General features: G+C 31.9%; 2 protein-coding genes across 2 annotated transcripts; both read right to left on the minus strand.

The window, feature by feature from the left end:
* Positions 1-7400: 7400 nt before the first annotated feature.
* LOC139518366 (QRFP-like peptide receptor) lies at positions 7401-46222 on the minus strand. Its single transcript, XM_071309919.1, has 2 exons — positions 45751-46222; positions 7401-8338 (listed from the first exon to the last, which is right to left on the minus strand). The coding sequence occupies exons 1-2, from the start codon at positions 46055-46057 to the stop codon at positions 7521-7523; spliced, it is 1125 nt and encodes a 374-aa protein (XP_071166020.1). The 5' UTR covers positions 46058-46222; the 3' UTR covers positions 7401-7520.
* A 24660-nt stretch (positions 46223-70882) lies between these two features.
* Positions 70883-72016, minus strand: LOC139518657 (uncharacterized). Its single transcript, XM_071310131.1, has one exon. The coding sequence runs from the start codon at positions 72014-72016 to the stop codon at positions 70883-70885; it is 1134 nt and encodes a 377-aa protein (XP_071166232.1).
* Positions 72017-72089: the final 73 nt, after the last annotated feature.

A 72089-nucleotide genomic window follows, 5' to 3' on the forward strand; every position in this document is an offset into this window, starting at 1 on the left:
ACGTCTGGCTAAATTGACGAGATGGTGCAAATGTATATATACGTTGCACAACACTTTTTTCATTAATATCCCATAATTCATCCACTGTACAATTTTCGTTTGAACATTTGTCAAAATAGAATCTTAAATGAATGTAAATCCAAGGCAAACAAGATAAACACGATTAAAATTCCATGTATTAAATGCAGAGTTTTATTTAGGAAGAGACTGTTAAAAACGGGGAACGAAGAAACGTAAACAATGATGTTTCCGTATGCAATCTTATAAACATATTTCTCCAATGAGTTGGGTAACCTTCTATTCACTTCGATATTTGTACATGTAACGTTATAAAAGTCGTTTGATCAGTAAAAAATATAGAAAATCTGTTATTTAATAAATAGCAAAGTAATTGGAAATGATTTATTTCTTCTAAATTCTAAAGTGCCCTTACTGCAGTGACGTCATTTAGAACTGTTCTACTGATTTAGTCAGTTCTGCTGACAGTTCTACGGTTAGAAGTGATTTGGACAGTTCTACCTAGAACTGATTTAGACAGTTCTACCCTAGAACTGATCCTGACAGTTCTACCTAGAACTGATTTAGTCAGTTCTACCTAGAAGTGATTCTGACAGTTCTACTTAGAACAGTTCTAGGGTAGAACTGTTCTAGGGTAGAACTGTTCTAGGGTAGAACTGTTCTAGGTAGAACTGTTCTAGGACAGGTTAGAACAGTTCTATGACAGAATATTCTGACAGTTCTAATGAGAGGTTAGAAGTGATCTCCACTGTACATATTGCATAAGAATTAATGTTGGATTATTAATGTTGGATTATAGAACGTAATATTAAATATTTGAAAGGCAAAATTCAACAAAAACAAATTCCGGACATTTGTTCTATGCCTAGGGTAGTAAACACATAATTATATCTAATATCAAATAAGACAATATTTAATGAGCAATTTACAGCAAATAAACATATCTATGATATTTCATTTCAAAAGTGCTTCTTTTTTATATTTACTACTAGCCTTGTGATACCACTGGGGACAACAATTTCTCCTGTAATGACATCGACGTAGTTGTGGTAAAAACTTATCAATATTCTTTCCTTGGTACGCAAGACTCGCATTTCGTCTGCATAAGACTAACAAACCGAAAGGAATGAAAATCTTGGCATGTGAAAGAAAGATACTAATTATGGATTTTTCAAAGGCGTTTGATAAAGTAGGTCACATTTTACTAATACACAAACTGGATGACTATGGCATCAGAGGTAAAACCAACAACTGTATACATATTTTCCTTTCTGACAGGAAACAAGTGGTAGTTGTAGAAGGGAAAATTTTGACACAATCAATGTAGGCGTCTCCAGAGGCTCTGTACTTGGACCCCGTTTGTTCCTCTTCTACATAAATGACATGCCAGAAGGTATTCGCTCAAGGGTTAGACTCTTTGCAGCTGACACCATAGTTTACCTAACCATTGCATCAGACGCTGACAGTGTGAACCTACAAGAGGACATCAACAAGCTTGCAATCTGGGAAACAAAATGGAAAATGGCCTTTCATCCTGATAAATGCAATGTACTAACAATCACAAGAAAACGCAATCTATAGTTAGAGAATACAAATTGCATGGACACACACTGGAGCCTGTTAAATCTGCCAAATATCTTTGTTGTACTATTAGCTCATACTTGGAATGGAACGAACACATCAGTAACATCTGTAACAAAGCAAACAAGACAATTGGATTTTTGAAACGAAACCTTAATATCAGTGACACCACTATTAAGGAAACTGCATAAAAATCCCTAGTCAGACCAACCTTGGCGTATGCATGTACAGTATGGGACCCTTTCCAGCAGAACAACAAACACCGGCTGGAAACGGTACAAAGAAGAGCAGCAAGATCTGTCACTTACAGATATCACAACACCTCATATGTTAGTGACATGATTACCTTACTAGAATGGAAATCCCTTGAAGATTGGAGAAATCAGCAAGACTCACAGTGATGTACAAACTTTCGAACGGGATGGTTAATGTAAATACAGAAGACACGCTCATTCCACCAAACAGAATATCCCGGAACTTAAACATCAACGGTTTCCAATTACCAACTTGAAGAACAGAAGTGAGGAAAGAATCGTTCTATTCAAGAACAATAAGGGACTAGAACGCACTACCACTTACCACCATTAAAATCAGGTAGTCTTTAAAGAATGTTTTTAACCTAACTGTATATAGAATGTATAGCACAAAAATTTTCACATATTTTGATCTAAAATATGTACCTGCGCATCCAAAAAGTGGCAAGCTAATCAGTTTGTTGATGGTGGCCGCCAAATGTTAGAAGTAGAAGTACTCTGTAATTTCAAATGCAATATTTTTTACGTAATCACCTCAATAATGTGAAACAATTGAGCCTAAATTTTTTTTATACTCACATCAGACATTAGCGGACAAATACGCACCAATAAATGAATGAATGATTAGTACAATTTGTTCATTTATTTTATTTCATTTTCATGGCTGAAAAAAAAGGTTATTCACGGAAGCATTACCTACCCTAGGCCTGATGCAGACGCCACGCTGTTCATGGTAGACATTCGCCTAACCAATATGTCACAATAAGGGAAAGAATTATAGGCAATGATATACGCTTTGAAATGGGAAAGATGTCATTACATTTGTTGCACGCAAACAATATTCCTTCACAGATGTAACTTCTATTAACGTTTCGTCATGTTTTAAACGGAAGGAAATAGGCTTAGCATACAGTTAACCGATTGAAACCATTAGCTATCCCCGAGAAACAGTTATATTCCTTCGGACCTGTCTTATAGTATGCTTCTGAAATACATGTAGATTATGTTTTTTTTTTACTATCATAGAGTTACTACATACACGTATGTCTATTTCAAGAAACATTTAATCGTCCAATTATTGGCCTTTTGTGTGTGATTAGTAGAACTTACAATGCTGGATGCCAAATTTACAGTACAGGCTATCGACGAACCTTCACCTTTAATGAATTGGCCAATTAACGGGACAAGTATTATTCAGAACACATACTGCATTCACACTCAAAATTTAATATCGAACGAAGACAAAATATGTCATGTTAAGTGCAGATTTCTTTGGCATCACCAATATATATTGATGAGTAATATAGGATAAGAAATACCTTTCTCGAATGAACTGGTTTTGCTAGGCGTCAAAATTACCCAAACAGACACCCAGTATTGACTATTTATACAAGACAAACCCCATAATATACAGGATCAGTGTAGAAACTTAGACAAATATATTGCTTATATAGAGTAGAAGCAGACTACAATGTACGCAATCGGAAAATTGAAGAAAAAAAGTCAATGAACTTTAAATCGATTAAAATTTGTTTTGATCATAGACAGAGTATTTGTGTGTCTTCGAAAATACTTATTTACATGGGAAAAAAACTTTTAACTAACTATGTTTTACAATAGTTCATTATTTGTTTTGTATCTTAAAATGACTCATGGTTTTTGATTCAACTGTAAACGTTATTCTTATTGTAATCCTAGGTTTATACCTTGTTTTCCCAAATGTCTCTAATGCCTTTGTTGGGGGTTACTTAAGTCCACTCTGCACTCTACTTTTTCTTAAAAACTTGGAAATATTATTTTTTGTTTTTAATAACTACATTCATTTTCTGAATAAAATTCTAAAGGTTACACGAAAGCAAATTGTAACACTACTGTTAGGCATGAGTCGGTAACATTATACACAAGATAGATGAATAATTTATTACACAAACTTTACTTTTATCTTAAGATTCCCTTTTCTTGTAATATAATAATTTGTATAACACCATTTGTACATTTCAACTATGTATGTGATCAGAAAAATATATTTGAAAATCAAAAACATAATTTCAATGGTTAAAAGTTGATGAAATAAAAAAAAAGACCAATAGATAAATTCAAATGATTGAAAAGCCTAAAGTCATCAAATCGATATAAAGCAGATATAAAAAAAAACATAACAAACACAAAAGACACAAAGTGAAATTCGCAGTTATCGAAACACAGAGTTTAATTTACGTAAACGTAACGAGGACACAAAACAAAGCATACTTAGTTTGGCTCAATAAGAACATTGTCAGATTATAATGAAAATAAACTTGATTCATTCTAGCACCTTCTCAAACGTCCGTTTCAACACAATTGAGCTATTTCTGGCAGTCTGTCCGGAATGTCAAGGGAGAACAACCGAGCTTCTGTAGGAAAACCGTCAATTAAGTGCGGTATTTAAACAAACAACCTGAATGTTGACTGGTAAATGATATAATAGTTGACTACTTTTTTCTATTAGACCCCTCTGCCATTTAGGCTCCGATTTCTAAATGATATATAACTTTAACAAAAAATAGTTTATCCTGGTTTTGTAACCAACACTGATCGCAAATAAAAACTTTGCTTTAACAATGTCGAGAGAGGCTAAGAAGAAGTTACAAATGTACTCGAGAAAATGATAGAAAAACATGTTGCATAATTTGCTCTTGTACATAAAAGGCATTCAGTATGCTTATCGTTACAATGTTTGGTCATAATTTGAATAACTAAAATATAAGTAATCATTTATATAAGATTTGGGTACTTGGAACGAATAATCATGAATGTACATGTGAACAAAGAAAAGTTTTTTATCTTGAATTTTATAAATGTTTGCAACTATGAATAACAAAGTTAACACATAAGTGTATAAATATAAGTGATATTTTATGAAATTGGTCGCTAACAACCATGAATATTGGGTTTTCATGAGAATATCCAGAGGGTCGTGATTAAATTAAATATTGAAGTGATGAAAGAGGGACAAAAGATACCAGAGGGACATTCAAACTCATAAATCGAAAATAAACTGACAACGCCATGGCTAAAAATGAAAAAGACAAACAGACAAACAATAGTGCACATGACACAACATAAAAAACAAAAGAATGAGCAACACGAACCCCACCAAAAACTAGGGGTGAAATTAGGTGCTCCGGACGGGTAAGCAGAGCCAGCTCCACATGTGGCACCCGTCGTGTTGCTTATGAGATAAAAAAAAAACCGGTAAATAGTCTAATTCGGTAGGTCACAATCATGAAAGGGAAGGGGATTGTAGTTACGACGTAAGGAACATATCCGATATCATTTGTGAAACGGTTATTCAATAACGGTCAACCAACTCGTGATGGCGTCCGTAAAATTTACGAAGAGATAATTTCAACTTCACTATTTGGAACTCTTGATTTAATAGCTTCCTTGTGAGCAACAACCCACTATCAAGAAAATTATGATAGGAAATGCAAGCACGTCGGAAACAAGCAATAAACCAATTCAATAGTATAAGACATTAAAAATCTATATAAAGAATGAGTTGAATGCGGTATTTATAGATTATCGTTGATCATCTCAAAAGGCAATCGAGTTGAGATGACCAATGACAATCTGTTTATCGCTATTTTACCTATGACGACGTTGTCAATTTCATGTCAATTTCGTTAGCAATGCCACGTGCCTGCTTAGTTTCTAGCGATAAATTTCCATCTCAAGCGAGTAGCATGATATGAAAAATTATCACTAAAAAAGATCAAAGGAAAACTGCACAAAATAGCGATAAATTGAAATACTGACATAGTTAAGACTTGAAACCTACTTTTTTTAAGAAGTGCACAACTGCGTATTACAGTCTATCGAGAAACAGATAGACGTAATTGAACTCTAAACTTTTACAGGACGTGTAATACCCCTGCTGAGGTGTAAGCAAACAGAGCCACTAACACTCTTTTGTCTCATTTGTCGATAAAAATCAATGACAAAATAAAATCCACGAAATGTTTTATCAGTACACAAGACTCTACTCTTACAACACCAATCCATTTAAAATCAAAGCAAGATTCAGGTGCATTCAAAGGGTAAGACATTCGTAAAATGACAACTGTCATTTCAATTAAAAAGCCTGTAATTTTGTGATTTTGTAAGGTAATGAATAATTTATACAGGACCTAATTGTGGTTACGACATGTGAAACATATTCATATTTTTTCCCATACAAAGGCATTGCATAACTAGACGTACCAATCATTTGACACGTCAGCGAAACTTCAAAACAAAGATCTCATTATAACAATAACTTATCTTTGTTTCATATAGTTCTGAAAGGAGAAAAAGCATTATGACTATAAACGCAACACCTAGGAACAATGTATCAATTGTCAGATAAATTCTGGGTAGGTGCTCTAATAATGAGATTATGACATAAGAAAACTTTTCAATCCTCTCGTCTTCAGTTACATTTTAGTATGTAACCCTGGTTGTCAGTTCCTATATGATATTAAATGTAACGTAATATACATGTAAGCATGTTCGTCATTTATGTTATACTGTAGTAGTACTCGTTTGCGAACATATGTGTTTGTGATATTTCCGTATATTTTTCCGATGTTGTTAGGTATTTGTCTGCTATTACGTTTGTTACCCTTTGTATTTATTGTTCATGTCCCAAAGTAAAATTAATTCTATCGTATAAGAGAATTCAAAAATGACAATATTGAATTGACATAAAGCAAATACAATGTATATTTCAACTATTCTTATATACATCGCTACCGACCAACAAACAACTGAAACTGATGGCTTCTTTTTAAGATTAAAGGCATAGTATATTGACTGAATCATTGGATAAACTTCAACAACACCATTTTAGAGTAGTTTTGAGTATGAAACTCAATTATGTTTATTCTCGACTGAAAGAATTAGAACGTTGAGGCACAGGGTATATATGTTTTTGCTTCGAAACGAGAATTAAAAATATTAAAATGAAATCAACTAACTTAAGAGAGTTCATCAATTCTGACCAATTGACGACACTTATTAGCGTACTCTACTATATCAGTCAAAGAAAGTTAACTTGACTAAGTACTATACTTTTATTGCTTTGTTAGATAAATATACCACTCCCAACGTTGACTGTACCTATACAATGACTCTTTGATAATAATAAACTAACACCAGTGACGCCACAACCTCTTCCCTACTGTTTTGAGTTCTACTCTTACAGAAATAAGCAATTAAATAAAACCGAATGGCATGTTGTATGTTTCACATGTAGGGGTTTGACTAAAACCGATGAAAGTATATGACGTCAACGTTATCGATGGTCATAGATAACGACATCAATAACGTGTTTTTCTGTACAAGAATTTTGTATGCAGATAAAATTAAACACCATAATACTTTAAATAAACTCATCATAGATGCCAGGACTAAATTTAGTATATACGCCAGACCCGCGTTTCGTCTACAAAAGGCCCATCAGTGACGCCCGAATCCAAAAAAGTTTAAAAGGCCAAATAAAGTACGAAGTTGAAGAGCGTTGAGGACCAAAATTCCTAAAATTTGAGAAATTTCAAAAATTACATTAGTCAATTAGTTAATTGATTTATTAGTGAAAATGAATATCCCATAACAAATGTGTCCACAAATCGTAGGAAACACGTTTATTTAATTATTAACTTCCTGTAAATCCGTATCTTCTGCGCCATAATTATGGCAGCAGTATCCGGCATGCATAAATGGACAAACTTGTAAGTTTTCGTTGTAATCGGAATAACGTCTTGTGTTACCAATATCTGGTGATGATTTTTCAGCCATACAAAAACATTTTCGTAACGTTCTCTTGAATGCTTTTCTAAATTTGCTAGATATCAATCCATATATAACTGGATTTCCTGCACTATTCAGATTCATTAAAATTCTTGCAATGGAAATGATATTTGTATAATTAACTAAGCCTAGACTTTCCTTTGATTCGGTTGATCCAAACACTGACCAAAGTGCAATTATTCTAATTGGAAATAAAGATATGTAAAACAGTGCTATGATAGCTATTATCATTGCAACTATCTGTTTTCTGTGTCGACTTGGACGATTTTCATCCAATTTCTGACTTAAATATATTGTTCTTAGAATGAAACAATAAATTACAGTAAGAACTATTAACGGCAAAACAAAACACGTAAAAAAAAGTAATACAATATAAAACTGGTGTAAAGATGTCTCTATTTTTGTTCGACAAACCATTACGTCACTTCCATCATAAAACTTCGCCGGTTCTTGGTGGGTGAGGAATACAAATGGCAGAGAAATGGCACTAGCGGCAATCCATATACACAATATAGACTTCCCTGCTGTCACTGTGCCGACACAAGAACTGTTTTGCATTGCTCTACAAATTGCTTGAAATCTTTCACAGCTAATTACCCACATGGTAATAACTGACGAATTTAAAGATGCATTTTCTAAGAATGGTATTAGTTTACCTGGAAAAAAAATGTAAAGTACATAAGTAAAGGCAACAGTAGTATACCGCTGTGCGAAAGTCATAAACGATTGAGACAAAATCAAATACGGATTACAAACCGAGGGAAACACATCAACTATAAGAGGAAACCAACGAAACAACAGAGACATCAACATAATTCATTTAGTTCGGAAGAAAAAGTTAAATAATTTTTGAATATAACAAGTGTTTCTACAGGTTTTGTGTTATGTAATTAGGACAATATCGAATATATAAATCTTGCCAATTGATTCATTGAAAATAAATCTTGCCAATTGATTCATTGAAACAAATTATATATAACAAAAACAGAATAACTGCAAAATATGTGTCTTTCACACTCTTGACCAATATTAATGGTGTTGTAGGTTATCAATCAAAAACCTCCTGGCACCAACACCGTGCTTAGAAATCTTTGAATCAACACGGTTTTTTTTTGTTTTAATGAGTCGTTTTTTATTCTTCTTGACTTACCATTAAGTTGAGGTACAATCATACACATGCCGAAGTTCAAACAAAGTGTTTCGAAAACAACCCATTATGAGATCGGTTACAACGATTGAGTCAGCATCCTCATGACTTTATACAGAAAAATGATATTAATATTTTTTGGCTTTTTTCGTTTTAAAACATGTAAATGATAATTGGACTTTTCAGAAAGATTTCTTTCATTATGACTCATGTAGCCGTATGAAATCATTATAAGTTGTTTTGAAAATATCAAGCTCATTGCAAATCGACTGAATGACATCTATTTGTTTTATTGAGGGACTAAACTATATGTAATTGCATTGTAAATTGTTTTTTTTAAATGAAATATTCTGACGTTTTCCAGAAAAAACACCAACCAATAAATGTTTTGCTCTTATAGACAATTGATGGCTCAACAAATATCATACCACATTCTTAATTAGAAAACAAATGCGCCAAATGTTACATTTTGAAGACATTTACAAACAAAAGTTCAACGCTAAACGGACGATTTGTTATTTGTAAAAATAACGGATATATGTTATTATTAGTAGATTTTACATAATACATGAAACGGGTTTAACACCACTGATAGTGTTGTGGCATGTTAGAGAATCATGAATGCATCTGCTGTAAAAATGTAACTTAAAATAGATTATTCAACAATTCCCATTTTCAGTTACGTTTAAATTAACTAGCTTATTGTGTTCATGTCTTTGTTACAAAAATTAATCTATACTAGAACACCCCCGCGAAATCGCGGGAAAATAGAGCGTATGTTTACTGTAAAAAAATATAACTGGAGAATTCTAAGAGAGGTGTCAAAAGTCAATGGTACTGTGGGACTGGGCACATTGTGTTTTGCCCTCCCCCTTTTTTCCAAATACCGATTTTTATTCTTTCTGTTTTTCTGTATACTATGAACATACATATATTATTTATACATATAATTACTATATAAAACTGTCACTGATATATTAAAAGTCACCCCAGTAAACTATTGGAATTTATAGTAAATTATAGCAAATTTATAGCTAGTACATGTATATATATGTATGTAGTATACAGAATATTTCAGTGACCGCCGTGGAAAGAAAACTATTGGAATTGATAATATATATATAAATAGCAAATACACTTTATCTATAGTATATGTATGATCATAGTATACAGAAAAACGCAAAAAATAATTGTTCTGTCCAAAGTACTTAATATGCAAATTATATTTAATTTCAAAACAGGCCAAAAGGGCAGCGGAAGTCTTTTATTTTTGCTCAAAAAGTAATTCCGATGACGGAAAAAATATATAGACGCCTTTATTTTCGTTTTCGTCTCCCAAAATAACCCAAACTGAAATACTTTAAGCAAGGATGATAAATGCTAGAACACACCCGCTAAGTCGCGGGCATCCAGAACGTACGTGGTTGAAAGTATGTAAAGTGTTGTGGGATGAATTTTTGTAAAAAAGATAATGACTCAGTGGAAAATTTCATGAAATGTAATAAAAGTTATAGGTACTTGGGTATAGGACAATTATTTTTCAACTCCTTCTCCTTTTTTCCCAAAATTTCCAATGAACATACGTTTAGTATGTTATGAACATACATAACTATATATAAAGTGTGTTTGCTTTTTACTATCAATTCTCAGTTAACTAATCAATCCACGGCGGTCATTGATATTTTATATAGACCCTCTCTATTTAATAAATTCAGTGACCGCCGTGGATAGTAAACTTGAAAATGATAGCAGATAGCTAATACACGTTATTCATAGTCTTTGGTATGTACAAAGTACAGAAAAAACGCAAACCGGATGTCTAGTCTGACTTAAAATTTTGTCCAATGACCGTAAAATATTCGGACGCAGTTTTTTTCGTTTTTCTCCCAAAAAAACACAAACTGAATAATCATAAGAACGGATGACAAATGCGACAATACATGGTACATATAGGATGCAAAATCGTGATGATTAATTTATTGTGGAAGGAAGAGAAGCGACACACAAAATGAGGTCTTCTCGTTTAATAGTATAGATATAAATATTAATTTGGTGCTGCACCTCCAATGAAATCTGACAACGTTCGCCCAAAAGACTTTACGACGTCACGTTTCAATTAACAGAGTGTTAGTCTATAGTATTTATGTCTATAAATGAAAGCAGTACCAAACAACAATAGGTTTATTAAGGTTTCGCACGTTTCGAACAGTATCGTAAATAAAATATCATTTAACTATTTATATAATGAAAAAATATTTATGGATGCTTGTTCATTACAGTTTTTATCATTGAATTATTTGCAAACTATGTGTAATTGTGTAACCTTTTAGGAGTTATTGACATTCAATCAATTGTGGACAAATTTAGAAGAAAACTTACATTTAATTTCAAAGCTTCCGGTAATAATGTATACAATTTCTTCATGTTTAACACTGTACTCAACAATAAGATCATGAAGACAATAAAGTTTTTTTCTGACAAAAACATTAGAACTCGGGATCCTATGCAGCATCAGACGATGAGGTCGAGAAGTAAGTTATGTCCGATAATGTATGTACTGGATATCATCTTTTGATCAATTGTGTAGTAGTTGAAGAACTGATCTAGTACTAGAATATGTTATATAAGAAGCAGAAGGTATTTACATAGTGATTGGGTAGTTGAGTTCAATGTTAAAATGAGTTTGACTTCTTGTTTCGTGTGTATTATAAGAGTAAGACGTCATATTTCTCCTATTCTTTAGTATATGAACTGAATGTATGTCTTTTTATGTTGGCATAACATGTGTGTAATATCTTATATAAAAAAAACGTTGTATAATAGAAAGTGTCCGAAGTATGGATTAACCTACGTAGGCTCACAGTTGAAAATTTGAAAGCACATTATAAATAAGTATAGAAACACGTTGAGAACGACTATCTTTGTATGACTAATAAAGATATAATAATCATAAACAAACACATCTAAGGTCATCTTTGCCAACGGGAATTGAAAACTTAATGATGTTTGATAGATTGGTGATAGCAGGTGCTTTCAATCATATTAACCAAGCGTTCCCCATTGTTAATCAAAATTGCCATAACAGTTTTTAAATGAAATGATGACTTGTATTGAATTAGACTTGTTTTTAGAATCGGTAAATTCAATCATTCTTTACAACTATTTTTGCTTTGTCTTCCATCATGCCTCTTCCCTTTGAAATGCACTGTGTGATTGCCACTTGTGAAAAACGATTTTTATCTAAAGTCACTGCATACGGAAAGATGAGGTCAATTTAGAGTAATGAGAAGAAAAACAAAAATGTAGTATAAATCTGAAGAGTTTGATAAAACAATTGATTTTGTTCAATGGATGGTATATGTACATCTGATTTATGATAAAGCCATTGAAGTGTACTAGTTACTTAAATCTAAAGGTTTATATGACATAAACTATGTGCTGTTTGTCATTAATCGGCTCATAACTGTCGCACTTTTGTACATATTTTTCCTTTTGATGTATGCATTTGTTTGCAAAAGTTTAATGAAATTGAGAATGAAAATGGGGAATGTGTCAAAGAGACAACAACCCGACCAAATAAAAAACAACAGCAGAGGGTCACCAACAGGTCTTCAATGTAGCGAGAAATTCCCGCACACGGAGGCGTCCTTCAGCTGGCTCCTAAACAAATATATACTAGTCCAGTGATAATGAACGCCATACTTATTATGTCGTTCAATAACGTTCTTTATACTTAGCCTTTGAATAATTAAAAACAAGTAATTGTTACACACCCCATGGTGAAATCGGTTACAATGATACAGTCCATGACGTCATACAGAAATACCAAATTGAAGAAAATTGCTTCTCTTGGCTTTCAACATCTAAATAACAATCGAACTTTGCAGCGAGATGTCTTAGTTATATGTAGGAATGACATATTTAATTGTTATAGAGCTGCTTTGGATAAACCAAGCTGAATCCAAAAACGTAACATTGTTTTCCAATCGATTAACTGACATAATATCTGTTTGATTAGGGACTAAACTGTATCAAATTGCATTGTAAATGTTTTTATACGAAATATTCTCAAATTTACAGAACACTGAATGCAAACCAATATATGTGTTCTCCTCATTGACATTTGGTGTCTCTATAAATATGATATTCGAATTCTAGATGACAATAATTGAGCCAACAAATGACATTTTTATAGACATATTAACAAACACTAAACGAACGAATTCAAAATAGATTTTAAAATTGATGGACAAAAATATAACCTTTTACAGAACATGAATGGTTATTAAACCATCGGTAGTGATGTTGATAGTTATCAAAGGTACCAGGATTATAATTTTGTACGCCAGACGCGCGTTTCGTCTACATAAGACTCATCAGTGACGCTCATATCAAAATATTTAGAAAGCCAAACAAGTACAGAGTTGAAGAGCATTGAGAATCCAAAATTCCCAAAAGTTGTGCCAGATACGGCTAAGGTAATCTATGCCTGGGATAAGAAAATCCTTAGTTTTTTTCAAAAATTCAAAGTTTGGGAAACAGGAAATTTATAAAAATGACCACATTATTGATATTCATGTCAACACCGAAGTGTTGACTACTTGGCTGGTGATACCCTCGGGGACGAAACGTCCACCAGCAGTGGCATCGACTCAGTGGTGTAAATAGTTATCAAAGGTACCAGGATTATAATTTTGTACGCCAGAAAAATTGAAATTGTAAATAGTTGTAATGCAATGGCACTTATAAATGTACCAGCAGAAAGATGTGTAAATACCTTATAACACGATCCTATTTTCAGTTACTTTTAGATGTACAAGATACTTGTGTTCATTCCACTGTTAAATTTATTTATATATCAATATCAATTTGATAATACATATTCGTCTGAACATAATGACCTCCGCCAATATGAACTCTCAACGTTACGTATCTATCAGCAGAGTCATAGCCTTTCAAAATAATATCAATAATGTGGAATTTTTTTTAATTTCCTGTTTACAAAACTTTGAATTTTGTCGAAAAACTAAGGATTTTCTTATCCCAGGCATATATTACCTTAGCCGCATTTGGCACAACTTTTTGTAATTTTGAATCCTCAATGCTCTTCAACTTTTTACTTGTTTGGCTTTCTAAATATTTTGATATGAGCGTCACTGATGAGTCTTATGTAGACGAAACGCGCGTCTGGCGTACTAAATTATCATCTGGTACCTTTGATAACCATTAATATAGATAGTGCAAAACAAATTACTGGTATATTTGGGCTTCGCACGTTCCTTTCAGTGAAAAAGTATCGCAAATGAAATAATGTTCAACTATTCATATGATGTCAAAGTATATTTGGATGGTTTTTTTTTTCAATTCCAGTGATGATTATTGAAAACCTTTTAAAAAAAATTGTAATAGTGTAGCCTTTTAAGAGCTATTGGCATTCAATCGGTTGTGAACATATTTAGAAGAGAACTGGAATATAAGGTCACATGCATCCGGTAATAATACGAAAAGTTTCTTCAAATTTAGCACTGTAACTCAATAAGTTTTGAGGAAAGAAGTATTTTTTAACGCTCCTGCTGCATCATACGATGTGAGAGAATAATAAATTATGTCACATAACGAATGTGATGGGATGATTATTTTTGATGAATTTTGTAAGAGTTTCCGATAAGAAATATGATGGAATGTATATCATTTAAGAAACAGGAATCATACGTATTGTAAGGAAATAGTTAAATATAGTTAGGGAATTTGCAGGACTTCTTCTTTATCTTGTATTATAAAAGAAAGTTATTTTACTTCTTCATTTCTTGAGGAGATGAGGTGAATAAGTGTTTGTATTGTATGCTTCCGAGGCATAGATAAGCCTTCAGTAGGAACTCTCAAAACTCAAAGCCCCTGATATAGATAAGTATGCAAACCCTTTATGAATGTCTAACTTTATATGACCAGAGGAGATCTGAAAATGACAACCAAATCTGTTGAAGGCCTTCTTTGCCTAAGGGTTTTGTAGTTAAATAATGTATGGGTTTGTAAATTAAGAATTGAGAAAAAGTATGTTTTTATCATGTTATTAACGAAACAGTGATTATTAAGCGGATAATTCAAATGTTTCCTCAGGGACGTATGGTAAAAATGTATGTATTCAGTAACTAGAAAAAAATGAATGTCAACAATAAAAGTGAAACAAAGATAGATCATGTAATCGTGTTAATTGACTATTTTAGTCTACCAAAAACTCATTCTTATACAGGTACAGCAATAATTCACTTATACCATGATATCAATCAGACATATAAAATTCCAATTACACGAGGTCCCTTTCTATTGATATTTATGTATATGTTTATATTATGATATGTGAACTACGTCAGTTAAGGAAGCTCGTCTAGATGTCGTCTAGACTATTATACACGAAATATTGATATATTTCATCTAGTATATGTATTTCTAACTGTGCATTGCCGACTTATTGCAATTTGGATATGTAATTAATTATGGTAGAAATCAAATATTAGAATTTGAGCCAAATTAGTAAACATCAAATTGACAGCTTGCTGTATATAGTGCCCCTTTGATAAATGTAATATCAAAATGTTTTAGACTGTGTATCGCGTTTTCCACCCAATATGATCTGTACAAAAGATTATATCATTATTGCAAACCGGATTACCAGAGGTGATGCTGACATCTAAACACTATTCCAAAGCCTCTCGACATAAACTTTATTTTAATAAAGGATATATAACATGCATTTCCCATGTGTTCCTGTTTAGATATAACTTAAATTTAATTATTAGATTTTTGAAAACAAGTGCTATTTACTTCAGTCTGTGAAATCATCGAGTATAGGCTTTTTTCAAAAGTCAATCATTTTATTATATAAACAACTCTAAAAGACTGTGATTTTATTGTATTATCATGAACAATGATAAACGTTTAATGAGTGTTTGAAACAAATTGCGTACCTTTAATCATACACTGATTTTGTTGTCATTATATTTTATATTTTATACAATTGAAAATGGAAATGGGGAATGTGTCAAAGAGACAACAACCCGACCACAGAGAAGACAACAGCAGAAGGTCACCAACAGGCCTTCAATGCAGCGAGAAATTTCCGCACCCGGAGGCGTCCTTCAGCTGGCCCCTAAACAAATATATATATATTAGTTCAATGATAATGAACGCCATACTAAACTCCAAATTGTACACAAGAAACTAAAATTAAAAATAATACAAGACTAACAAAGGCCAGAGGCTCCTGAATTGGGACAGGCGCAAAAATGCAGCGGGGTTAAACATGTTTATTAGATCTCAACCCTCCTACTATACCTCTAGCCAATGCAGAAAAGTAAACACACAACAATAAGAACATTAAAATTCAGTTCAAGAGAATATAGTTATAGTTGTAGTTCATTTGCATCCAATGGGCCGATGCCACTGCTGGTGGAGATTTATTTCCACGAGAGTATCATCAGCCCAGTAGCCAACACTTCTGTGTTGACATGAGTTATCATTGATATGTACATAACTTTAAATTAACTGTTAACTACACTTTGAATGTTTGAAAAAACTAAGGCTTTCCTACCTCAGAAATAGATTACCTTAGCTGTATTTGGCAAAACTTTTAGGAATTTTTGGTCCTCAATGCTCCTCAACTTCGTACTTTATTTTGGCTTTTTAAACATTTTTTTATTCGAGCGACACTGATAAGTCTTTTGTAGAAGAAACTCGCGTCTGGCGTTAATATGAAATTTTAATCCTGAGGCCTGTTTATCGAAGCTCTCTTAGGATTAGGACCTGTTCTTAGACCAACTTAGGACACATCTTAGTCCTAAGTGGGTTTATCAAACATGTTGAAACTTAAGAAAATCCAAGGAATAGTCCTAACTTTAGGATACCAATTTAGGTGTCTTAAGATGGTCTTATGACGATCCTAATTTTAGGATACATTTAGGATGACTTTTTTATAAACAAATATGGCCTGTATTGGTTACATTTACTTTAAGGCGCTCCTATTTGATTTATTTGGCGGTTGTTTTTAGGGATGTATGTACTAGAATGAAAATTATTGCCCTGCCTTTTTTGTTGTTGTAAGCCTTCCTTTTTGTTTTTCACACAATTCAGTCCTACATTTTTATTAGTTCATTCTGACTTTTCAATCATTAATTGTATTTCTGTCTTTTTTTTCAAAGACGCTCATCCTGCCCATTCTTTTTATCCAAACCACAGTCCCCTCTTTTTTTATTATTATTTAATTTCATCCTAGCTAGACCCCCTCCTAAAAAATTAATTGTCGTCTTGAACTTTTAAGTATGAAACCGTGACATCGAATTCAGCTCACTCAAATCATAAAATTATAACGATTTAAAGCTCCAGTCCCACTAGACCACGATCGCACCACGCTCAACGCGATCTAAAATAAATTTGGATCGTGGTGAGGTCGCGGTATGAGCGGCATGAAAATGTAAATAGTCGTTGCTTTCACGATGCTACTACGTCCTCGCTACGCTTCTACATAGATCCCGCTACGATTATACCACGTTTCATCGCGCTTATTCTGCGACCTCACTACGCTTATAAAGATCTTTCTACGCTCTTAACGTTCTCACTACGACCATACCACGAGTTTTCCGATTGCAACACGATCTTACTGCGATTATAACACGTTCTTACCACGATTATACTACGTTCATAGCGCGATCTTACTACGTTTTCAGCAATAACGTCAACATCGTGTTCCATATCAATACAGTTCAATTCCTTCTATTTCTGATTAAATCGTAGATTTCTCGGAAACAATAAGTCATGCCACCAAAATCTACCAGAACACGTGGCCATGGTTATAAGAGTTGATGTAGAGGTAGAGGGATCAAAGTAACGAATCCTGATCAAGCAGAGATGTCGGACCGACCAATCAAACCTGAATTACAACCTATTGCTGGCCCATAAAGCTCAATGACAATATTTTAGTGAACGATAGCAGAGATGACATAGATGTATTAATATATATATTAAGATGTGGTATGAGTTCAAATGAGACAACTCTCAATCAAAGTAACAATTTATAAAAGTAAACCATTATAGGCCAAGGTACGGCCTTCAACACGGAGCCTTGGCTCACACCAATCAGCACGGTATAAAGGACCCAAAATATTACTAGTGTTAAACCATTTAAACGGGAAAACCAACGGTCATTTATGTAAAAACGAGAAGCATGGTCGAGCCGTTAGAGCAAATGGATAATTACATTCAAACAAACAAAATCTAGGGAGCTTTTTTATATATTTTATGTGAAAATGACAATGAGAATGATGGTCGTAGTGTGAACGTAGTCAGGTCGTAAGAAGAGCGTGATGAGGACGGTAAGGGCGTGCTAGAATCGCACTATAATCGTGAACAGCGTGGTATAGTCGTAGTGAAAGCGTAGTTGGGTCGCAGTGAGAACGTGATGGTCGTAGTGAGGTCGTGATAACGTCGCTGTGTGATCGTAGCGCAGTCTCTCCGAATAGAATCACGCTTTCTCTACGCTCTCGCTACGATTGTATAGCGACCTTTGCGATTTTACTACGAATTAAGTGCGCTCTCACTACGCTTCTACTACGACCTGATTTCGACACGATCGCTCCACGATTGTTTTGAACATGTTCAAAGTTGGTCACGCTCTTCACGATCTTGAAGACCTCACCACGACCGTAATACGACCTTACTGCGATCTACACGATCGCACTACGATCATCACAATTTGCATTTTTTTCACAGATCGTAGTGAGATCGTGGCCTAGTGGGACTGGGATATTACCGATTATATATTTAGTTAAAACAATTTACAATTAGTTTGTTTAATTCGTATAGAAAACATAGTTATATTTCTTGTTTTAAGTTTTTTTCCAATACAATACCAATACTGAAATATAAATCAATATTGAAGGGTCATCTACCCTTTATATGGCGTGCCAAAGCATTGAATTGCATGCCATCATTGTAAACACCTTTTAACGGTATGTATCATCTTTTCATGCATATTATTTTCCAAGGTCAAATCCTATCAAATACGAATTATTTTTGTATTATTGTCATTGTAGTTGAGATTGGGCTTACTTAAGCAATTATAGCCTCGATCTAATCATTAAACCTTAAGCACACATGCAGTCAATCAGGCTTAGAAAAAGACATTAGTTTCAGTCCAATATAATGAGACATCCATGAAATCAATCACTAAAATTAAATGAAACTAAATTATTTCGATCACAGTGACCCTAAAATTTACTTCAGACTTAACGAAGCTTAGAATAAATAATTAAGTGTGCTAGAGATATATTTTCTTAAATGTCATAGGCATTGATAACAAAAAGCGTTAAAAGCATGAAAAATAGTACTTTATGTAATGACATATGCTATGATAAAAAATAATAGCCAAAATTGCATATCACAATGTTTTCATCAAACAAACATACTATTCAAATACCGATTTTTTTTTTTAACATATGTACTTATTTTAAATATCACACTGACAATAAATAACAGTTCGGATAAATAGTATTTGTTTGGTGAATTTGGTTCACACTCGTCGTGAAGGACGCAAAAAATTAAACCTACACAGTATGTAAAGGTTCTGACATGTCAATAAATTAGGTATATGTGTATCTAGATCTTCAGCATTGGATACTCTCAAACATGTTTGGCTTGGGAAAAAAATGATATATCTTTCTTTGTTTTAACTTGTTGCCCAAAACACAAAGAAAAGGATAAAAATTGTCGTTTAATGGTAATCGCTCCTCTAAAGAATCGTTAAAGAATTTTCGAAAAATTGGCCTCGTTTGTAGATCATGTTTTATTTTAAGCTATTTCAATTTTCAATCTATTCCTTATGGTTTTCGAGACAGTAGTCAAACACATAAAATATTTGAAAAAATCGTCATTAAAGAGTAAAAACTTATATAAGGATTCGACAGACGATTTCGGTTATGCTGACATATTTGTCTTCGAGGTGTCCGCTCAAGATGTCCTTACACAACTAGTTTTTGTCGAGTCTGCAACTTTTGTTGCAGGAAGCTCGACAAAGGGATAGTGATCCGGCGGCGGATACGGCGGCGGCGGTGTAAGATGGCTTCTTAAAAGCTTTATATTTTAGAAGGCGAACACCTGGATGCTTCATACTTTGTATATACATGTAGATGCCTCATGTTACGAACTTTCCATCAGTCACATGTTCAATGTCCTTGACCTCATGTTCATGGTTCAGTGACTACTTGGAAAAAAAGGTCAGATTTTTGGTAATGTTAAATTCTCTCTTATTATAAGTAATAGGATAACTATATTTGGTATGTGCGTACCTTGCAAGGTCCTCGTGTCCGTCAGACAGTTTTTACTAGACCTCGACCTTATTTCAGGGATCAGTAAACAAGGTTAAGGATTGGTGGTCAAGTCCATATCTCAGATACTATAAGCAATATGTCTAGTATAAACGATGTATGGAAAGACTGTAAAGTGTACATGTCCAACTGGCAGGTGTCATCTGAACTTGACCTTATTTTCATGGTTCAGTGGTTGTAGTTACGTTTTTGTGTTTTGGGCTATTGTTCTTATACTATATGCAATAGGTCTAATATATTTGGTGTTAGGAATGATTGTAAGGTGTACAAATCCTGCTTACAGGTATTATCTGACCTTGACCACATTTTCATGGTTCAGTGGTCAAAGTTAAGTTTTTGAGTTTTGGTCTATGTTTCTAATACTATATACAATATAGGTCAACTATATTTAGTGTATGGAAATAGTTAATGAACTATATGTCAGTCGCACAGGTTTTATTTGACCTTGACCTTATTTTCACGGTTCATTGTTAAGTGTTAAGTATTTGTATTTTGGTCTGTCTTAAAACTATAAGCAATAGGCCAACTAAATTTGTTATATGGAAGAATTGTTAGCTGTACATGTCTGCCTGGCATGGTTCATCTGACCTTGACATTATTTGCATGGTTCATTGAGCAATGTTTTATTTTCTTGGTTAATGTTGAGTTTATGTGACAGTTGTAATAAAGCTTTATATTTAGTACTATCAAAATAATATCAATGATTAGTACAGAAGGCGAGACAATTCAGCGTGTGCACTTTTGTTGTTTTATGGCTTTCCCATCTGTCAACCTTAATTATCATTCATTGTTACTTAATGGTTATTTTGGTAGTTTTTCTAGTTCTTAATCTCTTTTCAAATACGCACAGGTGGTCACATGACAAAAGCACAAATGCAAGTATGGATAATAACAAAACAAATTTAGATGACCTACAAGATTATATATAAAAAAAAATACAATAAATGAGGCGAATATATTTAAGTCCTCGACACAATTTCAACAACCAAAACAAATAAAAGTTCTGTCATCATAATGCTTTGTGTCTATCACATTTCATGTAAAAGTCATTTCAAAATAATAATCAAAATATCATCAATTCTCAAAAACCTGTTACGCTGATTGTTATTTTTAACAAACTCTATGAAAAACAATTCATTTTTCAATAACAATTAATAATTGTCATCGAAATGGTGTTTGTTTTCATTTTTGATTTATCAGATATATGTTCTGTTTCAACAAAACTTAACTTGACTGCAAACTATTTTAACTATAAAAATGATATGAAAGAAAGATCACTTTCCAATGACAACTATCTTCCAAACCGGAAAATCCGAAAAACTTGTCTCAAACACAGCTCAGGCAATGTAAGCCTTTGGGAGTGAAAACCTTAGTGTTTCGAATAATTAAAAATTTGATCAATAGTTAATTTACAGAAAATAACACATTCTTGATATTTTTAGTCAACGCAAAAGTGCTGGCTACAAAACACATTACCGTTAAAGTTACATTACAAAATAGCAAACAAAATATAACTCTCAGTATAGAAAACAAAAACTATGTGTTAATTGAGTAGATTGAGCAGGTTTAAGGATGTTCGTCTTTTTTTCTCTTTCCTATTCAAGGATCATCTGTTGGTTTCTACTATAACCTGTTGTACCGTTCAGATATTTTTTTTTTATTCTTGTCATCTCATTTTCTGATCATGAGTGTCAACTAACTTCGATGATATTTCGAAAGTAGATTAATAAAAGGTTGTGTCTTAAGGGGAATTCATTACCAACAAAATGCTAAAAGACATATTCCGATTACTTAGGATAAGTAGTTCAGTTATTCCATAGAACGTGCCAACATACAACGGTGTATACGGAGATGTTGAAAGAAGTGACACTGACAGGTTTGGGGGAGAGAGGTACAGCTAGCTTTAAAACCATGTGTAATCCACCACTTTTTACATATGATATGTCTGTACTGAGTCAAAAGTATGACAGTTGTAATACATTCTTTTGATGTGTTTTAGCTTTTGAATTTGCCATTAGTCTGTTAGAAATTTTCTCAATCTTCGGTATTTTTTGTTATTTTACTGTTAAGGAGATGATAGCACTAATCCTATAAAGGTTCACTGCTAACCCTAATTACATTATGCGGTTTTTTTTCTTTTTAAAACACGTTTATGTTATGTTCTTTGTAAAGTTTTCTATTATCGTTTATTTTTTATAACAATTGCAAATACCAAGTGATGTGTAGAAGTTTTTTTGCATGGCGCTTAAATTCGTCGTAATTTTTGTTGACGATAGCACACACCATTCTAACTTTTTATATTCCTTACAAATATAAAAAAAAATACATAATCATATCATTTACTTTTGTTAATTTCTATTTTGTATACGATGTTTAAGAGGTCATTAATTCTTTAACATTATTACTTCATTTTTAATAGCAAATCCATATCTAACGGTTCATAACAATTTCTTATTATAGCATTTTTAAAATTGCTATGAAACCACATTTACCAATCTTCATTACTCAAAATTACTTAGATATTTTTTCTCTGATACATCTGCTGTCTCGCATAAGTGTGATCATATCGAATGCAGGAGGTAGTGGTCCCGATCCCTAACTGAATCAATCAAATTATCTCAAAATTGGTAAATGCTGCTTTTCATTAAGTCTAGTCGATTTATGAGAAAAATTAAAAACAAACTCGTCAGCTCGGAGTGAGACGTAAGTTTTCGAATATGCTTACATGTGTTATCTTGTAAACTAGCATTTGTAAATCACTGCTTACTGCATCGTTTTCATCAAACGCATAGGTCATATTCATACCATACCAACATGTTATCGGACGGCAATCAGAACTGCAAGTCATTAATGTATTTATGATTTCAATCATGCTATGGTTGGAAAATGCTTTACAAAAATGATGATTTACAGAGGTTAATCTCTTTTTTCGGCCTTGAAGTATTTCTAATGTTTGTATTTTCTTTTGGTAATTGATATGACCCTTGGTATTCTTGTTTTGGTGTAGACTTATTTCTTATTGTTTTCATAGGCCCTTGCTAGTTTTTTTTATTTTCATGCATTGCAGCACAATTGAAAGCATTATTATTCGGGTGACAGTTTATGTGTATTTAATAAGATTCAGTGTTCTAAGACAAATATTTGTTTGGTCACGATGATCATTCATTTTTAATTCCAATTACCATTTAAGAATTTGTTTACGATTAATATGTTAAGAATAACAGTGTAACAATGCAAAATGTAACTATGTTTTTATAGTCAATGAGAAAAAATAGAACATATTTAAAAGTAAATGGATGATCAGGTGTTTCAAAAAGTATAATAAAAATACAGAACTTCTAGACGAATGCACAAAAGACTAGAGCGCTATTAATTAAAGAAACAAGTGATAATCAACTGCCATATCAACCTAACTAGGTGGATGCATTGTTCGATTAAAAAAGGAAGCAAAACCTTCCGCTTGTCTGGCCGTCGTTTTTTATTCCGTAATCTTGACAAAAGTGGGTGAGAAATCGAAATAGATATACAGATTAATGTGACTCGAAAATAGCTGGGTTTCAGCAGCCACAACAGTGCAAACATATATCACAAATTATTTAAACATTCATACAAGTATACGTATGAATCTAAGAAACACGCTAACCAAACGTTCGTAGTAGAAGATAATTAATTTGAAAAGGACGTCATCAAATAACGCTCTTATCTTGAACTTACATTCAATTTATAATATACACTTTCTTGATTAAGTGAAAATTAATTGAAATATAAATGCAAAAGTAAACAAAATAGAAGCAACATTGTAAAACACCTCTGGTGTCCTAAGTTCACGTCAGGACCACACCAGTAGGTGAAAACCCGATAAAGGGGTACATAAATAATAAGATACATCAAAAGTCGAACTACCAACAGAAATATAATATCACGCAGACAAATAACGGTTAAAATATAAGATATATAACGTTATCATCTCAGGAACAACTTGTATTATTGGTGAAATTGACATTGAATATTTATCCATTTTGTTGGGTACTCTTCGAAAAACTTTTGCAAGCATTTCAGCATAGTATGGGTTGAGAAATGTAAACTTCATACGCGAGTGAAATTTGTATGGAAACATGTACTGCTATGTATGATAGGCAATTTTATGGTTTCATCATTGAAATTGTCTCATTGGTCATTGATAATAGTTCGGAGATGACTGTTGTTGTCAATTACAATGTAAATGTTCAAAATTGTGGCAGATTAAGTTGTATCTGTGATTTCTGAATTCTCTAGCTAATAAGAATATATGAAAGGTGAAATTTCATGAAACTAAAAAGCAATGTTGATTTTTGTTACATCTGACATGATAAAGACAAAAGGAGAAGTTAAAATTTCGTTAACATGTCTTAAAATGGAAAGGAAACAACACATCCTTGGAATATGTAAAATATCTGCTTAATTGTAATCCCCTTTAATTGATTGTAATTAGCGATTGAAATTCCAGGATGATTGATCAATTTGCAAAACTGTACGATATGTTAAGAATTGAAATGAATGTGAAAGTGAATTTAACAATACATATGAGGGATGGAATTGTTTGGAACTAACTGGACAAGTTTTGAAAATATTAATTGTTTATAAACAAAAATGATGTATCAGTACTTGAAATATTAACAATTAGCACGCAGAAATGAAAACTGTCTGTGTGCATCATTGAGCATAATGATGCAATTTCAGCATTCAAAAGAGCAAAAATATCAATTGTGATTCTGTTTACTGTCACATTCAGTAGAAAATCAATTTAAAAATCATTATTTCTAGAAAAATTATATACTGATTGTTATATTTATCATATTCTGACCTATTTATTTTACACATACAATTTATTTCTGTTGTCAATATCGTGCTTATTTTAACGTTCTATAAGTATTATGATTTTGTTTCAACTAATCGTAACTTGAATGCCAACTATTTAAACGATATATTTGATAGTGATCTTCTCCTATATATTAAAGATGACGAGCCAATTCTTTAATTTTTTTCTAATGAAATTCATACTTAAGTACAGTATGTTCAGCTTACGTCTTTTTCGTTGGAGATAATTTGATCGCGATTAGGTAGAACTCATACTAAATTAAAACAATAATACCTGAACCAAGTCAGGAATTTGACAGTTTTTATCGATTCGTTTTAAACCCTCAGACGTTTGGTGCATATATATGTTGAAATATGCCGCATAGACTTTTGAATATAGTAGTACTGCGTATCAAATGTCCATTCTTGTATATATATTTTTTACGAAACTTAAAAGTAAACGTTGCACAGTTTTAGCCGCAAAGGAATGTCTATGGGAAATTGTCTATATTTACAGAAATGGAACCGCTAGGTGCTGGTACATGGATGTGTTCAGAGGTCTAGTACAAATACACACATCTACAAAATTATTCAATAAACTAATTTGCTTTCGAAAAATAGTGTTTGCATCTCCTCTGAATAGGATGTAAGATTGTAAACTTTGAAATAGAAACAAACATTCTTTATATAACCAATTATTGGACCCTTGAAGGTTTGAATACTCATACCATGATTATTATCTTTAATAAGACAATGACTGTTAGCAATATGTTTCTCTTGACGAATCATAGATACCAGGTTTGAAATTTTATATTTACGCCAGACGCGCATTTTGTCTGCAAAAGACTCACCAGTGACGCCCGTATCAAAAAAATGTTTAAAAGGCCAAATAAAGAACGAATTTGAAGAGCATTGAGGGACATCAATTCCTGTTTTGCCAAGTACAGCTAAGGCAATCTATTCTTGAGGTAGAAAAGCATTAGTATTTCAAAAACTCAAAGTTTTGTTAATAGTTAATTTATAATTATGAACATATCAAAGATAACTCAAGTCAAATCAGAAGTGCTAACTACTGGTCTGCTGAAAACCTCGGGGAATTAGAAAATCTCGATAAATACACTTTACACATGTTTTGTCAAAGTAAGATGCATCAAGTACACTAGAATCAAACCAGTTGAAAGGCCAAATTAAGCAAGAAGATGAATATAATTAGAAAGCGGAGATTTTGAAACAGCTGTGTCAAATACATCTTATATACATCAGATTGTGTGTAATCATTCAAAATTTCATTAATAGTAAATTTGTATCAAAATATTTCTTTGCATTTCAGTTAGCGCAAAAGTGCTGACTCTAAAACATATATCAATCGAAAAAGTTGCACTGAAAATATTTAGCTTAATGTAAACAAAATCAGGGCTGTATATGTATTAAAACTTGTGCATTTTTTAATGTGTGCATTTTTTTTACGCTATACAGTTTAAATAAACATACAGGCGGGGTCCACCAGTCTACAAAGTGAGACAATCCATGCTATGTGTTTTTATTAAATGGGTTTCTTTCTTTCAGTGTCTTTTTATGAATTATCTGTTGATTGTTCGTATAATCTGTTGTACTAACCTTTTGTTTGGTCTGATTTAAGCATTCAGGGCTGTTAGCCAATCGGCTTTTATTCTATTAACTTTGTAAATTAAGGCAACATCCAGGTAATCATTGGGGTATCAATGACAACTGCGTCTGGTATAAGGAAAATGTCAGGTAATTAAAACGCTGGCTTAAACCCCTGATGTATATTATAGTTGCAAGTATACGTTAGCCTAATCCGTACACCGGTCAGTCATTACCATACAAATTTATAGTTTTGGAAGTCAAAATTGCATATCACAATGTATTCCTCAAACCAACATACTATTCAAGTAACGACTTCTAATTTGTTTACTTTTTATTAACTGCACTTTATTTTAAATGCCACACTGACAATGAATACCAGTCGGATAATCATTATTTGTGTGGTGAATTAGTTTCACACTCGTGCAAGACGCGATATAAACTACTCAAACATTTTTGGCTTTTAAAAAAGTTGACATGTCTTTTTTCTCTTAACTTGTTGCCAAAAACACACAAAAATGAAAAAATGTCGTTTACGGGTAATCGCTAAATCGTTTAAGGATTTTCGAAAAATTGGCCTCGTTTGTAAATCATGTTTTATTTTTAGCTATTTAAATTTTCAGGCTGTCCCTTATGGTTTTCGAGACAATAGTCAAACGCATAAAATATTTGTAAAACTCGTCATTAAAGAGAAAAAAAATCAATTAAGGATTCGAAAGATGATTTCGGATATGCTGACTCAAGATGTCCTTACAAAACTAGTTTTTTGTTATACGGCTTTCTTATCTGTCTACCTTAATTACCATTCATTGTTACTTAATGGTTATGCTGGTCGCTTATCTTTTAATAAAAGCATTTGCGTGTTTTGACGAAAATAAACGACATTCAAATTAATGTATTGTAAATAAATTAAAACGAGGTCGCCGTATTTTAAACAAATAGTAGATTACATGTTTAATTTGAAATAGTCAATTAAAATTTATTCATAATAATGACAAAATATGTGTTAAAAGTCCTTGACACAATTTCAACAACCAAAACACTGTTCTGTCATCATAATGTTTTGTGTCTGTCACATTTCATATAAAAGTCATTTCAAAATAATAATAAAAAAATGATCAATTCTAAAAAACCTGTTTCACGGGTCGTTATCTTTAACAACCTCTATGAAAAAAACAATTTATTTTTCAACAATAATTAATCATTGTCATCGAAATGGTGTTTGTTTTCATTTTTGACATATCAGATATATGTTCTGTTTCAACGAAACATAATTTGTCTGAAAACTTTTTTAAAAATATAAATGATATGAAAGAAAGGTATTCCTTTGATATTTGTTTTTATAAAATTTGTTTCTGTATAAAAACAAGGAGATGTGATATGATTGTCAATGAGACAACTATCTACCAAAGTACAAATGAAGTGGATGTAAGCAAGTATATCCAACCATGAAGTATTCAACAATGTAAAAACCTAAACAGTACATGTATGGTCGGCTTTTAACATGAACATATAAAATAATTAAAGTGAATAAAACAACGGCCTAATTAAAAATAAAACTGCTTACGAAAAAGAAATTTGACAAACAAGAACCAACGACTATATATGGTCAATCCATACAATGTCTTTGAATATCAGCTCATCAAATTGCATTGCGGTTAACCTCAAAAAATAAAAGTTGTCATACTCTAAATAACAATTCGAATGTCCATGTTTTTATAGGCATGACGGCTGCAAGGCGACATGTATAAGTAAACCTGAGTGGTTTATTAAAAATAAACAGTTTGACTGCCAATAAAACAACTCTCCACCAACTGACAAAGAAGTTATAAACCATAAGTCAACGTACGACTTTCAACAATAAGCAAAAGCCTTATTTTTCTTTAATAACTGGTTATCTAATGTTGAAGGTATAGAGAACATGCTATAGGCAATATAACCTTCCTGATATTTCAGTTTTTGATAATTTACAAAAACACCAACTACTGTACACTTAAACAAAGACAATTGACTCACGTTGTATTTATCCACTTATAACTCAACATGAACATCATACACACGCTTTGTCTACATAAGATACCATTTGGAAGTTCATCTCAATTACAATGTTAAAAACAATTACAAACCAGGAAAACACACCTCATGCAATTCAAGCCTTTAGCATGTTTAGGGTGAAAAGCTTAGGGTTTCGAATAATTAAAAATAAATCATCAGCAGTTAATTTACAAAAAATAACACATCCTTGATATTTTTACTCAACACAAAAGTGCTGACTACCAAACACATTATATCGTTAAAATTACCTTACAATATAACAAACAAAATATAACTGTCAGTATAAAACTCAAAAAATGTGTGAATTGAGTAAATTGAGCTGGTTTGTTGATGTGCGTATTATATATCTATCCTGAATCAAGAATCATTTGTTGGTTGGTCTTATAACCTGTTGTACTGTTAATTTTTTTATTATTATTCTTGTCATCACATTTGCTGATCATGAGTGTCAATTCTCTTCGATGATTTACAACATATTCATGAATATCTTTTGTAATGACATTTCGCATAATGAAAGAGGAAATCTCAATATGAAAATCGAATATTACTTTAGACGGTACATATTGGTATTTATTAAGTAGATTGATAAAAGGTTGCGTCTAAAGGGGATTACATTATCAACAAAATGCTAAAAGACATATTCCGATTACCATTTTCACTTAGAAAATGCATGTACTGAGCCGGGAGTATGACAGTTGTTATACATTCGTTTGATGTGTTTTGGATTTGCCATTTGCTTAGGTTTTTCTGTTTAGAACTTTTCTTTATTGTCGGTATTTTTGTTATTTTACGTTTTAGGAGATAATAGCAATAATCCTATAAATATTCATGGCTTAACCAAATCTTCATTATGCGGTGTTTCTTTCTAAAACACATTTATTACATTAAACATGTTTATGTTCTTTATGACGTTTTCTATTATCATTTATTTGTGATAAGAATTGCAAATACCATGTTATGTACAATGGTTGTCTTGTGTGACGCTGAAATTCATCACAATGTTAACGATAACACATATCATTCTAACTGTTTATATTCCTAACAGATAATAAAAACAGATACTTAATCATATCATGTACTTTTGTTAATTTCGATTGTGTATACGGGGTTAAATTTCTACTTGTCATTAACTCTTGAACATCATTACTTCATTTTTATTGCAAATCTATATTTAAAGATTCATCTTGTAATCACATTTACCAACCTTGTTTACTTAAATCACTAAGATTTGTCACTCTGATACCTCCGCTGTTTCACGTAAGTGTTGATCATATCGAATGTGAGAGGTTTTGGTTCTGATTCCCGGCTGAATCAATCTAATTACATTAAAATATGTATATACTGCTTTCAGAACTGCAAGTCATTTATGTATTTATGAGTTCAATCATGCTACAGTTGGGTAATGCTTTATAAATCTGTATGATTTACTGTAGTTGTTCTCTTTTCTTGCCCTTGACTTATTTATTATATTGGTATTTTCTTTTGGAATTTGATATGACCCTTGGTATTCTTGTTCTTGGCGTAGACTTATGTCTTATTGATTTTGATAGGCCTTTTAATAGTTTCCTTTATTCTCATGCATTGCAACACAATTGACAGCATCATTTTGCAGTTGACAGTTCTTGTGTATTAAATAAGATTGAGTGTTCTAAGATAAAGATTTGTTTGGCGATGAAGTTTAACAGTGTAACTATGCAAAATGTAACTATGTTTTTATGTTTTATGTTTTGAATGAGAAACAAACAGAACAGATTCAAAGTAAATGAATGATCAAATGTATCAAAAAGTATAATTAAAATACAGAACTTCTACACGAATGCACAATTTAGAGCGCTTTTAATCAACGGAACAATTGATAATCATCTGCCATCAACCTGACTGGGTAGATACATTTTCCGATTAAAAAGGAAGCAAAACCTCCCACTTGTCTGGTCGTCGTCGTTTATAGTTCCGTAATCTTGACAAAACTGGGTGAAAAATCGAAATAGATATAAAGATTAATGTGACTCGATAATAACTGGGATTCAGCAGCCACACCAGAGCAAACATACATCACAACTTACTTTAACATTCATACAAGTATACGCATGAATCTAAGAAACACGCAAACCAAACGTTCGTAGAAGAATATAGTTAATTTGAAAAGAACGTAATCAAAAATCGCAATAATCTTCAATTGACATTCCATTTATGGTATATAATTTCTTGTTTAAGTGAAAAATAATTGAAATATAAATGCAAAGATAAACCAAAATAGAAACAACATTGCAAAAAACCACTGGTGTCCGAATCGCACGTCATGACCACACGAGGATGTTTTTAGGTGAAAACCCGATATAGGGATAGATAAATTACAAGTAACGTCAAAAGTCTTACTACCAACAGAAACATAATATCAAGAACACACATTACGGTTAAATGAAAAGTAATATAAAAAGATAGCCTACGTGAGAATCTCAGGAACAACCTGTATTGAAAAGTAAAATCACAAAAATAATGAACTTAGAGGAAAATCAATTCGGAAAGTCCATAATCACATGGCAAAATCAAATAACAAAACGCATCAAAAACGAATGGACAAAAACTGCCATATTCCTGACTTGGTACAGGCATTTTCAAATGTAGAAATTGAAATTTTATTTATTAGGTTTGGTACTCTCCGAACAACTTTTGCGAGCACTTGAACATAGTATATGATGTGAAATGTAATCATACGCGAGTAAAGTTTTTATGCAAAAATGTACTGCTATTTAGGATAGGCAATTTTATGGTTTCATCATTGAAATTGTCTCGTTTGTCATTGATAATGGTTCGAAGATGACTATTGTTGTCAATTAAAATGTTAATGTCCAAAATTGAGGCAGGGGAAGCTGTGATTTCTGAAATCTCTTTTCTAATGAGAATATATGAAAGGTGATATTTCATTAAACTAAAAAACAACGTAGATTTTTGTTACATCTGAAATGCAGATTTTAAAATTTCGTTAACCATGTCTTAAAATGTAAATGAAAGCAACACATCCTTGGAATATGTAAAATATTTGCTTCATTGTAATCCCCTTTAATTGATTGTAATTAGCGTTTGAAATTCCAGGACGATCAATTTGCAAAAATGAATGAATTTTACTAGGAATATAAGTCCTAGGACAAACGTTCCTAGGAAAATAAGTCCATAGCTAGTAAAATATGTCTGGCACTTATTTTCCTAGGAAAAATTGTCCCAAGACTTGTTTTTCTAATAGTTATATAACATCATAAAAAACAGTCAAAATAGAAAAAAAAACTATTAAAACAAAGGATATTTCCTTTATAACTTATTAAAACATGAATATTGAGTTTCCATTGCTTATAACATTTTCCTTTTATAATAAAACACATGGACATTTTTACCTAGGAATACTCATGACATGGACATGATTTCCTAGGAAAATAAGTCTGGGAACATAAATAATATTTAAAAAATTGATACACAACTCTTTAACAATATTAAAATATAACATTTATATTCACCTTTTAAAATTAAGGGCATGCACATTTTAACCAAGAACTATTATTAATGACATGGACATGATTTCCTAGGAAAATTGATCTGGAGACAAATTTTATTAAAAATATTGATACACAACTCTTTCATTTTGTCTTTAACAATTTTAAAACATACATTTATCAGCTGGGGACATAAATTTTATTATTAAATATAACTATGGAACTTTTAAAACATTACTAAAACATAACATGAAACATAAAATTTCCATGGTTTAAATTATTTGAATTTATTTTGGATTATAGGACATGATTATCTAGGAAAATTAGTCTGGGGACATATATTACTAACATCGGACTAAATTTACTAGTAAATTCTGTAACCTTGGACTTTTTATACTAGTAATATTTGTCCGCCCAGACATATTTTACCAGGACAAATTTATCACTTACACATATACATGTTGAAATATGCCGCATAGCCTTTGAATGAAGTAGCACTGCGTATCAAATTTCCATTCTTGTATATATATTTTTTACGAAACTTAAAAGTAAACGTTGCACAGTTTTAGGGGCAAAGGAATGTCTATGAGAAATCGGCTATATTAACAGAAATGGAACCGCTAGGTGCCGGTACAGGGATGTGTACAGCGGTCTAGAACAAATACAAAAATCTACCATATTCTTCAATAAACTAATTTGCTTTTGAAAAATAGTGTTTGCATATCTCCTGAATATGATATAAGATTGTAAACTTTGAAATAGAAACAAACATTCATTATATAACTAATTATTGATCCTTGAAGGTTTTAATGCTCATACAATTATTATTTTTCATAAGACAATGACTATAAGCAATATGTTTCTCTTGACGAATCATAGATACCGGGATAGAAATTTTATATTTAAGAAGTTGAAGAGCATTGAGCATCTTGAGGAACATCAATTCCTGAAAACTTTGCAAATTACAGCTAAGGCCATCTATTCTTGAGGTAGAAAAGCGTTAGTATTTCAAAGTTTTGTTAATAGTCAATTTACAATTATGAACATATCAAAGATAACTCAAGTCAAATCAGAAGTGCTGACTACTGGTCTGGTGATAACCTCTGGGAATTAGCAATTGTTCTTCGATTTCTGTCTCCTAGAAATCTAGTCCAAACATCCTTTATGATAATCAAAATTAATGTGCCCATTATCTTGTTATCTAATGTATAAGGCACCAGGATAACATTTTATTGAAAAAATGACTTGCCTGTTAAAGACAAAGTAATTTATCGCAATAGATAAATTAACATTTACAACAACACATATACATTAAAAACAATACAATTGATTTGAGTAACAGAAAATGCATCAACGATAGAATGCTTATATAACTCGATAAAGACACTTTACACGTGTTTTGTCAAATTAGGATGTATCAAGTACACTAGAATCAAACCAGTTGAAAGGCCAAATTAAGCAAGAAGATGAATATAATTCGAAACCGGAGATTTTGAAACAGCTGTGTCAAATACATCTTATATACATCTGATTGTGTGTAATAATTAAAAAATTCATAAATAGTAAATTTATTTCAAAATATTTCTTTGACATTTTCAGTTAGCACAAAAGTGCGGACTCTAAAACATATATCAAAAGAAAAAGTTACACTCAAACAAAATAGCTTAAATTAAACAAACTAAGGGCTGTATATGTATCAAAAATAGTGCATATTTTTTTGTGTGCATTTTTTTTACGCTATACGGTTTAAATAAACATACCGGCGGGTCACACCAGTCTACAAAGTGAGGCAATCCACGCGATGTGTTTTTATTAAATGGGTTTCTTTCTTTCAGTGTCTTTGAATGAATTATCTTATGATTGTTCGTATAATCTGGTTTACTATCTTTTGTTTCATCTTATTTAAGCATTCAAGGCTGTTAGCCAATCGGCTTTTTTTCTATTAACTTTGTTAATTAAGGCAACATCCATGTAATCATTGGGGAATCAATGACACCTGCGTCTGGGATAAGAAAAATGTCAGGTATTTAAAACGCTGGCTTAAACCCCTGATGTATATTATGGTTGCAAGTATACGTTAGCCTAATCCGTACACCGGTCAGTCATCACCATACAAATTTACAGTTTTGGAAGCCATGCTGTATTAATTCGTTTAGATAAATGTATTCACTAAGACCTTCCATTGTTAAATAGCGCTTATAAATAGCACTTTATAGAAGCGGACCACTCAATTCATATATCGAATATTTAGGAAGGAAGTGCGCTACTCAGTTTCAAAATAACAAGCTTTTCATAACACTAGTATACATTAATAGAGGGTTATTAAGGGAACAAAAAAAGCACTAAAAAAAATATAGGTCAATGTGCTTGTTGTCGAGATAGTAGCCATTGCAATTTGGTGGGAAAATATTCTCTCCTGATTTTCAAAGCTTCATCATTGATACGTTTAACTTCCCAAAACTATTAAAAAATAACAAGAACTTTATAAGATTTTTACAGGAGGCTTATAATTATACATGTAAAAGATTTATGAAAACAAAGTGTGTTGGAGGAGGGGGGGGGGGGTCAATGGGAAAAAGTTGTTAAGGTATTCAAATTGATTCAACTAGAGGATTCCGAAAATGTGACAAAAATCCCAAAACAGGAACAGCCTCAAGAAGTTACATATGATATTTCTTAGCGCATCAATAATAGGTTGCCCCTAATGGAGAATAAGTAATCAACAAAACGTTAAGATAAAAACACAGTTAAATTATGATACCGTATACGTATTTCAAAGACTCGATACAGTTAAGTTAAAACAGTGTATACGGTGATGTTGTATATAGTGACATTAACAGGTTTGAGCAATCATAAAGCTTAGACAAAAACAGTAAGGAGTTCAGAACATACACTTTTACACAACATTTAATTATATATTGTCCATGGCCACTGCTGGTCAACGTTTCATCCTCAAGGGTATCATCAGCCTAACAAGCGGCTTTTTTGTGTTGACATGAAATATAATTAAAATGTATTTTTTGACAAAGTACTGGTTACAAAATTTGAAACATTTCCCATTTCCATTCTCAATTTTCCTTTTAAAAAATTGTTCAACAAATTTATATTATGATAAAGGAATGAAAATATCCAAAAGCTTTTTACAAAAATATGTTTATGATACTCCTTTGAAGAAACGAGTTTGAGTGGGTCTTTCCAAAGTGCAGAAATGAGCAAGAAAACGTGAAACAAAAAAATACTGAATTCCAAGAAAAGTTTTAAACGAAAAATACCTTATCAAGTACATGTAGCAAAATCTAAAGCTTATTCTCATGGAGAACAACAGGAATGTTCCATACTTGGTGCTGTTAATTCCAGGATTTGAAAATATTTGGTTAAACCTCGTAGTTTTGCTACTTACTTGTTGGACAGTCGGATAACATTTTTACAATAATGTCAAATTTTGAATAAATTTGACAACATTTATTTCTAAAAGTAGCACCTGAAGTGTAAATAAACTCATCATAGATACCAGGACTAAAATCTTACACTTACGTCAGACGCGCCTTTTTTTTCACAAAAGACTCATCAGGGACGCTCGAATAAAACAAATTTTTAAAAGGGCAAATAAAGTAACATATTATTAAATAGGTGAAAAAAGCTGGTATGCAACTTCTCGTAAAAAACACACACAGTCTGATCAAAACTGTAGCAAATATGCCGTTTAGTTATGAGCACATTTCAGACAGTTTTTGATTTAATAAATAGAAATAGAACTAGTGGTAGAAATTTAGTCCAGCATAGTGCATAGGAAAATAGAATTTTAACTGTGCTTTTAAAATCAAAAGCAGGCGTAATACATTGATTGTTAAATTGTTTTTGATGAATTTCATCTCACTGTATTTTATACAATGGAATTATGGTTGGCAAAACAACTGACTCGTTCAAATGAGACACTTCGTGTTCATTACAATGTAGGTTGACGTTTTCCCCCGTAAATGACTTAGTAGTTTACTCAGAATGATCAAACCTTCATAGACATTAGTTGTCGTGATAGCAAGTTTTCGTTCGTTATCAATTTACGTAGTAAGAATAAATTCCATCACATAGAGAATGGAAATGAGGATTGTGTCAAAGAGACAGCTACCCGACCAAAGATCAGATAACAGCCGAAGGCCACTAATGGGTTTTCAATACAGCGAGAAAATCCCGCATTTGGAGGGAAAGAATGCTGTAGCTTGCCCCTAAACAAAATTGTGTACTAGTTCAGTGATAATGGACATCATACTAAACCCCGATATATATAAAAGAAACTAAAATAAAAAAAAAAATAAGTTTAATCCTGTTTATAAAAAAAGAATATTTAGACACTTTCGATCATCTTATAATGCTTTGTTTGCTGAACCAGCGCTATTCTCAGTTTCTTTCAATGGAACACGGATCATATGATCCAATCGATAACGGAAAGGATTCCGGAAAAGTTATGTATAAAAAAAAGGAAAGAAAAACAAAGATCTGTATGTGTATTCACAATATCTATTATATATCGCTGTGAAATTAATTATTTTATAGATACCAATATTATGAATAAGTAAAGACAACTCGTGTAGATGAATGATCATATATATATATAACTCTACATACAAAAAAGAATGGATCGAATGATCAAAGGAATTGAAGGACGAGTGTGTTTTAGGGGGAAATAGAACTACTAAAAAAAATGTAATTTTGAACACAAATTTTCATTATGCAGTATTTTCTTCTTCTTTTTTTAATCATTTGTAATATTAAACATAACTATATAATTCGTGACGTTACTTTTAATAGAGTTGATTAATGTTAAGTTTTGACCATGCCATGTAATGTATAGAGGTTAGCATGTACAGGGCAATGATATATCTTTTCATATCAATGAATTTTTGTTTATGTTGACGATAACACACATAATACAGACAATCTATCATGCTTTAAGAATTGTCAATTCTACACTTACATAATCCCATCATAATGTCATACGGTTAATTTTTAAATTTTTACTGATACAAAATGCAGCAATAATAGTTTGTGTCTATTGTTAGTGATGCTTACACAATTTATCAATTATGTTGGAAAATATTAACTTCATTTTAAGTAGAAAATCATTGTCGTTATGTTCGCAATCTCTCGTTGTCACTTTTGGAAATAATTCTGAAACCATGTAAATAATCTTTTAACTTTAAATCACTTGAAGTTGCAAATATAATCCCTGATTCTTATACTTTAACTTTCTCGCGGTAGTGTTTATCATTTCGAGTGCGAGAGATTGTGGTTTCATTCGTCATAATGTTTGTGCTATTTTCAGATTTCCTAACCGGTGTGAGAAAAATATTTCTCCCCACTAGTGAAAAATCTGTTCTCGGCAAATGATTGGTTGAAACTTTATTGTGACGTTAAATTTTCTTGTTTTCTTCTGGAGTTTTTTTATTGTGACGTCATGAAAAAAGGCGATCATGTCTGATGACGTCACATCGAAAGTACACAACTTTCCTTGGCATGATACATTGTGAAAACCTTTTGTTTTTTATATTGAAATTCTTTGTAAAAAACAATTTTGTTGCACACCTGTGTAAACTTTTACACGTTACGATTATTTGAACATGTTTAGGGTTCTGAGGGTAGTCAATGTCGTTAGATATTATTTTTAAAAAGAAGTTAAGAATCCTGTAGTTTGCTTTTTCATCATTTGCATTGAAATATCCCTATGTGAACCTTATGAACCCCCTATGTAATTCACTCGTACACAGTTCCCTTCCATAACGACGTCTCGTCAACTTCGAGCTTGTGTATACGTAATGTCTTATCTTATATTTTTGTAGCAGTATTTGACAACTCTGTATAGTATATGATTATGGCAGACGGTAATAGCATGTTACTTCTTTGATTATATATGTGCTAACCTCTTACATAACTATGAGCATACAATCCATATGAAAGTAATAATGTTTCAATAAATACTCTTTTTCTTTAGATACACAGATAACTGAATGTTCAATATAGTGTGTTTGACGTTTCGCTTACAACTGATATTTCATACGGTCTTTGATAATTTGGTCATGCCTTATCTGTATATCTGATGTTATTTCATATTAAAACAATGTATTGTATCAAAATGTTCTTGATGTAATAATTGTTCTTGAAAAATTCTTTAAAAATGAGAATGGAAATGATGTCAAAGAGACATCAGTCCGACCAAAGAGCAGAAAGCAGCCGAAGGCCATCAATGGGCCTGTCCATTATTTTGAATTCATATATTCTTTATTCGTTAACAAAGTTCAATGACAATAGCAACACATTCCAGACATTGACGATAAGTACATGTCCTTCCACCCATCTAATATGACATGTATTGTATTTTTAAGCATTTTTTTTAAATTATCCTAATTGGTTTGGTCTAAGACGCCTTAATATGAATTATTAGCACATATATTTCCCTAACATCAGCAAATATTTATATCTTCATATAACCTTCAAATGTATTTTTAACTGCAAAACCATAAATGTTAAAGGCCTAAGATATTTTGATTTGAGGTCCTGTCAAAATTTTGATTTTGACTTGTCATTTCTTATTTTCAGAAATCTTATAAGATGTCGACATTTTTTTTCATAGAAGTGTTAGTTGCGACATGTAGTTACAAATTAATTTAAGTTGAAAGGGTAGGTAGACATTTAATAGGAGTTTTCCCCCATTTATATCTAATATTAGTCGTATGGTAATATAACTCATTAACAATATATAGTAGAGGCCTAGAGTTTTTTTATTTGAGACTCTTGTTTCTTGACCTTGAAATTTTGGTCAAGGTCAAAGCTTGATTTGACGCTTAATATTTTGACTTTTGCTTTAACTTTTAATTTATGCATAATAAACCTATGGGAGTTTGTGCATAAGGTTGCAAATCATATGACCTCGAAGAAATAAACTGGAAATGACCTTTTGTAAACAGGAAGTAGTATTTTGTTGTACTAATTTATTGTAAAAGTACATCGAATCATATAATTTTGGAATCAGTGTCAAGTAGAACTATCAAATGAGACCAAAATTGACATTCTTCAAACCGGAATTAGCAACTTGTCTCCCTTATTGCACACAAAAATGTGTAGAAACCATATATTTTTTTTAATTCAACGTACAATAAGTTATCATTTCACACTGAAAATTACATTTCTAACGGAGTTTTAATATTTTTAACATCAAAATATATCGTATCGGATGGAAAGACCTTCAATTGTTCTCTGAACTACTACTTTTTAATTTTACTGAATCTTATATTTTTGTACAAACTAACACAGACAAAAATAAAAAAGAGCAAAACAAACTCACTAAAAAACAGCAACAAGAATCAATTGACACCCCCGAACACCATCCCCAACCAGAATATCACTCTTAAATAACAAAACTTTATCCATTTGAGCATTTACTGATTAACATATTTAAACTAATACTTACTCAAACGCTTATAATAGCATGATTTACAATTATGACAATTTTCTACACATGAAATGTTAATATGACATTGAAATTTAGAGGACCAGCATTTTGTTCTGTAGTATTCATTTGAAGGTAATTCTCAAAGTGAATCTTGTGATGTCTTACGTTTAGAATCAATTATATCTTAACGACGAAGAAGTCGATCAGTTTTTTAGACGTTTGTATAATCAAATTTCTTCATCATCAAGTTAAAACATATAAAAAGTGAGTATGAATATACGGTACAGATTGTTTTCATTGTCGAAAGCTGTACGGTTGCTTATAATTCATTACGTTCCCTTCATTGAACTTTTGTGGAAAGTTGTCCCATAGACAATCGTATTACATTATTCTATTTTTTTTAATGAACTATCTTTGTTTGTATTACCATATTTATTTACTATCCGAATCTGTTATTTGAACAGTTATATTTAATAATAAATATTTTGTTGCATGCGAATTGCATTACAGAAATCTAGAATACTCCTTAAAATGGTATGTATATGGAACTACAAATATGGAGTGTACTCTAAATATCTATCAATAATCTAAGCAAAAACATATGGTAATGTGCCAAGATGTGCGGAAAATATAATCATTCAGATTTCAACAGGTTGTTTTTTATAAATAGCAGAATTATTTCCCGAATTATACATTGTTAATACTTTTGATATCTTTTTTAAAAAGAAGTTCGATTAAGTAGATAAAACTTTAACACTTTCAAATTAAGTACCATCTTCCTTTGTCCGCTGTAGGATTTAAGAGGTGTACTTTTAGTAAACTACTTTAATTTATGATTTCGATAAATCCTTCTCATAACGGTTTTACATGTAAGACGCAACATTGATATATGATGAATGTTGTAGAGTTATACGTCTTAATTGGTTGCATGCTCTTTGCATTTGTTTTATATAGAAGAGGAACTGTCACTACATTCTGTGTCACTTTCACTAATATTCAACATGTTTTGTGCTTCAGTTTATTTTTCACGATTAATGATATTGTAATGTTATAATCGTGCAGATACTTCATGAGTTTAACTCATATAGATTGAGTATTATATTTCCATTTTACATTATAGGAATTGATTTTACTCAAATATATCCATATGTCTTACAGTAAATAGTTTAGTTACCTCAACCGGAGGTTTAATTTGAAATTTAAAACAAGATTGGCTGTAAGGACAATGGATACACAAAATTGATATCCGTTTAAAACAAACTCTGACACTTTAAAATAAAAAAAGGATAGAAGAACGAACTTAAAAATGAAAATGAAGCAATAAAAACCAAACAAATCATTACAATTTTTTTACAATCAAGCTTTGATGACTTACTGTGTTCAATTTTAGTATTTTCTAAGCTTGTAAATCAATACAGATAGACAGAAACTTAAACCAGACAAATGCTTAGAATAACAAGATCTACAAACATGGCAATATGCTTAATTAACTACCATTCGTATTCACGCTCAAATCTTTAAATTGACATTCGAATTAAATTAACTCAAAACTGGAATTTGTTCATCAATGATAAACGACATTTAAGAAGTTAGGCCGTGTTCAAATTGACCTAAACTCGGTGTTGTGTTAGTGTAACTCACATGTAAACTAAACAAAATTACGTTCCCATTGATAAAACTCAATGTTTACATGTAGTTTAAATCATGTTTTGTCTACATGCAGTCGATAGTCAATGTAGGCCTTGTTTAGGTTCAGTGTACACAAAACTAAGCATTTAGAACATTCATTTTACCATGCATATTTAAGGAAAAAAACATTTTTTTAATAAAATTGATATTTATAACAGTTATAAATAAAGTTCTTTACAGAAATATTTGTATAAACTTGATATATTTATTTTTTATAAAAAAAACACTTAACGTAGCTTTATTACTCCTTATCAAGACCTAAATCATCATCTGTGCCGAACACATAATTCATTTGAAAAGGTATTCCCGAATCAACTGGACGTACACAGAAATATTTGTCACTGGTAAATTGTTTTCTTTGTCGAGATTCTCAGAACCGTTAATATACACTTAAAAATATAAAAAAAACATAACCCCCTTCTTTTGCCAAATACTCCTTGGAGAAAAAAATACTAACAAAAGAAAAAGAAACAAACAGAGAAGATAGAAATGTAGTGATTCTTAACATCTCAATCCTTTTTCTTCGTTTGTAAGCACGCCGATGCAGCCCATGTTTTTTACGTGATCGAGACATCTTTAGTATCATTTAACTACTGCAAATCGTAAAAATGGCTTCATAAAGGAGCAACCACTTAACTTTAAAAAGGGGGAGGGGGAGTTCTGAGTCAGATTTTTTTTTCTCGCAAACGATTTTATTCGGGGTTTTTTATGTCTGGATTCAGATTATTTTTTTTCATCAAATTGAGGATCAGAATAATTTTCAATGTAAAATCCATTCCCCCCTCCCCCTTTTTTGAAGTCAAATGGTCGTTCCCTAACTGCTAGAAAAGTTGTCTCAAAAACTTGCATTCGGTTCTACATAATGAACATTTAAATGACATATAGTTTACAAGTGTGAACAAATCTTATGTACAGGTTATTTAACAAGGTGTATAGATGTGAACAAATTTAATGCGAAACCAGTGTACATTGCATTAAAATAATTGTAAACATGTTTACTGTACATGGCGTTTGATGCGAACACGGCCTTAGATACGTTACGAAAAGCACTTTAAACTCAACATAACAAATAGATGCCAACAACAGAGGCACATACATTCACTTTAAAAAGTTCGTGAAAAATATTTTATGTTTATAATGAAGATGTCACACCATGACGGGGTAACTTTTTTTCCTAAATATCCAACACAATGAGAAGAACAGCAGGTACAGAACTGTAACTTTAATAAACAGCTAAACATGCTATTGGTGTTTGACGTTTGAAGATGGATTTGAGTTGAATGCTGTACGACTGGTATCCTCTAGTGCCTTTTGCAGGCAAAAAAAACTATATTCTCTAGTACGTGAACATTTGTTAAAAGATCTTCCTATTAGAATGTGCACAAATTTAAAGTATGTGAAGTCTTTCTCTGAAGTTTGAGGGATCCGGGTTAACAATCTGAAGGAGGAATAGATTACACACATTAGGTACATGTTCCCACTTTTGCACGCCTGCACGATACTCTTAAACGATAATCCGACATAAAAGTGCTTCATTTTTCTTATATATATTTGACCTCACAAAAAGAGTCCACGAAATGTATCATCTTTCAACACAAAAACTCTATGTCTGTATTTTTACTTTCGGTGGCTCCTGGTATAACGTAGAATCTAATATGAGGCAGGCATTACCTGTGAATGGGGACGAAGTCTACGAATTTTTTTTTAATCAAAAATGTTAAAAAGAGAAACGGAAATAGCGTAACTTTTCCGATTTTGGTTCTGTTGTTAGGGATTTTAGTTTATTTAAATTATGACGTCATATTCAATATAAACAAAGAAACGCTGACATCAGGTAACGTTTTTTTAATAACAAACATTTTTTTTAAATGAATTAGTATTAGTTCCTTTTTCAGACTGATAAATATACATTTTATTCAAAGTCTCATGTAAACATGAGCGGAAACGGAAGTAAATTTCTGCGCAGATCCGGAAATTCACAAATTCGAAAAAAAAATTGAACGATTTTGAGTTCATTAGTACAATGAAAAATTCGGGAAATTTTCCCGATTTTTTTTTTTTTTTTTTTTTTTATTGAATTTTCTACTGTAATAGGGGACTCCGTCCCCATATTATTTCGTATCGCAAACGTCCAGTCACTTCATTTCATTACTCCATCAGACCACATTAACCGTTTTCTGATACATATTGATTACCCTGACAATTTGTCAGAATATACTTGTTTTTTAACTGAGTTAGTCTAGAATCTGTTTAGAGTGGCATTTTGTTTGCATGTGAGCGATATGGAGTTTACCTCTTAAAAAAAGAGCCTTATGCAATATTCACAGTCATTTGTAGTTTTTTTTTTTTCTTATTCTAAAAATGAAATGATACAGTTAAATCACTTTGAAAAATATGATATCTTTAAAATAAATCCACGATATCACCATTGCAACCGTTTTTTTCTAGTTAATTTATTTTTTGTAAATCATCAAAACGTATGCATTGTTTTAAGTGACATCCCCATCACAACGGTGTCTTTAGTGTTAATATAGAAGACCAATAATGACATAGTGGATATTTACATCGACGGCCGATGGTGTTTTCTGACAATTCGTATTATTATTTTTCTATTACTAGTCTGAATGATATGAGAAATTGCTATCATATAGTACAAAATGTGTTACATATCGTAGATATAATTCATAGATTCATTATTTTGTAATTCAGGTATTGTTATGTCTTTACATTGTGGATTATTTCCTCATTAATATTTTTCGCTGATTACCTTTTGAGCGGTTTCATACTGTTTATTTAACCACTGTAAGTCTAATTAAAAAACAATTCCAATTAGTGGCATGTTTTGTTACATTTATTATCGATGCTAACCGATAAATCATTTAAATTCAATTGTAGAAGCGCTCACATACTTTTATACGGACTTTTTTCTGTACTGATAGAATACATGATAATTACGGGCAAACATGATAAAGTATTTTCAACAAGCAAACTTTGAATAGCAAATTATTCAAATGGAAAGAAAGTGCACGATTGGCATTTGTGAGAAAAAGATAAAGATATTAATTTTAATTCCATTAACGGTGGTAAAATATACAAGTTGTGGATGACATGTTTCCTTCTAGATTACCCAATCAGTTGCCTACACAAGCCGTTTCTAAATGCGTGTTTACTTCCAATATTTTAAAGTAACTGCAACGAGATATAATTTGAAATTCCTTCTTCTTCAGAACAATTTAATTTTATATAAAAATAAATCTAAAAATACAGTTACTCTATGGATAACTAATTATATGTATTGTCAAATTATGTTCTATATTTTTTCTTGTTTATTCATTATATTTCAAGGTTTAAGACTAATACTTTATCAAGTTGTTCTTCTGAAGCGCTTTCTGGAACCAAAAACTGTATATTCCATGAAGTTATGGTGTTTGACTCTCAATTCCAACAACTTATCAAATTTTAATTATCTGATTTTCTCCTGTAGTTTTTAATAATCACTTTTAAACTTGAATAGTTAATGAGTTCGAATAAAAAACAATTGTCTGATTCATTTATCATGTACATCATGCAACGATTTAGTACAAAATGTATGACCTTGAATAGTTAAATAGAGCAGTTTGTTAAATGAATAAGGAAATCAGCGTATTTAATGTATTGCATCGTTAACCCTTTACAGATATATTTGATCACTGTGTCTTCATTTAGTTATCAAACTGACGCCTTTTCCTGTTATTCTGTTCCAAAACCTTTCTATGATCAAGTGTGTCCTTGGCATTGTCTGTCTAATATTATTTGTCGTTTGAGTTCTTCGTCGACATATGCGTTTGCTACTGTTCATTTCTTTGTGATTTGGTCTTTATTATCAATCATATCATATTTTCATATTTTATATCTATAATTTTTTTAGTCATACATATTGTTGTTAGAACTTTTTTTAATTTTATAAACATAATAATTCAATAACCCCTTCGTTTTTCTAATATCATGTACATGTTATTCTTTGTCTATTAATGTTACCGTTGCCATATTATGACTTTTTTTTTGTGGAAGTTACAAGTCTCTTGTAAACGATAAGCGCGTCTTGGGTACAAAATTCTCAGACTGATAACTATGATTAGTACATTTTATTATTTTCCAATGAAATGTTATAAATAAACTCGCAACAATTGTAAGTAACAACAATTATAGTAATGGCATGTTTAAAAACGCATGCAACACATGTCCATCTTGATTGTCATATTAATGTATAGCTTATACTTATATAATTAAGTGAAATAAAATATATACGCGTACGAAAATTCAAGTTGTATGTAAACCACAAGAAATCAACTTGGGTGTATTGTTTTATATATTTTTTATTATTATTCTAACGTCCTTAACACTTATTTTTTCTAACAATGTGTATAGCATACATATCAACAAAATAACTTACATAAAGTTTGACCAAGAAACCATCTGTCCTTCCCATAAAATTCAATCATTCCAGCTGGTTGACATATTAGTAACACTAGAAGATCTGCTACGGACAAACTGCACAACAAAATGTTCATATGTGTTTTCATCGCTTTATTTGTTATCACAACTGTCAGTACAAATATATTTCCAGTTACTCCTAGAATAAAAATAACAGCGTTTGCGAGACTAACATACCAGAATATATACGGCGGAAGATAATAAGTTCCATTCTCTTTGACAGTTGTGTCGTTCAAAATTTCAAAAGTTTTAATAGTTTCCTCCATATTAAGTTATAAACTTTAGTTTAAATTATTCTGATAAATCATAACTACTTGTGTTACATACTAGGTGTAAGATATGTCTTCCAAACAGTCAACATATTGGTGTTGCTGGCATTCCATAAGGTTTTATAAAATCAAATCGTTGCGTCACAATAAGGAATCTTTCCATCAAATGAACGACGTAGTATTGATTTCTATGTTTTCATTTCATGGATGCTCCAGCCTTTTGACACTAGAGAGTTTATGGAAGGAAAATTGATTTAACTGAAAGTCATAAGGGCAATATACAGGTGCAATAATTTTGTTGATCATTAAATGAATAGGATAAAAACTTTGTGTACCAATATGAAATAATTAACTCTATGTTAACTTGAAATGCTAGTATAATTGTGTACTGTTGCTTTAAGTTACAAGTTTTATAACATTAATACCTTAATCAAGATAGAAAATGCATGCAAAATCAAATCGACATATTTTCATGCCTCCTGTGTAAATATTAGTGCAAACTTATATGGTACATATATACCAATGTGATCTTAATTCAAAACCTGATATATATACTAATGTAATTCAAAATAAATATCGTGCAAAAAAACGTTTGATTAAGTATGTATATAGGGTTTATGTAATTGGTAGTCAATTAATTTATGCGCCGTTTGGTTATATAAAAACAATTCGAACTCACAAGAAAATCTAAAAAATTGAAAACAACACGTTTAATAATTTCTTGCGATCGAAGCGCTTTTCTGGATTTACCTTCATCAGGAACGCTCAAAGCCAAACATTTGAAATCCGAAGTTGTATAAGTACCGAAAATCGTTGAAGAGCTATTTGTCAAAAATACCTAAATTAAATAGCAAAATTCATGTAAAGCCAACTTTGCCTGAAGGAGTAAAAACCTTAGTTTCATAATAATTTAAAAATTTAAAAACGGACAATTTTAGCAAAGTTTGTTAAATCATGTCAGTACCGAAGAACGGACTACTGAGCTGATGATACCCTCGGGTACTGATAGTCCACCAGCAGAGGTATCGACCTAGTGATGTAAAAAATTGAAAACAACACGTTTATTAATTTCTTGCGTCTTAAGCGCTTTTCTGGATTTACCTTCATGAGGAACGCTCAAAGACAAACATTTGAAATCCGAAGATCCTTCAGTCGACTATGCCGATTAACACAATGATACGTTAAACAAAAAAAAAACTAAAATTACAAAAATACTTAACTCCGAGCAAAATTCAAATCGGAAAGTCCCTAATCGAATAGTAAAATTAAAAGCTCAAACACACCAAACGAATGGATAACAACTGACTTTGTTAATCAAAAGTTAAATCACAAAAATATTGAACTCCGAGGAAAATTAAAATCGGAAAGTCACTAATACGCCATGCAGTGTAATCTAACAAGAAAACAAATTGATATAGAAATATCAAAGTTTCTTTTCCAAACTTTCCCCTAAAAGCATGAGTTCCTGTGTATTATTTCCTTTAACCTATGTGTGTTCCAACCTTACTCTGACTACATACAATTTGTTTTAACAAAGACCATCTAAACAAGTATCTTTTTTTCATAAGGTGGAATTTTAGGTAACTGCATATTTTGTTATGATTGGCTTTTTAATTATCAAGAAGTTAATTGCAGTATTTTATGATGTCTAATTCCTCATTAACACACAATAAAATATGTCATTTTGTGTCATAGTGAAAACCAATTTATTCACAGATGAAAAAGTTGGTTTTCAAGCCTTTTTTATCACTTTCATTAGAATTTCTTGAAAACGGCACTATTCATTAAAATCCCGATATTGATATTTCAATATGCTTTTGATAAATGACGATTAACATCTTTTTGAACAGATTTTCTTTTTTCCATACAAATTATTATTATTCGGAAGACAGAATTTGTATAACTGCTGACATCTTGTAAAAAAAAATGTACCAATTGGTTGACAGTTATGGAATATCTGTTTCACTTATCATATCGGCTATGTTCTTAATGTCGTAATTACAATCGCGTTTCCTTTTCAAGAATTTGACCTACCGAATTAGACTATTTACTTGGTTTATATATACATGACTAACACTTCGGGTGTCACATGTGGAACAGGATCTGCCTACTTCTGGAATACCTGAGATCACGTGCAGTTTTTTGGTTGTTTCGTGTTGCTAAGTCTTTAGTTTTAAATGTTGTGTCTTGTGTGATATTATTTGTTTGTTGGTCTGTCTGGTTTTTATTTATTTTTTTAGCCATGGCGTTGTCGAACTCTTTTTGATATATGAGTTTGAATGTCCCTCTGGTATCTTGGGCCCCATTGATCGGTTTACACTTACCAATGACGCTAACTGGGCGTATTTAATCAGCTAATATTGAATCAGTTTAGTTTCCCTCTACTTTTGATCGCTGTTTTCATATCATTAAGTCGAGCATCGCACGAATCGTTGACAAAAACAACTTTGATATCATGAGAATTGCGTATAAAAGTTAATATGATAACTGAATTTCAATGCAGAAAAAAAACTTAAAGCTCTTTGAAAGTAGAAATCATTTATTCATCAGATTTCAAAAGCTTTGTGTGTTTTGTTTGTACATATGTCCTGACGTAATTTTCATCTATATCTTCAGTCTTTAGAAATTGGTTAAAACTGAGTAATATGCATTATTGATGATGTAATACGTAAAAATACGATCAAATTAGATTATCATGAACTGAATTACAAATCTATACATATCATCTTAAACATTGAGCCTTTGTCTATTTTTCATCTCAATGATTAAACAGCCAAAACAGCTAAACATTAGAAATATAAGTAAATTGAGATGTGTGTTAATGCGTAAATGTTGTAAAATCCAAATACAATAACAACGTACAAAGACGATGTTTTGCGGGCATGATATTTTTTTTAATATGATAGAATAGTTATATATGCAGTGTTACTTGGCCATGTTAACAGTCAATAACTGAGTTTAAAAGAAAACAGTAAAGTTAAGCTACAAAATCCTAACTGTCTGAATTACATCAAAATCATATGTCTATATATTGTAGACCAACTTTTTTTCGCGGATACTTTATTTCGCGTTTCACCCTTTCTAGTCCACTTCGCGGCTATTTAATTCGCGATTTTCTAATTTACCTGATGTTGCTTGATATAGAAAAATCCAAGTTTTACATATTCGCGACGATTTATTTTAGCGTTATTTTTCTACTCGCGAACGTAGCGAAAATAAATAGCTCGCAAAAATAAATTGGTTTAGATTAGAAACCTTTCTCTCTTAATTTATAAGGAAAAACTTTAAAAAGCTAAAAAGTAACCTGTCGCAAATAAATGTGTGTTTTTCTTAAAGAATGGCATCTTAAATGACTACAAGCACATGCCTACACACAAAACAAAACAAAACCGTACGTGCGTATTCTTAAAGTTACGATACCATGTCTTAAAGTAATTTAAACATGCCGAGACACTGTATACACTCCCTACTGTTGATGAAATTTATATATTTCTCGTGCAAAAGTGAAAATGTTTTTGCATAAACGTTGAATTTGTTTGCGCAAAGGAAACGCGACGGTTGTCTGTCAAGTATTCTGTTGACTGATGTTTATAAGTAGAGAACATCTTACCCGGATATAATTTTTAAATGCTGATTACTGTCTATGCAATATACGTGTTGCCTCCATAATTTTGAGTGGAGTTGATTTTATTGTTATGCAATATAAAAAGGTAGTTTTATTTTACAGTAATCATGTTCAAAAGGAAGTTTTTTGTATGCAAGTGCCGTCGTACTTATGGAAGATTATGCACTGATATTTAATTTCGTAGAATTCTGTCTGTTCAAACATGAATTGATCTTATATCTAGGAAATCAATTGTACTATAATTACTGAAACAATAACGACTGTTGAAATAGCGTAAAGGAATTCCTATTGTATTAAAAAGAATTTGTTATTAATATTTACCCGAAGGACATACCAGGTAATAGTTGTATCATTTGCAGCATTTGAAATAATATTATAAGGAAACTTGAGTGAGTTAAACAAGAAGGAGAATAATTTGTTTATAATTAACAATCACAAAAGACAAAATGTTTCTATTTTTAAATTATTATTTTTTCAAAAATATCAAGTTAATTTGAATTAAATCGATTATATACACATTTTAAACTATGATAACGCAACAGAGCTCGGAGCCAAATACAATGAATTCAAAAATAAATAGTGGGGAGTATGAACTACAGAGAATAAAGGGTAAATGTAAATGGGCCAAATAGAAGTGAGTCAAACGATGTTGGCATAAAAGTTAACGCGTGATAAAAAGCAGCTAAAACTTTCTTTCATTGGAAAATGAAGATGCTATACCCAAACAATTATTTTGACTCCTCCACATTGACCGATTCCGTCGTCACGGGTCAGTAGAGTGACATATTCTTGGAACGTTTAAGAACCAATCGTTACTTTGAATGCATGGCGTACAAATGTTCTTGGATGTCGTTCCTATTTTTTTTTAACCTCTGGGGAAATTCTGCTGTTTCCCGCTATTACAAATAACCTACCGTTTTTGGATTCAATAATGTTATCCTCTGTACCTTCTTGTTTATGAAATCATAGTAAGCGCTTTTACCAATGATACTAATCACCATTACAAACATAACTCAAGAGCGGATAGTTCAGTATTTGTCGATGGTTCATATCTGTCATTTTTGTTTTGGTTAATTTGTTTTTTGTAAAAAATTATTCCGTTCGTTTTCTAAATTCATAGGTTTCATATCATTCATATCTCGGCCTTTTATTACGGTATGGGTTTATCTCATTGTCGTCCAAAAGAGAGGCGGACATTCAAACTCATATGTAAAAAAATAAACGCGATGGCTAAAACTTTAAAAACCAATAGACAAATAATAATGCACAAATCCGGGAACAGGTATAATTCAGTAGGTCACACTTGGATAGTGGTTGTGTACTGTTTTGTGGACTATGTTTGCTAACAGAGACATACTTCTCTGTTAATATATTCTGTAGAATATAATGCTTGATAATATGATATTGTCAATTGTATATTGTGTTGCCTTCATCTTTGAATGAATAAGCTTTTGGTACGTAGCGAGACCCAGACGACATCAGCTGTCAGTAGCTAGTTATTTGTTATTTGCATTATTTAAGGTACATATAATCAAATTAATTGAAAATTTTATGTTTAAGATGGGACTGGATCCCTACACGTCGAAAATTATACTTCAAAAGACTCGTCATAATACACCTAGAGATATTTCAACAAATATTTTTATAGTAAACATAAAAAGAATACCTAGCTTTGGTGTAGTTACCAAATATTACAAACGAAAAATTCTTGAACTCGGTCTTTATAAACATGTATCAATTTCAAGATACGTAGTAATTCATTTGTATTACAGTTACGTAAACAGTGAATAATATTTGGATTTGGTAGTGTAACTCCTATTGAATGAAACAGACTCTGAAATTAAAAATTACCTTGGGGACCATCAATGTCTTCAATAAATATTGTGAAAAAACATCAGTTAGTTTAGCAACAACAAATTGACAGGATACACAATATTTCCCACAAATAATATAAGGTTTTCATTTTTGATACAGAAATAGAAGATTACATCATACATATTTCAAAAATAAAAATTCGTCAGAGCTCGAATTTCAAAACAAAAAAACAAATATAAAAATATTGGAAGGGCCATCACGAGTTGGTTGACCGTTATGGTTTATCACAAATGATATCGGATATGTTCCTTACGTCGTTACTACAATCCCCTTCCCTTTCATGAATATGACCTACCGAATTAGACTATTTACCGGATTTGTTATCACATAATCAACACGACTGGTGATACATGTGTAGCAGGATCTGCTTACCCTTCCGGAGCACCTGAGATCACCCCTAGCTTTGGTGAAGTTCGTGTTGCTTATTCTTTAGTTTTCTGTGTTGTGTCATGTGTACTATTGTTTGTTTGTTTGTCTTTTCATTTTTAGCCATGGCGTTGTCAGTTTATTTTTTATTTATGATTTTGACTGTCCGACTAGTATCTTTCTTCCCTCTTTTAAAGCGTATATCAATTGGTAAAAGTAATCATTATAAACACTGTTGGTTTACAGTTACTGATATTGATGGTCGTTTATTGTAATATGCCCACTATTAGGAATTTATGTGGTTTAAAGATTGATATTGGGTTGCAAAACGTCACGGGTAAAATATTGCATATACGTACATGTTCAGGACGTTTGCATTATATCATCGTCTCAGATAACATAATATCATTATAATATGCAAAAATAGACGAGATTGTTCAAAACTATATAACATCTTATACATGTTATATCCGAATACTTAACAATTTTATTTAGAGCATTCCGTCGAAAATAGAATCGTTTATCCAAGGCAGAAAAAAGGTTAATTACGATTAAATCATGTAAATATCCTATAAATTACACCAGACGCGCGTTTCGTCTACATAAGACTCATCATCAAGTAGCTTGTTTAACGATTAACTTACTAGCAAAGTAATTTACCTGTTGTACTTGGAAACAGACGAATACGATTATTGTTTAGATTATCGCTACCTGTGCGAATTTCAAACGCGCAATTTTACACCAGTACTGAAAACCTTCCATCCTTTACGGGTAGACTTTACATAGATACATAAAATCGTATAAGATAAGCAAAATGAGGATGTTAAATTTGATGTATGCCTTTTTTTGCTTCTTCGTAACATTTGTTGTTTTATAGTGATTAAGATGATAACACAATGGTGACTGCTGTACCCCTATTTTTGAAATTTTCACTCTTTGAGTATGTTTGTTTTGTTGAAGTACCGTTGACAATGAAATGGAATTTGGTGCGACTGTCATACAAGTGAGAGGTTTAGCTAGCTTTAAAACCAGGTTCAATCCACCATTTTCTACATTAGAAAATGCCTGTACCATGTCAGGAATATGACAGTTGTTATCCATTCGTTTGATGTGTTTGGACTTTTGATTTTGCCTTTTGATTTTGGACTTTCCTTTTTGAATTTTCCTCAGAGTTCAGTATTTTTGTGTTTTTACTTTTACATATTAAAACGTCAGGTCTGATACGAAAAACGTACACACAGCGATTTGTCACAACAGTTGAGTTTATGAACAGACAAGTTCACATCCATGACGTTAACGTGCTTGTCTGCTTAAAATGTCTGAAGTCCACCTGGAAAGCTTTCTCACATTCTTCCCATATTAATCTTTTGTTCAGGTTAAATGTATATTGTATAGACTATAATTAGAATCTTAAATATCAACATATGTCATACAAGTAATACGTTTGATTACCTTTACAACCCTGATCAAATAAAGTCAACCATATGCCGAAAATGACAACATAAATAGTTATCAAAGTTGCCATGATTATAATTTAGTACGCCAGACGCGCGTTTCGTCTACATAAGACTCATCAGTGACGATTATATCAAAATAGTTATAAAGCTAAACAAATACAAAGTTGAAAAGCATTGAGGATCCAAAATTCCAAAAAGTAGTGCCAAATACGGCTAAGGTAATCTAAGCCTGGGATAAGAAAATCCTTAGTTTTTCGAAAAATTCAAAGTTTTGTAAACAGGAAGTGAGACCAATACAGTTAAAAAATGCAAGAACATGCAGGACAGAAAAATACATAAATACATAGTATAATATGATATTACAACATATAAACTACAAAATAACAAAGGACAACCATGTTTAATTTACGACAGTACACCTTCCATTTGCCTCGAAGATTGCGGTATTTTTGTAAATACTTTTTTATAGATAGTCACAAGTCAAGTTATCTACATCTATAAATGTTCTCAGTCATAAAAAAATACTAAGCAAAGATCTTAATAGAAAGTGGTTCATTTTTTAAAACAGAAATCTCTTAAAACTGCAACTTACGTTCTGAAACTTAAAACTGTTATTGTTTACAACTTACGATATCTATCCCCATTACCATACTATTGGTACCGTTGATTTTATTACACATGTCGTACTTTTTGTATCGCTTTCAAATTGTCAGACAAACAATAAAACCATTCCTTTGCAAAATTTCAAACGGTAAATTCACAATTAACCAATAAATAAATGGGATAAAGCACCACTTTTCCCTGTTAACTAGGTACAAAACAATTGCAAATAAACAAACATAAGACTGCTACGCATCGTTCATATCACTTTCGTTCTACTTTTCCTTAAAGATTGCTTCTAGATATGTTTCTTCTCGATTCGATAAACCCAATCAAAACTAAAGGATATAACCAAAGCAGACACTATTGATAGCAACTGAATTAAAGTACCGACTGAATAAAGAACTCTGAGTGTTTTTGTATGTATTGATAATTGTATTGCATTGCTTTTCAATAAAAAAAAAAATAAGAGTAACTGTATTGAGAGCGATAACTAGTGGAATAGATAGATTGACCGTAATTGTATCTTAAATAACTTCAAGAAAAAGGCATATAACTCTACTTAAAGTAATAATGATAATGATAATTGCTCCTTCTTACTAATTTTATCAATTTATTTGTATATAGTATAAACTACTAAATTTATTCGAGCTGCATGCCTTTATTTGGATACAGTCATATGGAAACAGCAAGGGTGCATTTCAAACTAATTAGTTTAGCAAAAGATAATTTCAAAATTGAATTGCAAGTCATAAATGACTGTATAACAATTGAGCTACAGAACAATATGCTACAAAATATTTGTGAAATTCAATAACCATATTTTGTTTACTCATCGAACGTCAAAACCATGGATTCGTGTTTGAAAACATCAAGCAATACAAGTATCAAATATTCTTACACTGCCATATTCATTTCATCTTCGCTAGTCAATTGAGAGAATGTTTCATGTACGAGGTAATGGTCTTCAATTGTTGCAGTCTTGCCTGGCTGCATCCAATCACAAGGCACCTATAACATGATCACATGTAAACATAGATAAATTTGGTTAAACACTTTCTATTTACTTACTGGACATCACTGCTTTACCCCAATAACATACAAATATATTTAGTGAAAATTAAAATGTTTTTAATCGACTAATATAAGTTCTTCACTAAGTTTGTAGATTATAGATGCTACCATGTTTTCATCTCTACACTGAAGAGAGTTCAAGTGCTTCCATTGGTGTAAAATAATGAATTCGGAATGGGTCGGACTTCAATAAACCGATAGATGGCACTGGTATCACAAAATATTGTTCTATCTGACAAGGGTGGAGTGGGTGGGAGTGGATCGTAACCCTTGGCTAGCGAAGTTGTATTTATTTAACAATTGCAAACTTGGTTTCCTTAGTGGAAGTTTCCTTAGTGGAAACATACCAAAAACTAAATAATTATGGTTAACGACATCACAAACAATACTTTTCATGTCAAACAGTAGGACACACTTTTAATAAATGCGAGAATTTGAACGCAATTTCTAAAATGTTGTTTTGTCACTACTGCACAAGCCGATACTGCTGTTAATGAACTACAATGTATCTAATATACCATCATCCTAACAAATCGTTATTTTAGTACTAACATCATTTATAACAAAACTTGCAGAAATTTTTGTTTTATACATTTAGAAATTATGAAAAAAGGTATCAATTATTTCAAGCAAAGTCGATTGTATGTAGGATTGGATAGGTGTTGGTACTTTTTTTCCCTTAAAGACACACTATTGTACAATTAGCATGTCTGAACTTTTTTTGTTTTCCTTTGCAATGATTATTCTGGTCCTTAGAAAATAGATCTAGTGCCACCAACTTTGACCGATTGAAATGAAAATATAGTTTTGAGAGCATCTATCAGACAATAGTGATACTGATAGAGCGATTGTAAAAAATAAATAGCTCAACTACAACACACAGATTTTTGTTTTGTATTGTAGAAGTGCAGCTGAACATTGCAACACTTGTTCGTTTAATTGGAAAGTCTTCAACGGATAACTGAAATCGGTCCATCGTCATAAGAATTTCTATTGAAATGACACATCAATAACTTTTATATGCAAATCAAGATATCATGCACCCTTAACTGTATTTGATGTATACTTTATATCAGATTTAATGGGTTAGCTACCATTGATGATGTCGCTAAATGTTGATTTATTTAGTAGTACAGTCAATAGGAAAATCTCTTTAATCAGGGGAAAGTAGAATGCGTCTTTTTTGTTAGTCTTTCTTTGCCTCTTTATTAAGAATATGTCATAATAAAACAACATGCAGACGATCAAAAAAGCTAATATTATTTCTAAATAAATGAAAACAACCATCCTGCTCTCCTTTGTTTTTTACCTACAAAGGACGCTGCATATATTAATGTAATTTAAATACGGAATATCACATTTTCACCACAAAAGATATAAGCAAGAGATAAAAAACCATAGGGAAATTCAAATTCACATGTCAACAACAAACTGACAACTCCATAGCAAAAAATTAAAACCGACCAAAAAGATAGGCAACAGTATACAAAACACAAAACTAAAGACCCAGCACCACGAACCAAAACAACCAACACCGAACTCTTCATATTTGCATCGTTTCAATGTTAACTAAACATCTGTTTTAGGTTCTTTAAATTTCATGCATAACCCCCTCAAAATATTAAAAGGAAAATCATTATGTTTAGAATTCTTAATAACTTTCATCCGTTGTGAATCAACTACAATCATCCATTCCCTTTGCTATCACTCTTAGTGCTTCTAGTAAACAGGTTTATTAAAGGAAAATGATGTAATCCAAAAAAACAACTTTAAAGACTGACAACGCAACCGTTTTTATCAGGAATATGATAAAAGAAAATATAATTACTGGTATTTTAACTTAGTGCACCAAAATTAGCTACCACCCACTTCTCTTAAAACCCCAAACGAAAACAAAGGCATTAAAATACATTCGACTATAAAATTCGGTAAATTAGTAGAAATTGATATCTTTGGTGATAAAAGGAGGGCATACACGTAAAAAATCCATCTAACACTGAAATCCAATAACAAAAGAAATATTTAAGTACAAACAATTGCAATACTTTAATTCTGCATATTTTGCAATTGTCGCGCAAAATCATTGTTAAATTAAGTACATTTTTCATTTTTTAAGGTTGATTTTATTTTTTTCTAAAAAAAAAACATGTTTTAGATGTTTAGACGTTTAAATGTTCAAACACATTTATTTTCTGAGAGTCTAAGAGAATTTTATAGTTATTGTATGAAAATGTTTGATTACTGATAGAAAGCAAGCAATTAATAAATAAAATAGATAAAAAAGTCAATGTTAAAAATCTATGTAAGGCTAGGATTAACGACTTATTTTATAAATTGTGTTCCATTTCTATTTGTGATAAATTATCATGACAACATATACATTCTATTACAATGATTGGGAAATTTTATTTCCTAACTGCTTGCTTTCTAAATGTATTATACCGTTGTGAAATGCTGAACAATTTCAGAAAAAAAACATCAACTTTGAAAAAATATTCCGCCATTTGCAATAAAATTTAAGACAGGTAAATGAAAATAAGGTATACTTCTTCTTCTTCTTCTTCTTCTGTCTGTTTAACCTTCTGTTTAGGAACACAAAGGTATGTTCTGATAAATCATTTAAAGAACCGTAGACTATTTTCTAATATCACAGTACTTATTTGAGCATTTGTTACTGACTTCATTTATTTTATATGGAAAGAGAAAACAGACAAGAAATAATTAGTTTCTTTATAATTTATAGATGTTACTAAGGAGAAATGAAAAAAGAAAATTTTAAATCATCTCAGTACCAATTCACTGAATGTTGTGCTATTGATACAACGGGTGATAAACAGACCAGCCAAAATTCTACAAAAAAAAAAACACTTTATAAATTGTGTTGTGTTAGTGATTTTTAATGGAATATACCTATATTCAAACCCCTAAAACAGTAAAACTGGAAAACCGAGAATGTTATAATCACCAAAAAGGCTATATGAACAAATGGATCTAAAATGTTAACCAAATAACTATAATGTCAGAAAGAGGCGAAAACCTAAGGGTATATTCAAACCCATTAGGAGAAAAAAACTGACAAAACAAAAGAGATCTGATTGCCAATGAGACAACTGTCTACAAGAGAAAAAAAATGACCAGAAATTAATAACTATAGGTCACCGTACGGCCTTCAAAAATTAGCAAAGCCCATACCGCATAGTCAGCTAGAAAAGGCCCCGAAATGACAATGTTATTGTCAAAAACAATATACTATCGAAAGACAAACAACAGTATACACATTACAACATAGAAAGCAAGCGAATATGCAACAAGAACCCAATAAAAAAAACGGGGATATTATTTTCTCTATGAAATGCGCGCAGATCCTGCTCTATAGGTGGGCATCTGTCGTATTGATCATTTAAGTACAAACGCGGTGATAAGTCTTAATCGGTATGACACATTCTAGGATTAAAGGACTGGATTGCGATTACGAAAATTAAAGCATAGTGGTCATCTGTAGAAAGATAGTTTATAACGTTCAAATAATTCGTGAATGACTGTCAATTTCACCCTAGGCAATACTGTTAGCCTTTTCTTAAGGAGTTAGAACCGTAATTCCTAATAATCTCTAAATCTATCAACTAACTAACTATTTCAGAAAGGAATGATAAACATCATGTCAGTGACGTATCACTGACTAATATTTTAAATTCCTGCTACGTTTAAAATGAATATGAAAATAATACGTTATATACAATTTCGTGCGTCTGTTGTCGTTTTCTGGCTATTCAGAATCGCTCAAAAAATAAAAAAATATATAGCTAATAAATCATATGTTCGTTAAAGTTTTTCGATCTTTTCTCGTAAGCATATTGTAAAATAAGTATATTTTTCAACATGTGCTCTTTTTCAAAACAAAATAAGCTCTTTGACACATCAGTGCTGTTGATCCACTGGATGGAAAACATTGAAAATGAGTTCAATTTAGTTTTATCAGCCATTCTTTGCACATGTATCGACCAAACAGGTTTAATGAAAAATTGTATAACCCATGAATTTGACAGTCATTACTCGGAGATGTTACACATAAGATCAAATGAACAATTTCTTAGTGCTTTGTTTGAATATTGAAATAAATACGGTGATGTTACGTGTCTAGAGGAAAGAATAAACAGGGATACATATGAAAAATAATTAAAATCAAACCTATCGAAAAAGGAATCGGAACACTCACCTTTAAAACACAATTGTATTATGACCTTTTATTCATTTGGTGCATGCGAAAAGATTTTTGGAGTAAGCATCATCAATGAAACTAGAAACCACGGATATTATATACCAAGGATTTACACACACACGAACACAAGTGACCTTTACTACCAAAGGAATAAAAGCTATATCACCATATACATATTTAGTTTACACTGAAGGCAAAGTTTAAAGAAATGAACTTATTTGAAGTTATATTTTTCGTTCAACATATATAACAACAATATTTTTTACAGAATATGATTCGACGGTTTGTTTTGATATTTTTGCATATATGAATACATTTTTCAGTTTTTTTGTCTTTTAGAAAATGTTGTCTGTGCTAAATTAAACCATTCTACAAACAATTTTGTGTTGCTTGCACTCATATAAACATTGCCGTTTTAATCCAACGCAATCATAGGTTTAAGTGTTGTTTTCAAATTAGACTTATTTATAGTTTTTCGTTTTGGCTTTTAATCTATTGCCTTCAGGTTTGTATGAACCAATCATCCTATTTCGACTCAAAATTCAAGAGTCTATCCTAGATTGAGGTAAATTATGAATGTTATATGACCCATTTTTGTTCATCTGGTGATCCGTTTATTATGCAATGGCCACTAGGGTTTAAGAAAATTCGTTGTTCGACCTGCGTTTTGTTAAAATATACATATTAATGTTGTTGGTTCTCTGTAAAATGTTGTTTGGGCAGTATTTAGAACCCTCTACCAACAAAGTTGTTTTGCATGCACACGTATAAAAATTGCGGATATTTAACCAACCCTATCGTTGGTTTGAACTTCTTTGTTTTTAATTTAGACTTGTAATATACTTTTTTTATATAAAGACACGATTGACATTGCATGCGTAAATAATTATCCATTTGCCTGCCTTCAACGTTCTTGTAAAATTGAAAATGCAAATTGGAAATATGTCAAAAAGACAACAACCCGAACAAAGAACAATATAAAGCCAAGTGCCCCAAACAGGCCTGCAACGCAGCGAGAATATACTGCACCCGGAGCTGGTCCCTACATAAAAAAAAGGCATAATGGTGGCTCAGTTAAGACGATTATCTTCTTGAATTTCTCATTAGAATCATACCACGTACAATTGCTTTAATAATCTGCCTGCATGTAAATAATCTTGCTGATGGGTATGTCTGAGCGTCATTCAAAACTACAAAATCACACATGATCGAACCAGCAACAGCTCATGTAGACAATAAAATACTTTAAAACGCTGTAGCAAAATTAATGTACCATAATAAGAACAAATTAATCATTTTAACAATATTAAGTCTTATGAGACAATTATGGAAATAAAAGGATCTCTTAAATGATTATCAATTTAATTTTGTAGTACCAATTTCATTCCACGTTTGTTGAATCTGACATATAAATTTTCAGTAGGAAATTCCAGAAATAAATTAAAACATTCAATCCATATATCGTGATAAGACCATTTATTTTTGTACTAAATATGCATTCTTTCTAATTAACGAGGAAAGACGTTTAGATTTTGATCTTATTACGTTTTTGCACTTCTCGCAAAATACCTTTTACTTTTGTTCTATTTTCTATTTTTCTCCATCGTCTGAGATGTTGTTTGTTTCACATTATATTTTATAAACGAATTTTGATTCCTGAAATCGTACAGTGATAAGGGTTTTCTGTCTGACCCCGGATAACCAAACAATTATTCATTTAAGAGTTATTTCCCTCCGTCCACGTTTCCTAATTACTTTTATCTCTCTGTAACTATTATATAGATCGACATGGCTGATATTTTGAATTAACTATACACCATAATCCACGTTGACCTTTACATTCATCAAGGTTCGTTGTAAACCAAAATGTCAACATAAAATGCATTATTATATATTTGTTTAGGGGCCAGCTGAAGGACGCCACCGGGTGCGGGAATTTCTCGCTACATTGAAGACCTGTTGTTGACCCTCTGCTGTTGAATTTTATTTGGTCGGGTTGTTGTCTCTTTGACACATTCCCCATTTCCATTCTCAAGTTTATTATGTAAACCGGAAATAGCCATTGTTTAAAAGAGTTAAAAAAAAGTTCCTACAAATTTTTAAGATAAGTATAAATAAGATGACCAGAAGTTGCATAAATATTCTCATGAACTAAGGATTGCATAACCTCAAAGTCAGCTTCATTTGCCTCATTAAGACAACATCAGTCATTTCAGTACCTTAATGTATGACAAAAAAGACGATTTATTTTTTCAAACTATCGAATTTTTTTCTTGGCAATAGATAATTTCAAAATCACCCGCGTAAGGTGTTTACATTCCTCAAATGATATTCTAGAGCTTTAACCTGCTTCTCAGTCTGTGTAAATAGTTATCAAATGTACCAGGCTTATAATTTGATACGCCAGACGCGCGTTACTTCTACAAAAGAGTCATCAGTGACGCACAGAACAAAATAGTTAGAAAACTAAACACGTACAAAGTTGAAGAGCATTAGGGACCCAAAATTCAAAAACTTTATGCCAAATACGGCTACGGTATTCTATACCTGCGATAAGAAAAACCCTATTATTGATGTAAACTACCATTAGTGTCTACGCAAAAATGAAAGCGCCAGGGCTTTGTTGAAGGACGTATAATCTAGTAACGTTTATCGGAAAGTACTTTGACCTTAATTATGGAGCATGAGGATAACCCATACCATACTATAACATGCCCCGGACAAGAAAAAATATGAAACAATTCAATTTAAAAAAAATCTAAATCAATTATATTTAACGTAGCGCGATATTTTTGCAATCCCCTTTTGGTGTTGAATTTTGAACATTGTGCTGCATGTGGGTCTGGCGTTGCGGCTCATACGCCTTTGTTCTATAGTGTTGATTTCTGTTTGTAGTCGCTAGTATTTAATGTGTACTGTATCGGGACATTTTTATGAAAATGTGTTTGTCTTTACTGTGTGAACAATCAACTCCCCATTTTTTAATAGGGAATATTCACATTTATATGTGCATTTGTTTAACATTTTCAGTCATTTATAATCTATGTATTTGATGTATGTTATCATAGTTGTGTTGCTGGGTGCAATATATAATAACGTAATGTTTTGTTTTTTTGCTCACCTTTTTTCTATATAACGGTATAATAAGCTGCTGTCATACAAGTGGATGGCTTAACAAGCAATACAAGCAGATTTAACCCACCATTGTTTTTTTTTTAATTTTAATTATCAAAATGTAAATCAAGTCTTTGGATGAAGATGAACAAACTTTTACGATTCAATCAAACACAATTAAAATAAGATATTTAAATAATCGTGAAATTGATAAAAAAAAATCATGTCACGAATGTCAAAATAAACATGAGAAAATACATTTATGCTAAAACTAATTGCATCAACCATGTTTGAATTGATTAATAGTGAAGGGTTTAAACAAGTTTGTCGGATCTTTTGCAGTCGTTATGTCCTTAAACATGACATACTTCTATGTTTAAGGATGGTTCATTCGAAACTTCATTAAGCACAACAGGATCTTCTGTTTATGAGTTGTTACAATCCAGTAGATCACACAGAATATATAATCCTGGCGTAAATACAAAACTTATTATAACCCTGGTATATATTTATGTTGAGTTTATTTATTTCAAAAAGAAACGTAATTTTTGAAACAAATGTATATATAACTAACATAAACAAAACACTTTAAAAACGAAGTATCGACATACAAAAAACATCACATGTAAAAACCAATTAGCAGTCTTGCTTAAAATGTGTCGTATATTTCAGTCTTTGCAAAATTCATGAAATATGTTATTGTAGAATATGGAAACAGCAGAAGGAGTATAACACATCACCCTATTAAAATAAAATTTGAACATTGTTAAACCAACTTACAACTGTTGTACAGGTACAGACACAACATGCAAAAGATACCAACATTTTTGATCGAAGAAAATATGACCTAGCTATGGCAACGTCATGAGCAAACAAACTGTCGGGTACAGTAATAAGATGTGGATTGCAAATTATATAAAATGATCATCAAACTCATGTCTATTTTAGTCAATGAGAATCCAATAAAATAAGTATAGACTTCACAATCCTAAAATTAAATCTTTAAAAATAAAATAGACGGAGATTTAAAAAAAAAATGGCATAACAACTAAAATGAAATGATTTCGAAGTTATCTTTGAATTAACAACAAAACATTATTTTACTTGAACTGACGCGGACAAAGCAAGATGACAAAGAAGAGGAAGACAAACGAAGCAAAACAACCTTGCAAAATAATATTATTTCCTTTTTACATCGATTTGTTTGCTATTGTACACTTCCTGTTGAAATGTGTGTTGATGTTAATTATGTGTGAAAGTATAACTGATCAATAGTACCAACATATTTGTCCGTACCAATACATGTACACAGGACAATTTTGCTCACGTGAATTTCACGTGAATCTCATTTCAAGTGAATTTCACATAAATTTGAAAAGATGTCCACACAAACTGACAAAATAAAAAAAATACTATCAATCAACAGATCAATGGTAAAGTTAATCTTCTATATACATGTATGGAATTAGGCATTTAGTTACCATTTTTCAGTCTATATGAATTTATGAGAATATAATTTTATTATCTGTTTTTCCTAGGATTTCAATTCTTATTTCATATTGATATTCCCATGTGTTATGCTTGTTGTTTGAGGAAAATTATCAAAAGAGCTTGACCAAAATTAAACAATTACTGGTATCATGATTCATGCCATTTTTGTCTTGTCTGCAACTGATTGTATAGTGTACATGTCTGTCTGGGCAGGGTTCATCTTACCATGACCTGATGTTCATGGATCATTGGTCAAAAAATAAGTTTCATATTTTGGTCTGTTTGTTGTATACTATATCATGTATATACAAGCTATAATTAATTAAGAGATCAACTATATTTGGTGTAGGTAATGATTGCAAGGTGCACATGTCTGTTTGGCTTGTTTTTTCTGACCTTGGACTTGGTATTATATGCTTGACAGTATTTGTTTTATGGGTCATGATTGGTTATCTTAACTGGGTAAATAATAATCACCATCAAATCACCAATTGATCATGTCAAAGCTTAAAATACAATACAGTTATCTCCTTTTATAAGTTTGATAAATCATTGGAGATTAAACATGTTAAATTGATGTAATCTTTTTTGCTCGACTACAAATACAAACATGCTGATTTTGTTATAATACAGGAACTGTAGGAAGTATTCCAAGAGTCTGATTGCTAAGTATGCATTACAGGATTTTATTATTGGAGCAACATCTTAGGAGGATAAGTGCAAATTGATGAAGGAATCCTTGGGAACAAAAAGCAATTATATGCAGAAGAGGAGTCTTAAACATTATTAACAGAGTCAAAGTAGTGGTGTATTCAAGAAGTGTAAACCAACTGGAATTAACTATTTTGTGTATATTTTTTCAACCTCAAGTACTTTCAGAATTATAATACAATTCAAATTATTGTGTCAACATACATGTTACAGTAAAAAATGAAAATGTTTTAAAATGAATTTTATATAAAAAAAAATGAAATAACAAACTTTTTAAGCTTATTGTGCAGCCAAGCTTTGAGATCAACATTATGCATTAACCTTAAGATCAGGGTTAAAATGAGAAAAACAAACTATTTTTGCATTTATGAAATAAGAAGTAAATGATTGTAAATTACAGAGAGATTTTCAATATGGTACATTTGTATATCAGCTATATTTTACAGAACTTTCTATTTTAGTTTATTAGTACAATAGATATGAGGTAAACATCAATCAGACAGCAATGAATACTACAACAACACCTGAAGGCATTTAGGTTCTAACATGCAGTCCTCAACAAAAGACCGGTGTCTTAAAGATATGCCACGATCTATGAATCGAGAATAGCCATCAGCATAAAATTCTTTGAATATTTTCTTTTAGTTAAGATGAAATTTAATACAACCACTGAAACACTTTCTGGCTTTAAATGGGTACATGCATATGTTGCGAGGGGAACTGTTTTTCTTCTTTAAAACCTTCTTAAAAAGAATTGGCATCTTGTGCAGGTACTTTTCCATATTATGTGATTGGTTTGTATCAAAACTGATGACCACACCACATGACTTATTCATACATACATAATAAAAATCAACTGAAATGAAATATACATCAGTGCAAACATCTCCTATAAATTCCATAAATCATTTACAAATAAGGATTGAGACTCCAACACAACCAAAATAGTTCTAGGAGTGAACTAAGGTGCACTGGATATTATTTATAACCTGTGATGATTTTATTGCTTTCTTCGTTTAAGACCAAAAACATTTGGAAACAAGGAAAGTAGAAAAATTTAACGTGAGTTTCATGTATAAGCTCGTTTGAGGTGAATCTCATATGATATTTACGTGAACAAAATTTGCCTGTGTAGGTAAAATATAACCGACAAATTGCCCTATAGTCATAGTTTTGAAGTATAATTCGTTGTTAGATCGAGATATAGTATTGCATTTCTATAAAGGTTGTTGTATAAAAGTAATTTTACACAAATCGTCTTCGTTTAGACAGAAATATGGTCAGTAATTTAGTGTTATTCTTCCCTAACCACGACAATACACTAACTGATTACTTGTAGGTGTTCAACTTAAAACAACTTAAATAAGAAGGCACATCAAAAAATTTCACATTGCTTTGCCGCAAAAAAAAAACATTATTCGAAAAAAAAGATAACTGGTGAAGGTGATGATAACCTATTTTTGCTGTGTGAGAACTATTGATTTTTTTTGTCATAATTGTTCTCTGGTTAGAAATCATTCCGTAAATTAAATTTGTTAAACATCTTTTAACTAGACTTGAAACTCTTAGTTGCGTACATATTTATCTTGTAATGAGCACGAGAAAGTATAGCTTTTGACAATGGAACAAAGAAACCGTTTTAAACTGTTAGATGTCGCACTCCTTTCGAATTTTAACCGAGTCTTTTTTTTTAAAGATATATTTTCATCATCAACATAATGAATGAAAATAAATACGCTTGGAAAATTGTACAGATTGATATTTGATCCTGGTATCTATGATGAGTTTATTTATAATGACTTTCTTGCTGACCATGATTAATGTTTATTGTTTTGGATGCACCTACACTTATTCTCAATTTGTACTCATATGAGAAAAAAAAGGTAACAGCAAATTGATTGGTCACTTAGCAATGACTTCCCTTTTTAGAAAAACGAGAACAAATAAACTGCTTAAAATTTAAAAAAAGAAGATGTGGTATGATTGCCAATGAGACAACTATCCACAAAAGACCAAAATGACACAGACATTAACAACTATGGGTCACCGTACGGCCTTCAACAATGAGCAAAGCCCATACCGCATAGTCAGCTATAAAAGACCCCGATAAGACAATGTAAAACAATTAAAACGAGAAAACTAACGGCCTTATTTATGTAAAAAAAAAAACGAACGAAAAACAAATATGTAACACATAAACAAACGACAACCACTGAATTACAGGCTCCTGACTTGGGACAGGCACATACATAAATAATGTGGCAGACTTAAACATGTTAGCGGGATCCCAACCCTCCCCCTAACCTGGGACAGTGGTATAACAGTACAACACAAGAACGAACTATAAAAATCAGTTGAAAAAGGCTTAACTCATCAGATGGACAAAAATTATTAACACAAATCACAATCTAGTGACATATGACGTTAATGATTCCGACTGATATCCTCTAAAAAGAAATAAAAGGAGAGTATTTCATGTATATCTAGGAAATTACATGTATACATCAAATATGAACATGTAGGTCTTGCGAACTAGACGGAAATGAATAGCAAAAATATAGCTGCCACTAGAAATAGTGATATATTATGATTGGGGAATATTTTGTCTAGCAGCGGATACTGCTCTTTTAACATGCACTCTCGAGTTTTAATTCATCACTATTATAAACACAAATCACAATCTAGTGACATATGACGTTAATGATTCCGACTAAAATCCTCAAAAAAGAAACAAAAGGAGAGTATTTCATGTATATCTAGGGAGTGAGAAATACATCAAATATGAACATGAAGGTCTTGCGAACTAGACGGAAATGAATAGCAAAATTATAGCTGCCACTAGAAATAGTGATATATTATGATTGGGGAATATTTTGTCTAGCAGCGGATACTGCTCTTTTAACATGCACTCTCGAGTTTTAATTCATCACTATTATAAACACAAATCACAATCTAGTGACATATGACGTTAATGATTCCGACTAAAATCCTCAAAAAAGAAACAAAAGGAGAGTATTTCATGTATATCTAGGGAGTGAGAAATACATCAAATATGAACATGAAGGTCTTGCGAACTAGACGGAAATGAATAGCAAAAATATAGCTGCCACTAGAAATAGTGATATATTATGATTGGGGAATATTTTGTCTAGCAGCGGATACTGCTCTTTTAACATGCACTCTCTAGTTTTAATTCAACACTATTATAAACACAAATCACAATCTAGTGACATATGACGTTAATGATTCCGACTGAAATCCTCTAAAAAGAAACAAAAGGAGAATATTTCATGTATATCTAGGAAGTGAGAAATACATCAAATATGAACATGTAGGTCTTGCGAACTAGACGGAAGTGAATAGCAAAAATATAGCTGCCACTAGAAATATTTTGTCTAGCAGCTGATACTTCTCTTTGAACATGCACTTTCTAGTTTTAATTCATTAGTGTACTTGTCTAGATGTAATGACAGGTCAAAATGAAGCAACAATTCACTGGTTCGTGTTATAACAACTTGACGATACAAACATGAAACTTGTATTCAATGAATATTTCTGCTTAGTTTAACCATCAATAAGAAGCCCATTTAAACCTAACTTTAGTCAATCGGTTTTGTTTCGTAGAAACAAATCTGATTCATCCATCTTAAATGTATTTACTTTAGTATATTGGTAGGAACGCAAAACATTGTTGTAATTACTATTAAGGAAGTGGTAAAATACAAATATTGCTTATGATTATGACACAAACTAATAGATCCTTTATACTATTCTGCGTTTTGCTAATGGATAGAACGTTCGATTGCTGCCTTTTTATACATTGTTAGATGTTCAACTATATTTTAGTTAACAAAAATAATGATTTCCTTACGTCTAAAGTTCAAGTCACTTTACTAGTTGTGGGAGTAAACAATGAGTGAGATTAATTGTGTTTATTTCTCAAGAGTCGAGCTGAAGAATTGAATTACACATTGCACAACTACAATTATATCTTATAATTGAATGATAACGTAAAACAATACAACGTATGTGACTGTATTGTCATAGGAATACTTACTAACCTTACAAAATTGCTATTCATTATCTTCTTAAAGAATAAAATTGTCTGATAACAGGCGTCTTGCTTTAAAAAAAATAATACTGTTGTTATATTTTGTAGAACAAAAAGTCAAAGACCTGATTTGTATTCCAAGTAGCGTGACTTATTTAGTGTGCTTACGGACGTAAAAGGAAATTGTTGTTTGTTTCTATTGTACATAGAACAAAATTAGAAGATGTAGTATGATTGCCAAGGGGAAAACTTCCAAACAGGGACAAAATGTCACAGAAGGATATGTAACCGAACGCACGTCATTCATGAGTAATATTTAAACCGCACAGTCAACTATACGGACCTCGTATGACAATTGTAAAACGAGACATTTCAAACATTGATCTATGCAAAACCAATATGATATACAATAACAAACACAACCACTGAACTACAGGCTCTGGACTTGCGACAGACACATTCAGTGCTTTAATACCAAACATCCCGACAAAGTTGTGCCATATACGACTATGCTACAAGTTATAACTACCTTCCGGAAGAAAACTTTTTAAAAATGTTCCAAATAGTTCAATGTAAAATATACGGAAAATTTAATGACAATAAACAACGAAAACACAAAAGTGTTGACAACTGGAGTAGTGATACCCTGGGGAACGTATTAAGATATCTTCTATTCGAAACTGCTTGTACATTACTTATGCTGAGCCTGACTCGGCTAGTACAACCATGTGATTGTATCGCAATCTCGGCAAATTATAAAGAATAACAACGTGTGTGTGAAGATTGTAGATTATAATTCCACCAGAAATGATACAGGAGTTTTTACAGAGTGTGTATTGTTTGGGAAACTGAAAGAAATAAAAATACAATATTTATAATATGTACGAAAGAAATATATGAATGTTCAATGCAATAATAATATCAAGTCAAAAACGAAAGTAGAATTCTCAGGTCAATTCATAGAAATAAACAATTACAGTTCGTATTTGTTGAATAAACGTGGAATTCAAGTTAACGGAATTAACGGTATATATATTTAACAGTTTATAATCGATTTGAAACGTACTTGACGGTGATTTGTCACAATATCCACAGGAGCAGTTTTGTCGTGGCATCCATTTGCAACAGACAGGCAAGGAAGAGAAAGTAAACGGAAGTGAAAATACGGATAAGTCCAGATTATTTCCGGAAAATATAAATATCTGAAAATTCAATCCAATAGATGTTGTAGTGAATATAATTGATAACGTGATCCAGAATACTCCCCGTCTGAAATCTATCTGATATCACTATTCCAAAAAATATAACACATGTGAACGTCCTATTTAAATCCAATATATATATACACATAATTACACAGAGTTGTTCTCTACCAGAAGAATCATGTCCACGATAGGACGTGTGTAGGTTGTGGCTTTTCCATTAACGATAACTCGAACTTCTGCTTTTTGGACGTGTTCGTCTACACTTTTAAATGAGTTCACTATAATTCCAAAGGGCCATTGGGTACGGCAAATATTTTTGTCCTTAAGAAGAATGACGTCTCCTTCGGTGAGATCACGGCGATCTTCGGTCCATTTTCAACGTTGATTGAGTCAATCTTTAAATCGTCGATTGCGCCGATAAAGTTCGTTCCACGGTCAGATCGGAAAATCTTAACTTGGCCTCTTATAGCGGCGAATCTCCTGACAGCGTTTATGAAGGCTGAAGAACTCATTTCCTCGATTAATTCGATGTGAATAGCATCGCCCAACGTTTTGAGTTGGCGTATCCACCACGTGTTTTACGTGAAACAATTGTCCAGGGTCCAAAGGTGTCTATTCCAACGTTAGTAAACGGAGGTGAAGGTTCAAGACGGTCCTCTGGCAAATCAGACATGATTTGATACTCGGTTTTTCCTCTGAGTTTGCGGCATGTCACACATTTGTAAATAATAGATGAGATCAAGCGTTTTGCTCCTTCAATCCAAAGTCCTGCGGATTGAATCGCTCTATCTGTGAAATGGCGACCTTGATGTTTTATCTTGTCATGGTAGTGTCGTACAAATAATGTCGCTATATGATGGCGTCCAGGGACGATCACTGGATTCTTTTCACGGACGTTTAAGTCAGATTTGGCAATACGGCCTCCTACTCGTAATAGTCCTGGTTCGTCCAAAAACGGATTGAGGTTAGCTATAGGACTCCGCTTATTAATTTGTGTCTGACGTTTTATACTATCTATTTCATCTCCATAAACTTCATGTTGAATGTGCTGATATTAAGATGACATTTTCGGCGTTCGAAAAACTATCCAGAGAAGTCACTGATGATGCCTGTTTTGACCCGTGTAAACGGGAGAAACGTTCCAAAAAGACTATCGCTCGCACAAGTGATGTCCAGTTAGAGAATCGATTGAATCTATCAGTTCCAATACCCTTATGCTCAGGTGTGGAAAATGTTTTTGCAACATTAACAGTTACACGGATTTCTCCATCTTCTTCTGGATCTATTAGCTGGTATATGTCCTCTGAATTCTTCTGTTCTGAGGAAAGAAGTTGTTTTGGTCCCAATAACCATTCACTGCTGTAAATTGCATGGGCTGGTACGGACCTTGTTCCCGAGTCTGCGGGATTATGGTTAGTTGGTACATAATACCATTGACTTGGAGAGATAAATTTTTTTATTTTCTCTACTCTATTGGCGATGTAGATAAAGAACCTTCTTGTCTTGTTACTGATGTAACCTAAAACCACTTTACTGTCTGTGTAGAATTTTACGGTGTCTATATGTAAATCTAAATTGTCCATGACTGTTTGCGTGATTTCAACTGCTAATACAGCAGCTGATAGTTCAAGACACGGAATAGTATGACCACTTGTTGGTGCAACTTTAGCTTTCCCAAGAATGAAACCTATGTTTGGTTCACCACTACTGTCGGTCGTGCGTAGATATGCAACAGCTGCTATGGCTTTTTCTGATGCATCAGAGAAGACATATAACTCCTTTTTGGCGGTTTTGCTGAGATACGGAACGTAGGTACGTGGAATGCGCAATGTTTCTGATACTATTTTCCTTAATAAGAGTTTGCCTTGTATAATCACTGGAGCTAAAAATCCAAAAAGAACGTAGAGACTGTTTATCGTTGATAAAATTCCTCTCCGAGAGATCGGTTTATTTTCTGATGATAATTGAAATAAGTTGTCAGTGTTTACGTCCCAGCTGAGTCCAAGACTACGTTGTAGGGATTTGCTGTCAGATTCTAAGTCTAGATCCTTTAAACTTGAAGCCAAATCACTGGCATGAAACGCAGACATAACTTCTGCACAATTAGAGGCGAATTTATGAAGCCTTAAGTTTCCATACTTTGCTAATGCTTGCTGTGTGTCCTTCATGAGCTTAACAGCTTCCTCTTTTGTAGGACATGACGTAAGACCGTCGTCAACTTAGAAGTCTCTAGTAACAAAG

This window comes from Mytilus edulis, chromosome 4, assembly GCF_963676685.1.
Source record: "Mytilus edulis chromosome 4, xbMytEdul2.2, whole genome shotgun sequence".
Classification (NCBI taxonomy): domain Eukaryota; kingdom Metazoa; phylum Mollusca; class Bivalvia; order Mytilida; family Mytilidae; genus Mytilus; species Mytilus edulis.

Bases quoted from the DNA above. Each gene is read 5' to 3' on its own strand.
- LOC139518366 (XM_071309919.1), bottom strand. From the start codon at position 46,057: ATGGAGGAAACTATTAAAACTTTTGAAATTTTGAACGACACAACTGTC. The intron at 8,339-45,750 runs GTAAGTTATTTT...TTTTTTTTCCAG, and splicing joins GTTTCTTGGTCAAACTTTAT to GTAAACTAATACCATTCTTA.
- LOC139518657 (XM_071310131.1), bottom strand. From the start codon at position 72,016: ATGAAGGACACACAGCAAGCATTAGCAAAGTATGGAAACTTAAGGCTT.